Source organism: Plecotus auritus, assembly GCF_963455305.1.
Source record: "Plecotus auritus genome assembly, chromosome: X".
NCBI lineage: Eukaryota > Metazoa > Chordata > Mammalia > Chiroptera > Vespertilionidae > Plecotus > Plecotus auritus.
Window position 1 is genome coordinate 5,025,866 of NC_137784.1, and position 71,188 is coordinate 5,097,053.

Consider the following 71,188-nt stretch of genomic DNA (forward strand, 5'->3'; position numbering starts at 1 on the left):
ATGCCTCTGTTTCTGTTTCAGCAGCTCCTGCGTCAGAACAGGGACCCAAAGGAGCCCCCCTAACCCCCTCACCCAGACAGCCTCAGGAACAAAGAGCAAGGACACAGGTACCTGCTGGGCCCTGGAGTGCATGGCCTTCTCGCTGCCGCCAGAGATGCGGGCAAGTCCCTCTGGGTCCTGCATCCCAGCGCCCGGGCCTCCGTGTTAGGAGCTTGCAGACTTTAGCTGAGCATCTCTTTCCGGACTGGTCCACAAACTGCCTGGAACTGGGCTGGTTCCCAACGGACACGGAGCCGGAGCCCGGGAGAGACTGCGTCCCTCTTAGAACCTGGAACGGGGGCCAGGGAGGCCTCAGGTGAACACAATTTGGCTTTAAGATTGAACAAGTAGAGCTTGGTGGTTGAGTGTTGACCTGTGAAACAGGAGGTCAGGGTTCGATTCCTGGTCAGAGCACATGCCTGGGTTGCAGGCTCCATCCCCAGTAGGGGGTGTGCAGGGGAAGCCAATCCATGATTCTCTCTCATCATTGATGTTTCTCTCTCTCCCTCTCCCTTCCTCTCTGAAATCAATGACAATATATTTTTTAAAAAGAGTTGAAGTCCTTCTACAATGGAAATGTCCTTGCTGAGGTCTCAGAGCAGATAGGCACTGTGATTCCTCAGTCTTAAGTAGAAAGCCTGGAGGAAGGGGAAGGTGAGGGGAGAAAGTGTGACGTGATGGGAGCCAGGGCCAGGCCACGGGGCGGCCTCCCTGAACGGGCCTTGGCCCAGGACGGTGGGGTAAGCTGACCTGGGTCCTCTGGGGCGCCTCTGTTCTGTTCCACTTGCAGAGGTCCCCTCCCCACCCACTCTCCTCTACCTAAAATACGGCCATCACCCGACTCTGCTCCCACTTGCACCTGCTGGTGTCCAGGAGGCACGCTGTGCCCCAGGCGCGACCTCTGCTAGGCCTCCCTCCGTGAGTGCTGTCACCAGGCACCCCTCCCTGCCTGGGGCCTCCGGCAAAGGGCCCGGCACTGCCCCACGCTGGCCCTGAACCCAAAGGCCACATGGCAGCCTCTGGCTCCTGGGCACCATGGGAGGATTCCCGGGAGGAGGAGGAGGAGGAGAGAAATGCCACCGCCCTCGGCGCCCTCGCTGTGCTGCACCCGCGGGAAATGCGCGGGACACCTTCTCCTGCCTGATTCCTGTGAAACAAGAATCCAGTGAGGCCCTTACACAGTCATTCCCAAAGAGCCCTGGACAGGGGCTTGGAACTCTCTTCCCCGCTTCCCAGAGCAGACCCGCCCTGGTGGCCGCCTCACCTTCTGCGTCTCAACCCTCATGACCTGTCCCCTTGCTCTCTGGTGACACTGAGGGCGAAGAGGGGACAACAGACCTCTTGCCACAGCCCAGCGGTTCCGTCATTCCCACGCGTGACCAGCAGGAGGCAGGCGCGCCGCCCTCAGCAGGGTATCAGGTTCCAGAAACCAGTCCTCATCAGAAGCATGTCACTGTGGAGAACGGTATGGAGTTTCCTGAAAAAACTAAAAATAAAACTGCCATTTGACCCAGTGATCCCACGTCTTAAATACTCCTTGAGAAGAAGCTCATTTCAGCCAGCCAGTTTGGCTCAGTGGTTGCGCATCCACCTAGGAACCAGGAGGTCATGGTTTGATTCCTGACTGGGGGCTTGATCCCCAGTGGCGATGTGTAAGATGCAGCCAATCCATGATTGTGTCTCGCCCCCCACCCTGGCACCAAGCCGGTGGACCTCAGGCTACATCCCCCACCTCCCAGTGGCCACACCCCCATATGGCGGAGCTTGACAAGTGACCTCAGGCCATGCCTCCAGCCTGGCCCAGACTGGGAGAACTCAGGACACACCCCCAGACCCAGCCAGTGCTGGGGGACCTCAGGCCGTGCCGCCCGCGTGGCCCAGGCTGAAAGACCTCAGGACACACCCCCCGACCCTTGCCAGGGCTGGGAGAACTCAGGCCATGACTCGCACCTGGCAGGGCTTTGCAGAAGACCTCAGGACGCACCCCCGCCATGGCCCATGCTGGGGGACCTCAGGCCATGTCCCAACCCCGGCGCCAGGCCAGGAGACCTGACGCTGCGCCACCCAATCCGGCAGGGCTTGACAAAGGTGGGACCAGCCAGGTCTGGATCCAGCCCAATGGAAGCGGGGGCTGGTTGGGTCTGGGTCTCGCAATATTTTGAGGTGCACATGGGTGGGTGGGGACTTGTCTCTGGGTTTTTGAGCCCAATTTGCACATAGCAGGATATGGTCACTTGCTGCTCAAGATGACCTTTGCCATGGTCATGAATCCTTGGACCCATTTCATAGATACTTCACCCCCATAAACTGCTCATCATGGATTTGCAAAGCTATACAACCAGGAATTTCACACTTGCGAGACTTCGGGGTACACTTGGTTGTCGGGGGACAGCTGGAAAGAGATGGTAAGCAGCCCACTCAACAGCATCAGGGATGCAGCCAGGACCGCCAGGGGCACCATGCTGCCGAGCTTCTGCCGGTCGGGCCTGAAGGGGATGTGGAAGGATGGCGGGAAGGCAATGCCCTCTTCATCCATCACAGCCTGGTTGTTGGAGATCACGACAATGAAGATCAATGTGCCAGCTATGATGCTCAGGACTCTGGAAGCGAAGAACAGATTGCCGGTGGTGTCCTTCTGAAGCTGTCCCGTGTACACTCTGCGCAGGCCCATGACCATGAGCCCTTTCCCCAGGAGCCCGAGGAGGATGGCGGCCAGCAGCAGGTGCTGATCGATGCGAATATCCAGCGGCAGGTAGGTGTCACTGTAGGTGTAGCGGTGACACGCTATGGGTCGGCTCTGCAGGCTGTTGGGCTGGTAAGTGCAGACCTTCCACATGCCCACGCAGGCCATCCCCCAGGGCGGGGCGGGGCTGCTCTCTATGTACCATACCCGCCAATTGGCCAGGCCCGTGCAAACCATGGTGAGGATCCATCCCAGGATGTTGAGCACTAAACTCGCTGCCTGGCAATTGGCCTTGTCGAACAAGGCCATGGCTCTGTATCCAGGGGATCTGCAAACCAATAGACGCTGTCATGAGGATGGGACCCCCGGCCTGGAATGGCCCCCTGAGGGTGAGTGGCACTATACTGGAGAGGGAAATGCCATATTCCAGAATGGAGACACTTGACCCCCATGCTCTGCTGGCGAAGGGTCCTTGGGCAAGATTTACTGAAAGCCTTAAAGTATACAGACTTTCACCCTGCAGGACAGGTAAGGGGTTAGAGCGTCTTCTCAACCGGCCCAGATTGCAGAGCTCAATCCCTGGTCAGGGCACATAGAAGAATCAACCAATGAATGCATCAGTCAGTGGAACACCACATCGATGTTTCTCTCTCCCTCTCTCTGTCTCTAAAGTCAATCAAAATATGTTCAAACTTTCAAACAGGCAGTTCCACTTCTGGACTTTTGTTGAAAGATACAATTAAGATTGGCTACAGCAGGCATGTTTGAGCATCGACCTAAGAACCAGGAGGTCAGGGTTCGATTCCTGATCAGGGCACATGCCCCCGCTGTATGCTTGATCCCCAGTGTGGGGCATGCAGGAGGCAGCCAATCCATGATTATCTCTCATCACTGATGTTTCTCTCTCTTCCTCTCACTCTAAAATCAAGAAAAACAAATTTTTACAAGACAAATCTTATATAAAATGAAGGGGGTAGGAAGAAAGGAAGGAAGGAAGGAAGGAAGGAAGGAAGGAAGGAAGGAAGGAAGGAAGGAGTGATGGATGGGAGGAAATAAGGAAGGAAGAAGTGATGGATGGGAGGAAATAAGGAAGGAATAAAGGAACGAAGGAAGGGAGGATGGAAAAAAGGATGGAAAATAGAAAGGAATGATGGATGAATGGATGGAAGGAAGGAACGATGAATAGAAGAAAGAAAGGAAGGATGCATGAATGGAAAGAAGGAAGGAAGAGAAAGAATGGAAGGAAGGTTAGAAGGAAGGAAGGAAAGAAAGAATGGAAGAAATGAAGAATGGAAGGATGGATGAAAGGAAGGAAGGGAAGAAGAAAAGAAAGATGAAAGGAAAGACGATATGAAGGAAAGAAGGAAGGAAGGAAGGTTGAAAGGAAAGAAGAGAGTGAAGAAGTTAGAAAGGAATGAAGGAGAGAAGATAAGAAGGAAAGGGGAGCTGTTAGGAAGGAAGAAAGGAAAAAGGGAAGAAGGAAGGAAAATAGGAAGGAAGGATGGATAGATGGCAGGAAGGATGGGAAGATGGAAGGAAGGAAGGAAGGTAGGAAGGAAGAAAAGTAGGAAAGAAGGCAGGAAGGAAGGACAGATGGAAGGAAAGAAAAAGGAAGGAAGGAAGGAATGTTGGATGAATGGATGGAAGGAAGGAAGGAAGGAAAGAAGGGAAAGGAATAAAGGAATGAAAGAAGGCAGGAAGAAAGGAAGAAGGAAGAAAGGAGTGACGGATGGGAGGAAGAAAGGAAAGAAGAAAAGAAAGATGGAAAGAAAGACGAACTGAAGGAGAGAAGGAAGGAAGGAAGGGTGGAAGGAAGATAGGAAGGATGGATGGATAGATGGCAGGAAGGATGGAAAGATGGAAGGGAGGAAGGAAGGAAGAAAGCAAGGAAGGAAGGAAGGGTGGGCGGATGGAAGAGAGGGAGGAAGAAAAGAAGGAAGGAAGAAAGGAAGGAAGCATGTAAGGAAGAAAGGAAGGACTAATGGATAGATGGCAGGAAGGAAAGAAAGAAATAAGAAACAAAGCAAGAAAGAAAGGAAGGAGAGAAGGTAGGAAGGAAGGAATGATGGAAGGAAGGAAGAATGGAAGGATGGATGGAAGGAAGGAAGGAAAGAAGAAAGATGGAAGGAAAGATGAAATGAAGGAAGGAAGGGAAGGAAGGAAGAAAGGGAAGGAAGGGAGGAAGGAAGGAAGGAAGGAAGGAAGGAAGGAAGGAAGGAAGGAAGGAAAGGAAGGAAGGAAAGGAAGGAAGGAGGGAAGGAAGGAAGGAAGGAAGGAAGGAAGGAAGGAAGGAAGGGAGGGAGGGAGGGAAAGGAAAGGAAGGAAGGAAGGAAGGAAGGAAGGAAGGAAGGAAGGAAGGAAGGGAGGGAGGGAAGAAAGGAAGGAAGGGAAGGAAGGAAAGGAAAGGAAAGGAAAGGAAAGGAAAGGAAAGGAAAGGAAAGGAAAGGAAGAAAGGAAAGAAAGCCAAAGCTAAAACTGTAAATGCCTCGAGATTAAGGCTAAGCATAGCCAGTTGCAAGCAGCCAACTAGTCTTTATACCAGCCTTGGGCAAACTAGGGCACGCGGGCCGGATCCAGCTGTTCTATCCGGTTCTCTTGCTCTCCCCTCCGCTCCTTTACTTTGAATTTATATTAGTTCACACAAACACTCCATCCATGCTTTTGTTCCGGCCCTCAGGTCCAGTTTAATAACCCATTGTGGCCCTCGAGTGAAAAAGTGTGCCCACCCCTGCTTTATACTATAGTCCACCAATGCTTTCTTTATTAATGCATTTTGTCTGTAAAAATCTGCCCCTGTGCTTCTTGACAGGGAAAGGCTCCTAACCACCTCCAATTTGGTGCTACCCGATTCCAGTTGATTTTTCTCATATGAACTCTTGGGAGGTTCGTTTTTTTTTTTAATTTCTTTATTGATTAAGGTATTACATATGTGTCCTTATTCCCCCATTACCACCCACCTCCCATTCATGTGCTTGCTTTTTGTTTAAAAAGAGCAACTTCACCAACCGACATGGACCAGTGGTTAAGCGTGGACCTATGAACCAGGAGGTCAGGGTTCGATTCCCGGTCAGGGCACATGCCCGGGTTTTGGCCTCGATCTCCAGTGTGGGGAGTGCGGGAGGCAGCGGATCCATGATTGTCTCTCATCATTGATGTTTCTCTCTCTCTTTCCCTCTCCCTTCCTCTCTGAAATCACTAAAAATATATTTCTAAAAAAATTAAAAATACTAAAGAGAGCAACTTCCTCTATGGAGCTATTTTGACACTGTCCCTCCTAGAGGTGGAAGCACCTGCCTGCTCTCCAGGACACCAGCTTCATCAAAGCACACAGCAGGCTCGCCTTTCCTGAAATGTGTCCTCTGGAGGCCAGGGGTCATGTGTGTTCTTCTGTGTGTGTCCAGCATCCAGCACACGGAGGCTCAATAACCATGTGTTGAAGGCATGGCGGACAAGGAGAAGTGGCTGAGGAATGTGGATAGCAAGCCCTTACCCAGCACTTATGTTATGCCAGGCTCTCCGCAGAAGCATGTGCACTGAGCCGACTGGCTTCTTCTAAACACAGGCCTGGGAACAGAAACTGGCCCTGCCCGTGGGGCTCAGTTGGTTGGGTGTTGCCCTGTGCACTGAAGGGTCTTGGGATTGATTCTGGGTCGGGACACATGTCCAGGTTGTGGGCTCCATCACGGTTGGGGTGCATGAGGGGGGCAGCTGATCGATATTTCTCTTTTGCATCAGTGTTTCTCTCTCCCTCCCTCCCTCTCTTCCTCGCTCTCTGACTTTAAAAAATAATAACAACATTGGTGTGCTTATATGCATGGACACAATTCCTTTGGTTGACTATTTCCCTCCCTCCCCAACACTCCCCAGCCTGCCCGCTGTAATTTGACAGTCTGTCCAGTGCTTTACTGCCTCCACATCTATATTTGGTTCATCAGGTTATAATGTTCTTTATTTTCTATAAATGAGTGAGATGATGTGGTATTTTTCTTTCATTGCCTGGCTTATTTCACTTAACATAATGCTCTCCAGATCCATCCCTGCTGCTGCAAATGGTAAGAATTCCTTCTTTTTTATAGCAGCGTAGTATTCCATTGTGAAGATGTACCATAGTTTTCTAATCCACTCATCTGCTGATGGGCATTTAGGTGGTATCCAAATGTTAGCTATGGTGAATTGTGCTGCTATGAAAATAGGGGTGCATATATCCTTTCGGATTCGTATTTCTAGTTTCTTGGGCTATATCCCTAGAAGTGGGATAACTGGGTCAAATGGGAGCTCCATTTTTAGTTTTTTGAGGAAACTCCATACTGTTCTCCAGAGTGGCTGCACCAGTCTGCATTCCCACCAGCAGTGCACGAGGGTTCCTTTTTCTCTGCATCCTCCCCAGCACTTGACTTTGGTGATTTTTTGATGATTGCCATTCTGACAGGTGGAAGACAGACACTGGGCAAAGGCTTTGCTCAAGGACATAAGAAAGGGTGGAAATGGAGAGAAACAAAAGAAAGCATCTGAGGTCTTGCTCTGAAAGGTTAGTCTGAAGAGGAAATCTCCATTCCCCAGCCAGAAAAAGAAAAAGGCTAATATTTCAGTTATGGTTTAGCTATAACATGCAATGACTTGTGCCCCAGAACTCTCCCTGTCATGTATGGGGACCCCACCAGGAAGATCTCAACCCTGAGAAACCACAGCCTGAAGAGGAATTTATGGCTCCAGTTCTGGCTTCTCCACTGTATGATGTGGCTGTCTTCCCCCAGCCTGTCCCTCCTGCAGTAGCCCTTCTTCTGGCCAATGGACCTATCACTCACCCAACTCATTATGTCCAAAAATCTGTACGTCTCCCAAGATTCCTCCTTCTCTCTCCCCCTTCCCATCCAATGGGTCACTGAGTTAGGTAGATCGTGTCTGGTTTCACACAGTTTTCATAAGTTTGCCCAACCATGCATTCTCGCAGCACAGCACGTCTTGAAAATAGTGCTCATGACTACTATAGGGGCTGAGATTTGACAAAGCTCATGAGTGATTGAAGGAGCAGAATATAGTGGATGATGATGATGATGATGCGGATGATGACAACAATTATGTGCCAGGAACGATTCTAAGTACTTTTCAGTATATTATCACTTAATCTTCCCAGCAATCCTCTGAGTTCCATATGAATATCCCACTCAACTGACAAATGAGGAGATTGAGCTGGGTGCGCACTCACACTTGCACACACACACACACACACACACACACACACACACACACACACAACATAAAATATGGAACCCAAGGACCTAGTTTGGAATAAAGTTTCTACCACCTGCTGCCTCTGTGTGCCTCTTATTGTTTTAAATTAAAATGATTGGGGTGACATTGGTAGACTTGATCATATAGGTTTCAGGTGTGGGTTCCTATGAGATAAGATCTGCATATTGCACTGTGAGCCCGCCCCCCAAAGTCAAATCTTCTGGCACCTCATATTAGGGCCCCCTTCACCTCCATCCCCTACCTGCACACCCCCTACGGGGGATCTAGCCCGCAACCCAGGCATGTGCCCTGACCGGGAATCGAACCGTGACCTCCTGGTTCTTAGGCAGACGCTCAGCCTCTGAGCCACGCCTGCTGGGCTCCTTGAAAATTCTTACACCAAACTTCAATGAAGCTTTAAAGAGTTCTTGGCATTTGGAGACATACATTATTACTTAGGTCAATTTTTTTTTAATGATTTGATACTTAGGACCTTGTATGAAACCATTTTCTATCCATTTCTCTAGAATTCTGACTGGAAGGAGACTTGGAATCTGGCTCTGGCAGGTGACCTCACTGCAGTGACCAAGACTGAAGTGACTGTGGCACTCACCTCATGCACTGTTGTCATGGAAACGCGCGAGTCCATCCCGTGCTAGGGCTACTTTGATCTGTCCCAGGTGCAGAGAGCAGAGGTCAAACTGCACCATAAACACACAGACATCTGAACCCTCTTTAGGTGATTCCAGGCCCATTTCAAAGCTTGTAAACCTGTTGGGATGTGAACAAGGAAACTGAGAAAGCAGCAGGAACTGGAACCCGTGTGGGAGGCACATGTGCTGATGGGCCACCTTGGGCAAGCCCCTGAATGCCCATCCCCCCATTCCAGGGCCTTCGTTGTCTTGATTTTCAGTGGAGATAATAATCCCTGCCTCGGAGGACTGTCTAGGGCAGTGGTTGGCAAACTCACTAGTCAGCAGAGCCAAGTATCAACAGTACAATGGTTGAAATTTCTTTTGAGATCCAAATTTTTTAAACTTAAACTATATAGGTAGGTACATTGTTATTAACTTAATTAGGGTACTCCTAAGCTGGCCTTTGCTAAAAACGTACTCAATCTGATTGAGGTACTCTCAAGGGGCCAAAGAGCCGCATGTGGCTCGAGAGCCACGGTTTGCAGACCACTGGTCTATGGGATTGGAGAAAATGGGGAATAAATTGCCCGGCACATCACCACTTCATAAGTAGCTGCTATTAGTGGTCATTGGGTTCTGTTGCACAGAGTAAGCCTTAGCTTCCAGCATAGTGTCTTGGCTAAGAAGGCTGAGAACCAAAAGTTATTTTGGGCCTTGTCACTAGGGACCAATCCAACGCCAATGCTTTCCCTCAAACTTGCCAAGGGATGTCAATATCACCTGCACCGTCTTCACAGGCACCCACTGCCCCTGGCTAAGTATCGTGTGGGAGGGAGGTTAAGGAGCCATGCCCACAGCTCTGACCTCATCACAGCCTAATTATATGCTGTGTGTAGGCCACGAGTAGGCCGCGGATAGGCCAGGAACATTCTTTTTTTGAAAAAAATCCTCACACGAGGATGTTTTTCCATTGATTTTTAGGGAGAGTGGAAGAGAGAGGGAAAGACAGAGAGAAACATCGATGTGAGAGAAACACATGGATTGGCTGCCTCCTGCATGAGCCCCAACCAGGGCCCAGGCCAGGGACTACCCTGCAACTAAGGTAAGTGTTCTTGACCAGAATCAAACCCAGGACCCTTTGGTCCGCAGGCCAATGCTCTATCCACTGAGGCACAGCGGCTAGGGCTGGCCATGAACGTTCTTGACCATAAAACAGGAAACCTGGCAAGTACCTGCCTCAGTTTACCCCAATATACACTGGGGCAGGCTGAGCCTACACAATGAGAGTTCCAAATCTTGGGCACCGAGGCCCCAAGGGGGTGACCCCACCCTAACGTTTGCCCTCCTCCTCAGCCACCTGGAATGGCTGGCTTCCTGGAGCCGAGGTGGCTCAGCAGGTCCCCGCCTTCCCACGCAGACTATAAGCCCAGTGAGAAAGAGGAGACTCTATACCACGTGGACCTCTTCTCTAGGAAGAGAGGAAGTGCCCTCTCCCCTGCTTGCCCCCCTGAATCCACAACAAATGCTGGAACCAAAATTCTGATGTTCAAATAAAAAAAACATAATTTTAATGTTCAGCATCAGGTTTGGTTTGGTTTGGTTTGGTTTTGAATCCTCACCCAAGGATACTTTTTCATTGGTTTTTAGGGAGAGGAAGAGACAGAGAGAAACACTGATGAGAGAGACACACATCAATTGGTTGCCTCCCTCAGGAGCCTGCAATTAAGGTAGGTGCCCTTGACCGGAATTGAACCCCGGACTCTTTGGGCCGCAGGCTGATGCTCTATCCACCCTGCACAACTGGCCAGGGTGGCAATAGGATTAATAGTTCCACAGGTGTGTACTCAGAAGCCAGCCCCACTGCATTGGCCTAACCAAGTCTCACCCGGGCCTGACCTCTTGGGGGAGGTCTCCTCTCAGAGCTTGGGAGGGCAACACCAGAAAAAAACTGGGGCCCCACCAGTGGCCCCGGGTGAGCAAGTAACTAGACCTGCCATGTGGACGCCTTGCTATGCAGAAGGAACCGCTGCAGGTCAGCTACCCACTAGGTGGCGACCTCCAATGGGAAATAAAGATTTGTTAGCAGGGACTGGGTCCTCAAACTTTTTAAATAGGGGGCCAGTTCACTGTCCCTCAGAATCTTGGAGGGCTTGATTACAGTTTTTAAAAAAAAAAAAAAAAACTATGAACAAATTCCTATGTTCACTGCGGGCCCAGGATGAGTCGGCTGCTAAGTAGGACAGGCATTGGCACCCGGCCGGCCGGATAAATGTCCTCAGAGGGCCGCATATGGCCCGGGGGCTGTAGTTTGAGGACGCCTGGCCGGTTTGGTTCAGTGGATAGAGTGTCCGCCTGTGGACTGAAGGGTCCCGGGTTCGATTCCAGTCAAGGGCACATTTCTGAGTTGTGGGCTCGATCAATGGTTCTCTCTCATCACTGATAGTTCTGTCTCTCTCTCCCTTTGCCTTCCGCTCTGAAATCAATAAAGAACATGAAATTAAAAAAAGATTTCATGGCTCTCCATCCCCTAACCCAGCCGTGGGCAAACTACGGCCCACGGGCCCGATCCGGCCCGTTCGGCTGTTCTATCCGGCCTGCGGAGCCAAAATATCAGAGGGTTCTCTTGCTCTCCCCTCCGCTCCTTCACCAGCAGCAGTGTTAACATGGCAAGGTCGGGAAACACGGCCGCAGCTCCTTTTTCTGAGTGGGCGGATTTATATCCCCCATTCAGTAGAAGGAACAACCTCTCAATCTTCCAGAGGCTCCTTGTAATGCCCACGGACGCGTCCCCCGACATCACCCTGGGAATGCGTAGACACATTATCCTGGTGATGTAGGGAGACACGCCCTTGGAGAGCACAGTATCAGAGCCTTTCTGAGGTAAGATTAAGAGCTCTACTCAAACACAATTTTTTCCTGTTCCCACATTCTGTACATCACAATGACTTGTTAATAAAACAACAAAGACTTTCAGCTTTTAGTCACTTCAACTGGTGGCCTGTCCTTTGTCACAAAACCCTGAAACAGCACCAGAAGAGGTGCAACTGGAACTCATCGATCTTCAGTCTGACTTTGTCCTAAAGGAGAAATTCAGCTCTCTTGAACTAAGAGACTTTTATGCTGCACTTAATGAACCCACTTTTCCAAACATCCGGAGGATGGCACAGAAGATACTGGTGCTGTTTGGGTCAACTATGTTTGTGAGCAGACATTTAGCATCATGAACATCAACGAAGCCCCTCACAGATCCAGCTTAACTGACAAACACCTCAGATCTATCCTGAGAATAGCCACAACAAAACTAACTCCAGACTTTGATGCATTAGCTAAAAAAGGAGACCAACAACACTGTTCCCACTGAAGTTGATGTTTTAAAGACCAAAAACCTTTCAACACAGTCTACATTTCCATCTACATCTACGTCCCGGGCATAATTTGGAAGTTGCACTAAAGAAAATGTTTAATTTACTGTTTACACATTTTGTTCTTTTCTATTTGTTTTAGTTTTAAATTATTTTATTATATTTAAGTTTAATTGGAAAGGCTTTTGTACCTTTCCTTTGTTAGGCAATTTTATTTTGCCTTTGCCATCTTCAATATAAGGTATGTTATTGTGCTATGATTCCTCCATTTTTTGAAGTTTCAAATTATAATAATTAGTGTTTACATTCTTCTTGTTAAAATGTTGGAAATGAATAAAGCTATTAAAATTAAAAAAAAGACCGTATCCTTTTATGTAATGATGTTTACTTTGAATTTATATTAGTTCACACAAACACTCCATCTGCATGCTTTTGTTCTGGCCCTCCGGTCCAGTTTAAGAACCCATTGTGGCCCTCGAGTCAAAAAGTTTGCCCACCCCTGCCCTAACCCCTCCCAACAGCTGAAAATGAGAGGGAACAAAACATAAACTTCAGCTCAAGACTGTTACATTAATGAACACAGAGGGCTCTACCCTGAGGCGGCTCCAATGTCCCAGAGGCCTAGCAAGCAAACCGAAATCTAAGCCTGGAAATGCCACAAGATCACCACAGCCAAACCCCAAAGACAGCCAATCACAGACAGCCAGCTGGCTGCCCGCCCCAGTCCTTCCTTCCTTCCTTTCCTTCTTCCACACTTACCTCCTTTCCTCTGGCTCCTGTCAACACAGCCTCCTAATCACTTCGGGCTTGAAGCTGTCCAATCAGAATTGATTTTTGAGCAAATAAACTCGAACCATTGTTAATATGCCTCCGTTTCTGTTTCAGCAGCTCCGGAGTCAGAACAGGGACCCAAGGAGCCCCCCTAACCCCCTCACCCAGACAGCCTCAGGAACAAGGAGCAAGGACACAGGTACCTGCTGGGCCCTGGAGTGCATGGCCTTCTCGCTGCCGCCAGAGATGCGGGCAAGTCCCTCTGGGTCCTGCATCCCAGCGCCAGGGCCTCCGTGTTAGGAGCTTGCAGACTTTAGCTGAGCATCTCTTTCCGGACTGGTCCACAAACTGCCTGGAACTGGGCTGGTTCCCAACGGACACGGAGCCAGAGCCCGGGAGAGACTGCGTCCCTCTTAGAACCTGGAATGGGGGCCAGGGAGGCCTCAGGTGAACACAATTTGGCTTTAAGATTGAACAAGTAGGGCTTGGTGGTTGAGTGTTGACCTGTGAAACAGGAGGTCAGGGTTCGATTCCTGGTCAGGGCACATGCCTGGGTTGCAGGCTCCATCCCCAGTAGGGGGTGTGCAGGGGCAGCCAACCTGTGATTCTCTATCACCATTGATGTTTTTTCTCCCCTCTCCCTTCCTCTCTGAAATCAATGACAATATATTTTTTAAAAAGAGTTGAAGTCCTTCTACAATGGAAATGTCCTTGTTGAGGTCTTAGAGCAGATAGGCACTGGGATTCCTCAGAGTCTTAAGTAGAAAGCCTGGAGGAAGGGGAAGGTGAGGGGAGAAAGTGTGACGTGATGGGAGCCAGGGCCAGGCCACGGGGCGGCCTCCCTGAACGGGCCTTGGCCCAGGACGGTGGGGTAAGCTGACCTGGGTCCTCTGGGGCGCCTCTGTTCTATTCCATTGGCAGAGGTCCCCTCCCTCCCCCCTCTCCTCTACCTTAAATACGGCCATCACCCGACTCTGCTCCCACTTGCACCTGCTGGTGTCCAGGAGGCACGCTGTGCCCCAGGCGCGGCCTCTGCTAGGCCTCCCTCTGCGAGTGCTGTCACCAGGCACCCCTCCCTGCCTGGGGCCCCCAACAAAGGGCCCAGCACTGCCCCACGCTGGCCCTGAACCCAAAGGCCACATGGCAGCCTCTGGCTCCTGGGCACCGTGGGAGGATTCCCGGCAGGAGGAGCAGGAGGAGAGAAATGCCACTGCCCTCAGCGCCCTTGCTGTGCTGCACCCGCGGGAAATGGGCGGGACACCTTCTCCTGCCTGATTCCTGTGAAAAAAGAATCCAGTGAGGCCCTTACACAGTCATTCCCAAAGAGCCCTGGACAGGGACTTGGAACTCTCTTCCCCGCTTCCCAGAGCAGACCCGCCCTTGTGGCCGCCTCACCTTCTGGGTCTCAGCCCTCATGACCTGTCCCCTTGCTCTCTGGTGACACTGAGGGCGAAGAGGGGACAACAGACCTCTTGCCACAGCCCAGCGGTTCCGTCATTCCCACGCATGACCAGCAGGAGGCAGGCGCGCCGTCCTCAGCAGGGTATCAGGTTCCAGAAACTGGTCCTCATCAGAAGCATGTCTCCCAGGAGCTTCCCTGTTCAAACAACCAGAGGTTTGACTCACTTAAAGAACACACACCCTCTTTCAAACCTGGCTCAGTGGATAGATCATAGCCCCACGGCGTGAAGGGTCCCGGGTTTGACTCTGGTCAAGGGCATGTACCTTGGTTGCAGGCTCAATGCCCAGTAGGAGGCGATCAGGAGACAGCTGATGGTGTTTCTCTCTCACAGATGTTTCTAGCTCTCTATACCTCTCCCTTCCTCTCTGTAAAATCAATAAAAATATGTTTTTTTAAAATGAGACCGACTACAGGTGTTTACCTGGGAACCACTTCCCAGCCATTCCAGACCTGCATGGAGAGTGGGTAAGACTCCGCCCAAGGCCAGCCCTGACCATTCATGGGATGCAGAGGCTCCTTTCAAACCCGTGGGAAGGGAGCCGTGGTCTCTCACTCAGTGCAGAGGCTGTGACTTCCTCCCAGATCTAAGGACAGTGTGCACATCATGGCAGGCAGCGAAGGGACATTTCCTAAAGAATGCTTCTACCACCTCACACTCGCTCCCTCACAGGGAAGAGGGAAGATTCCGTTGCCCACAGATCGGATTCAAAGCCGAGAGGCAAAGGATCCATTGACCATTCTAGGGTCACAGGCACTGTCTTCGGAACACATATTTGAATAGCTCATAGGCTTTTGCCCCAGGGGAAATTTTTTGAAACACTGTGCTCTCAGAGTCTTAAATTCTCTCTTTTTTATTTATAGAATCTTTCTTTTTATTGTTTAAAATGTTACATATAGTAGTATATATATCTCCTTTTTTCTCCCCATTGACCTTCCTCCAGCATCCCCTACCCCCTGTCACATGCCCTCATCCCACCGCCCGAGTGGTGGAGTTATGGTCAATTTGCATATTCAGAATGGCAATCATCAACAAATCAACAAATGACAAGTGCTTGTGAGGATGTGGAGAAAAGGGAACCCTCGTGCACTGTTGGTGGGAATGTAGACTGGTACAGCCACTGTGGAGAACGGTATGGAGTTTCCTCAAAAAACTAAAAATAAAAATGCCATTTGACCCAGTAACCCCACTTCTTAAATACTCTTTGAGAAGAAGCTTACTTCAGCTTAGCCCGTGTGGCTCAGTGGTTGAGCATCCCCCTAGGAACCAGGATGCCATGGTTTGATTCCTGACTGGGGGCTTGAAACCCAGAGGGGATATGTAAGATGCAGCCAATCCATGATTGTCTCTCATCATTGATGTTTCAATCTCTCTCTCCCTCTCCCTTCTGTTCTGACATCAATGAAAATATTTTTTAAAAGAAAAAGAGCTCCCCTCTCTTAACAAAAATAAAAACTTAAGAGGCAGAGGGACATATTATGCAAGAATGACGAAATAAAAGTGTAGAATTACTTTTGAAGCATTTAAAATTCTGGTATTTATTAGATGTTCATAAGAAACTAGAGGCCCGATGCACGAAATTCATGCAAGAGTAGGCCTTCCTTCCCTTCACTGCCAGCACCGACTTCCCTCTGGCACCCGGACCCAGGCTTCCTTCTGGCCGCAGGCAGGCACCTGGGCTTTCCTCTGGCCACTGAATGCACCTGGGACCTGGGCTTCCCTCACATCCCCTGCTTTGTCCAGAAGTGTGTCTGGGCTAATTAGTATATTAAGCTTTTATTAGTATAGATAGTTGTTATGTTTAAAGGTGTACTATGGTTAGGGAAGGAAATGTCCCTTTTTTTAGAGAATAATTTTGAAGTGCATAGGGATGAAGGAACGTGATGTCTGGGTTTGCGTTCAAGTTCTTCGGAGAAAGCAAAGTAGAGGAAAAGAATGGAAGGAAGTTGAGAGAAAGCAAATATGGCAAAATCTCAGTAACTGCTGAGTCTGGCAATGGAAGGGGGATTCCTCCCGCTCTTCTGCTTTTGCACAGGTGGGAAATTGCATGTGGCGGAGAGATGTTAGGGCCAGGCCATGGAAGGTCAGGTGAGTTGTTTTTAGTGGGAGTTTGAGAGGGAGCTGTGAGAATCCCATCAACTCTCATTTCCACACAGTAGGAGTATAGAATTGATTATCCTACATGATAAAGAGGGAATATGCAAATTGACCATATCTCCACCACAAAGAAGGCAGTGCCCACAGTGGAGACAGGGTTTACGGAACACAAGATGGCTGCTCCCACAGCATAGGCCAAGTTCCCATAAAGAGCCTTAATGAGCAATCAGGAAGACCTGAGGCTGCGCCCCCATGGGCCTTGACAGGGAACCTCAGGCTAGGCCCCCCACCCTGGCACCAAGCCTGGGGACTTCAGGCTGCATCCTCCACCTCCCAGGGCTTGAAGGGGGACCCTCAGGCCACACCCCCATCTGGCGGAGCTTGACAAGGGACCTCAGGCCATGCCTACTGCCTGGCCCAGACTGGGAGACCTCAGGCCACACACCTGCCCGGGCCAGTGCTGGGGGACCTCAGGCCATGCCTCCCACCTGGCAGGGCTTGGCGGAAGACCTCAGGACGCGCCCCGCCATGGCCCATGCTGGGGGATCTCAGGCCATGTCCCAACCCTGACGCTGGGCCAGGAGACCTAACGCTGCGCTCCCCCATCCAGCATGGTTTGACAAAGGTGGGACCAGCCAGGTCTGGATCTAGCCCAATGGGAGGGCGGGCTGGCTGGGTCTGGGTCTCCCAAAATTTGGAGGCGTATGTGGGAGGGCGGCGAATTGACTCTGGGTTCCGTGGTGTGCCCCAGACTCTGACAGGAGGAATATTTTCCTATACATTTTACTACTTTTCTTTCATCTCTGATATTTCTATTATAGAGAAAGGGCAAATAGCAATATTAAAATATTTCCTCTAATTAATTCCATTTTAATGGGCATGAATTTCATGCCTAGGACACAAGTTTAATCAATAATAAGTAAAATCCAGATTCAGTAAGACAGGTGCAATGTGGTTTCTTTAGAATTTTTTTAATGAAAGTTCCTTAACCAATCGATGAGCCCAATTTGCACATAGCAGGATATGGTCACTTGCTGCTCAAGATGACCTTTGCGATGGTCATGAATACTTGGACCTATTTCATAGATACTTCACCCCATAAACTGCTCATCGTGGTTTGCAAAGCTATGCAACCAGAATTTTCACACTTGTGAGACTTCGGGGTACACTTGGTTGTCGGGGGACAGCTGGAAAGAGATGGTAAGCAGCCCACTCAACAGCATCAGGGATGCAGCCAGGACCACCAGGGGCACGGTGCTGCCGAGCTTCTGCCGGTCGGGCCTGAAGGGGATGTGGAAGGATGGCGGGAAGGCAATGCCCTCTTCATCCATCACAGCCTGGTTGTTGGAGATCACGACAATGAAGATCAATGTGCCAGCTATGATGCTCAGGACTCTGGAAGCGAAGAACAGATTGCCGGTGGTGTCCTTCTGAAGCTGTCCCGTGTATACTCTGTGCAGGCCCATGACCATGAGCCCTTTCACCAGGAGCCCGAGGAGGATGGCGGCCAGCAGCAGGTGCTGAGCGATGCGGATATCCAGCGGCAGGTAGGTGTCACTGTAGGTGTAGCGGTGACACGCAATGGGTCGGCTCTGCAGGCTGTTGGGCTGGTAAGTGCAGACCTTCCACATGCCCACGCAGGCCATCCCCCAGGGCGGGGCGGGACTGCTCTCTATGTACCATACTCGCCAATTGGCCAGACCCGTGCAAACCATGGTGAGGATCCATCCCAGGATGTTGAGCACTAAACTCGCTGCCTGGCAATTGGCCTTGTCGAACAAGGCCATGGCTCTGTATCCAGGGGATCTGCAAACCAATAGAAGGCGTCATGAGGATGGGACCACAGCCTGGAACCGCTCCCCGGAGTGAGTGGCACTATACTAGAGAGGGAAATGCCATATTTCAGAATGGAGACACTTGACCCCCATGCTCTGCTGGCGAAGGGTCCTTGGGCAAGATTTACTGAAAGCCTTAAAGTATACAGACTTTCACCCTGCAGGACAGGTAAGGGGTTAGAGCGTCTTCCCAACGGGCCCAGGTTGTAGAGCTCAATCCCTGGTCAGGTCAAATACAAGAATCAACCAATGAATGCATCAGTCAGTGGAACACCACATCGATGTTTCTCTCTCTCTCCCTCTCTCTCTCTCTAAATTCAATCAAAATATGTACAAACTTTCAAACAGGCAGTTCCACTTCTGGACATTTGTTGAAAGACACAATTTAGATTGGCTACAGCCGAGCAGGCATCGTTGAGTGTCTACCTAAGAACCAGGAGGTTAGGGTTCAATTCCTGATCAGGGTATGCCTCTGCTGTATGCCTGATCCCCAGTGTGGGGCATGCAGGAGGCAACCAATCCATGATTATCTCTCATCAGTGATGTTTCTTTCTCTTCCTCTCACTCTAAAATCAAGAAAACATATTTTTACAAGACAGATCTTATAGAAAAGGTAGGAAGGAAGGAAAGATGGAATGAAGGAAGGACAGATGGAAGGAACGAAGGAAGGAAGGACGGACGGATGGAAGGAAGGACGGAAGGAGTGATGGATGGGAGGAAGTTAGGAAAGAATAAAGGAACGAAGGAAGGGAGGATGGAAGAAAAAATGGAAAAAAGAAAGGAATGATAGATGAATGGATAAAAGAAAGGAATGATGAATAGAAGAAAGAAAGGAAGGATGCAAGGATGGAAAGAAGGAAGGAAGATAAAGAATGGAAAGAAGAAAGAATGGAAGGATGGATGGTAGGAAGGAAGGAAAGAAGAAAAGAAAGATAGAAGGAATGAAGGTATGAAGGAAAGAAGGAAGGAAGGAAGGAAGGTTGAAAGGCAAGAAGAGAGTGAAGAAGTTAGAAAGGAATGAAGGAGAGAAGGTAGGAAGGAAAGGAGAGAAGGACGGAAGGAAGGTGAGCAGTTAGGAAGTAAGGAAAAAGGGAAGAAGGAAGGAAGAGAGGAAGGAAGGATGGATAGATGGCAGAAAGGATGGAAAGATGGAAGGAAGAAAGGAAGAAAGGAAGGAAGGAAGGAAGGAAGGAGGGAAGGAAGGGTGGATGGAAGAAAGGAAGGAAAAAAAGAAGGAAGTAAGAAAGGAAGGAAATAAGAAACAATGCAAGAAAAAAAGGAAGGAGAGAAGGTAGGAAGATGTAATGATGGAAGGAAAGAATTGAAGGATGGATGGAAGGAAGGAAAGAGAACAGAAAGATGGAAGAAAAGACGAAATGAAGGAGAGAAGGAAGGAAGGAAGGAGAGCAGATGGGATGGAAAGAAGGAAGGAAGGCAGGAAGGGGGCTAGCTTTCATCTCTCCTGTAATACCACTGATGACAGTTAACATATTCACAGAGCAAATAAAAGGATTAAATAAAGTGAACTCCACCACCACCCCAAGAAATCTCAGGGCTTTCCTAACCAGGGAGAAAACAAAGCCCAATCTTTACCCAAACAATACGAAAAGGCAGAGGAGGACGTCTCAGAGGTACAAACGGTAGTCCCTGCCAAGCAGTAACAGAAATAAGGAAACCTCACATTCTCATGTTTCCATGGCTTCCAGGCTGGTCTGCAGGCCTGTGACAGTTAGTCTTCTTAAAGGGCAAGGGTCACGGAGGAGGTCTTCAAGAGGTGAAGCATTGGCCTGGCTGGTTTGGCTCCGTGGATAGAGTGTTGGCCTGGGGACTGAAGGTCCCGGTTACTATTCTGCTCAAGGGCACATGCCTGGGTTGTGAGCTGGATCCCCAGTGTGGGGCATGCAGAAGGCAGCCAATCCATGATTCTTTGTCATCATTCATGTTTCTCTCTCTTCTTTTATCTCTAAAATTAAGAAAATCATATTTTTTAAAGACAAATCTTATATAAAAGAAATGAAGGCAGGAAGGAAGGAAAAAAGAAAGGAAACAGTGATGGAGGGGAGGGAGGAAGGAAGAAAGGAAGGAAAGAAGGATAGATAGTAGGAAGGAAGAAAAAAGGAATGAAGGGAGGAATGATGAATGAATGGATTGATGGAAGGAAGGAAGGAAAGAAGGAAGGAAGGAGGAAAGAAGGAAGGACAGAAGGAAGGACGGAAGGAAGGAGGAAGGAAGGAAGGAAGGAAGGAAGGAAGGAAGGAAGGAAGGAAGGAAGGAAAGGAGGAAAGGAAAAAGCCAAAGCTAAAACTGTAAATGCATCGAGGTTAAGGCTAAGCATAGCCAGTTGCAAGCAGCCAACTAGTCTTTATACTATAGTCCACCAATGCTTTCCTTATTAATGCATTTTGTCTGTAACAATCTTCCCCTGTGCTTCTGAAAGTGAAGGGCTCCTAACCAACTCCAATTTGGTGCTACCCAATTCCAGTTGATTTTTCTCATATGAACTCTTGGGAGGTTTTTTTTTATTTCTTTATTGATTAAAGTAATACATATGTGTCCTTATTCCCTCATTACCCCCCACCTCCCATTCATGTGCTTGCTTTTTGTTTAAAAAGAGCAACTTCACCCACCAACTTGGACCAGTGGTTGAGCGTGGACCTATGAATCAGGAGGTCAGGGTTCGATTCCCGGTCAGGGCACATGCCCGGGTTGCGGGCTCGATCCCCAGTGTGGGAAGTGCGGGAGGCAGCGGATCCATGATTCTCTCTCATTGATGTTTCTCTCTCTTTCCCTCTCCCTTCCTCTCTGAAATCAATAAAATTATATTTCTAAAAAAAATTAAAAATATTAGAAAGAGCAACTTCCTCTATGGAGCTTTTCTGACACTGTCCCTCCTAGAGGTGGAAGCACCTGCCTGCTCTCCAGGACACCAGCTTCATCAGAGCACACAGCAGGCTCGCCTTTCCTGAAATGTGTGCTCTTGGAGGCCAGGGGTCATGTGTGTTCTTCTGTGTGTGTCCAGCATCCAGCACACGGAGGCTCAATAACCATGTGTTGAAGGCATGGCGGACAAGGAGAAGTGGCTGAGGAATGTGGATAGCAAGCCCTTACCCAGCACTTATATTATGCCAGGCTCTCCGCAAAAGCATGTGCACTGAGCCGACTGGCTTCTTCTAAACACAGGCCTGGGAACGGAAACTGGCCCTGCCCGTGGGGCTCAGTTGGTTGGGTGTCAGCCTGTGCACTGAAGGGTCTTGGGGTAGATTCTTGGTCGGGGCACATGTCAAGGTTTTGAGCTCCATCCCAGTAAGAGTGTATGAGGGGGGCAGCTGATCGATATTTCTCTTTTGCATCAGTGTTTCTCTCTCCCTCCCTCCCTCTCTTCCTCGCTCTCTGACTTTAAAAAATAATAATGAGAGAAACCAAGATGGCGGCATAGGTAAGCACCTAAACTGCTGCCTCCCACAAAAATTTCAAAACTACAACTATTAGACAGAATGGACATCGTCCAGAACCACAGGAAAGCTGGCTGAGTGAAAATTCTACAACTAGAAGGAAAGAGAAACGCTCACAGAGAATTGGAGGTAAGGCAAAGGGTCTTTGCGCGCGCAGAGAGGAAGGGCGGCTGAGAGCCTGGCTGACTTTCTCTGGTGGAAGGGGGAAGGAAGCCCCCGACCGCACTGAACCCCAGTTCTGACTGCACTGAACCCCAGTTCTGGGTGAGCCCCTGGGGACCCACGCTCTTACGGGGAGAGTCTGGACTCTCGGGCGGAGACTCGGGAGCTGGGGAAGGCAGAAATCTGAAGGCGTGCGCGTGCCAGTGTGCACAAAGGCTGCGGAGGTTTCCACAGGCTTTCCCTAGTGTAAGGTAGTCGGAGGCTCCTGACTGCACTGAGCCCCAGTTCTGACTGCACTGGACCCCAGTTCCAGGCGAGACCCTGGGGACCCACACTCTTGTGGGGGGAATCTGGACTCTCGGGCGGAGACTCGGGAGCCGGGGAAGGCGGAGGACTGAAAGCGCGCACGTGCGCACAAGGGCAAGGCTGACGGGAAGCCAAGACTGAGACTCCACCCCATCCAAGCTGAGCACAGAGGCTATTGCAATTTGGCAAGTCTAATCCTATAAGGCTGTCTCCAGCACCGAACTTCTCCCAGCATAGACACAGCTGATCCTTACAGCCAACTGGCCTGGAGGTCAATTCCTCCCAGTGATACCAACAACAATCAAGACTTAACTACAACAAGGCTGTACACACAGACCACAAAGGGGTGCACCAAGAGTGTCCACCTCAGGTTAACTGGGGAGGCAGACCCACTGGGCCACATTGGAAACCTAGCACACAAATCTACCCTACCAACTCAGGGAAGCAGTGAAAATGCGGCGTCAAAGAATCAGATCACAAACGAAAGAAATGGAGGAAAACAAACGACTGGATATAGAATTCAAAACCACGGTTATAAGGCTTTTCAAGAATATCCTAGAAAAGGCCGATAAATATAACGAGACCCTCGAAGATATGAAAAAGGACCAACTAGAAATTAAACATACACTGACTGAAATAAAAAAATATTATACAGAGACCCAAAAACAGACTAGAGGAACACAAAAATCAAGTCAAAGAATTGAAATACAAAGAAGCAAAAAACACTCAACCGAAAATGCAAAAAGAAAAAAAAAATCCAAAAAGTTGAAGATGGTGTAAGAAGACTCTGGGACAACTTCAAGCGTACCAACATCAGAATTATGGGGGTGCCAGAAGAAGAGAGAGAGCAAGATACTGAAAACCTATTTGAAGAAATAATGACCGAAAACTTCCCCCACCTGGTGAAAGAAAAAGACTTACAAGTCCAGGAAGCGCACAGAACACCAAACAAAAGGAATCCAAAGAGGACCACACCAAGACACATCATAATTAAAATGCCAAGAGCAAAAGACAAAGAGAGAATATTAAAAGCAGCAAGAGAAAACATTTAGTTACCTACAAGGGAGCACCCATACAACTATCAGCTGATTTCTCAACAGAAACTATGCAGGCCAGACGGGAGTGGCAAGAAATTTTCAATGTGATGAATAGCAAGAACCTACAACCAAGATTACTCTACCCAGCAAAATTATCATTCAGAATTGAAGTGCAGATAAAGAGCTTCACAGATAAGAAAAAGCTGAAGGAGTTCATCACCACCAAACCAGTATTATATAAAATGCTGAAAGGTATTCTTAAAGAAGAGGAAGAAGAAAAAAGTAAAGAGAAAAATTATGAACAACAAATACATATCTATCAACAAGTGAACCTAAAAATCAAGTGAATTAAAAACCTGAGGAACAGAATAATCTGGTGAATATAATAGAATCAGGGGCATAGAAAGGGAGTGGACTGATAATTCTCAGGGGGAAAGGAGTATGGGGGGCTCATGAAGAGACTGGACAAAAATCATACACCTATGGATGAGGACAGTGGAGGGGAGGTAAGGGCAGAAGGTGGGGTGGGAACTGGGTGGAGGGGAGCTATGGGGGGAAAAAGGAGAAACAATTGTAATAATCTGAATAAAGATTTATTAAAATAAAAAAAATAATAATAACATTGGTGTGCTGATATGCATGCACACAATTCCTTTGGTTGATCTATTTCCCTCCCTCCCCAACACTCCCCAGCCTTCCCGCTGTTATTTGACAGTCTGTTCGGTGCTTTACTACCTCCGTATCTATTTTTTGGTTCATCAGGTTATAATATTCTTTATTTTCCATAAATGAGTGAGATCATATGGCATTTTTCTTTCATTGCCTGGCTTATTTCTCTTAATATAATACTCTCCAAGTCCATCCATGCTGCTGCAAATGGTAAGAATTCCTTCTTTTTATATCAGAGTAGTATTCCATTATGTAGATGTACCATAGTTTTCTAATCCAGTCATCTGCTGATGGGCACTTAGGCTGTTTCCAAATCTTAGCTGTGGTGAATTGTGCTGCTATGAACATAGGGGTGCATATATTCTTTCATAATGGTGTTTCTCATTTCTTGGGATATATTCCTAGAACTGGGATTACTGGGTCAAATGGGAGCTCCATTTTTAGTTTTTTGAGGAAACGCCATACTGTTCTCCACAGTGGCGGCAGCAGTCTGCATTCCCAGCAGCAGTGCACAAGGGTTCCTTTTTCTCCGAATCCTCGCCAGCACTTGTCTTTGGTGATTTGTTGATGATTGCCATTCTGACAGGTGGAAGACAGACACTGGGCAAAGGCTTTGCTCAAGGACATACGAAGGGGTGGGAATGGAGAGAAACAAAAGAAAGCATCTAAAGTCTTGCTCTGAAATGTTAGTCTGAAGAGGAAAACTCCATTCACCAGCCAGAAAAAGAAAAAGGCTAATATTTCAGTTATGGTTTAGCTATAACATGCAATGATGTGTCCCCCGAACGCTCCCTGTCATGTATGGGGAACCCCACCATGAAGATCTCAATCCTGAGAAACCACAGCCTGAAGAGGAATTATGGTTCCAGTTCTGGCTTCTCCACTGTATGATGTGGCTTTCTTCCCCCAGCCTGTCCCTCCTGCAGTAGCCCTTCTTCTGGCCAATGGACCTATCACTCACCCAACTCCTTATGTCCAAACATCTGTACGTCTCCCAAGATTCCTCCCTCTCCCACTACCCATCCAATGGGTCACTGAGTTTGAGGGATCGTGTCTGGTTTCACACAGTTTTCATAAGTTTGCCCAACCATGCATCCCCGCAGCAAAGCAACGTCTTGAAAATAGTGCTTATGGCTAGTTTAGGGGCTGAGATTTGACAAAGTTCATGAGAGATGAAGGAGCAGAATATAGTGGATGATGATGATGATGATGATGACGACGACGAGAAACAACTATGTGCCAGGAATGATTCTAAGTACTTTTCAGTATATTATCAATTAATCTTCCCAGAAATCCTCTGAGTTGCATATGAATATTCCACTCAACCGACAGATGAGGAGATTGAGATGATCACACACACACACACACACACACACACACACACTACATAAAATATGGAACCAAACGACCTAGTTTGGAATACAGTTTCTACCACCTGCTGCCTCTGTATGCCTCTAATTTTTTTAAATTAAATTGATTGGGGTGACATTGGTTGACTTGATCATATAGGTTTCAGGTGTTGGTTCCTATGTGACAAGATCTGCATATTGTACTGTGTGCCTGCCCCCCCAAAGTCAAATCTTCTGTCACCTAATATTAGGACACCCTTCAACTCCACCCCCTTCCTGCAAGCCCCCTATGGGGGATCCAGCCCACAACCCAGGCATGTGCCCTGACCGGGAATGGACCGTAATCTCCTGCTTCTTAGGCAGATGCTCAGCCACTGAGCCACACCAGCTGGGCCCCTTGTTAATTCTTACACCAAACTTCAATGAAGCTTTAAAGAGTTCTTGGCATTTCAGACATACATTATTACTTAGGTCAATTTTTTAAATGATTTCCAACTTAGGACCTTGTATGAAACCATTTTCTATCCATTACTCTGGAATTCTGGCTGGCAGGAGACTTCCAATATGGCTCTGGCAGCTGACCTGACTGCAGTGACCAAGACTGAAGTGACTGTGGCACTCAACTCATGCACTGTTGTCATGGAAATGGGCGCTTCCGAACCGTGCTAGCGCTACTTTGATCTGTCCCGGGTGCAGAGAGCAGAGGTCACACTGCACCATTAACACACAGACATCTGAACCCTCTTTAGGCGTTTCCAGGCCCTTTTCAAAGCTTGTAAAGCTGTTGGGATGTGAACAAGGAAACTGAGAAAGAGCAAGAAGTGGAACCCGGGTGGGAGGCACATGTGCTGATGGGTCACCTTGGGCAAGCCCCTGAATGCCCCCCTCCCTGCTCCCCAGGCCCTCATTGTCTTCATTTTCAGTGGAGATAATAATCCCTGACTCCGAGGACTGTCTAGGGCAGTGGTCGGCAAACTCATTAGTCAGCAGAGCCAAGTATCAACAGTACAACGATTGAAATTTCTTTTGAGAGCCAAATTTTTTAAACTTAAACTATATAGGTAGGTACATTGTTATTAACTTAGTTAGGGAACTCCTAAGCTGGCCTTTGCTAAAAACGTCCTCAATCTGATTGAGGTACACTCAAGGGGCCAAAGAGCCGCATGTGGCTCGCGAGCAGCAGTTTGCCGACCACTGGTCTTCGTGATTAGAGAAAATTGGGAATAAATAGCCCGGCACATCGCCACTTCATAAGTAGCTGCTATTAGTGGTCATTGGGTTCTGTTGCACAGAGTAAGCCTTAGCTTCCAGCAGTGTGTCTTGGCTAAGAAGGCTGAGAACCAAAAGTTATTTTGGGCCTTGTCACTAGGGACCAATCCAACGCCGATGCTTTCCCTCAAACTTGCCAAGGGATGTCAATATCACCTGCACTGTTTTCACAGGCACCCACTGTCCCTGGCTAAGTACCGTGTGCGAGGGAGGTTAAGGAGCCATGCCCACATCAGAGCCTAATTGTATGCTGCCTTTAGGCCTTGAGTAGGCCTAGGACATTCTTTTTTTTTTTTTTTAATCCTAACAGGAGAATGTTTTTCCATTGATTTTTAGGGAGAGTGGAAGAGAGAGGGAAAGACAGAGAGAAACATTGATGTGACAGAAACACATGGATTGGCTGCCTCCTGCATGAGCCCTAACCAGGGCCCAGGCCAGGGACTACCCTGCAACTAAGGTACGTGTCCTTGACCAGAATCGAACCAGGGACCCTTTGGTCCGCAGGCCAATGTTCTATCCACTGAGCCACAGCGGCTAGGGCTGGCCATGAACGTTCTTGACCATAAAACAGGAAACCTGGCAAGTACCTGCCTCAGTTTACCCCAATATACACTGGGGAGGCTGAGCCTACACAATGAGAGTTCCAAATCTTGGGCACCGAGGCCCCAAGGGGGTGACCCCACCCTAACGTTTGCCCTCCTCCTCAGCCACCTGGAATGGCTGGCTTCCTGGAGCCGAGGTGGCTCAGCAGGTCCCCGCCTTCCCACGCAGACTATAAGCCCAGTGAGAAAGAGGAGATTCTATACCACGTGGAACTCTTGTCTAAGAAGAGAGGAAGTGCCCTCTCCCTGCTCTGCCCCCCGGAATCCACAACAAATTGCTGGAACCAAAATTCTGATGTTCAAATAAAAAAAACAAAATTCTAATGTTCAGCAACAGGTTTGGTTTGGTTTGGTTTTGAATCCTCACCCGAGGATACTTTTTCATTAGTTTTTAGGGAGAGGGAGAGACAGAGAGAAAAATTGAAGTGAGAGACACAAATCCATTGGTTGCCTCCCTCAGGAGCCTGCAACCAAGGTGGGTGAACTTGACCGAACTGAACCCGGGACTCTTTGGGCCCCAGGCTGATGCTCTATCCACCCTGCAAAACTGGCCAGGGAGGCAACAGGTTTAATAGTTTAATCCACAGCCAAACTCCAAAGACAGCCAATCACAGACAGCCAGCTGGCTGCCCGCCCCAGTCCTTCCTTCCTTCCTTTCCTTCTTCCACACTTTCCTCCTTTCCTCTGGCTCCTGTCAACACAGCCTCCTAACCACTACGGGCTTGAAGCTGTCCAATCGGAATCGATTTTTGAGAAAATAAGCTCGAACCATTGTTAATATGCCTCCGTTTCTGTTTCAGCAGTTCCTGCATAACAACAGGGACCCAAAAGAGGCCCCCTAACCCCCCTCACCAAGAAAGCCTCAGGAACAAGGAGCAAGGACACAGGTACCTGCTGGGCCCTGGAGTGCATGGCCTTCTCGCTGCCGCCAGAGATGCGGGCAAGTCCCTCTGGGTCCTGCATCCCAGCGCCAGGGCCTCCGTGTTAGGAGCTTGCAGACTTTAGCTGAGCATCTCTTTCCGAACTGGTCCACACACTGCCTGGAACTGGGCTGGTTCCCAACGGACATGGAGCCGGAGCCCTGGAGAGACTGCGTCCCTCTTAGAACCTGGAACGGGTCAAGGGAGGCCTCAGGTGAACACAATTTGGCTTTAAGATTGAACAAGTAGGGCTTGGTGGTTGAGTGTTGACCTGTGAAACAGGAGGTCAGGGTTCGATTCCTGGTCAGGGCACATGCCTGGGTTGCAGCTCCATCCCCAGTAGGGGGTGTGCAAGGGCAGCCAACCTGTGATTCTCCATCACCATTGATATTCTTTCTCCCCTCTCCCTTCCTCTCTGAAAACAATGACAATATATTTTTTAAAAGAGTTGAAGTCCTTCTACAATGAAAATGTCCTTGTTGAGGTCTTAGAGCAGATAGGCACTGTGATTCCTCAGTCTTAAGTAGAAAGCCTGGAGGAAGGGGAAGGTGAGGGGAGAAAGTGTGACGTGATGGGAGCCAGGGCCAGGCCACGGGGCGGCCTCCCTGAACGGGCCTTGGCCCAGGACGGTGGGGTAAGCTGACCTGGGTCCTCTGGGGCGCCTCTGTTCTGTTCCACTGGCAGAGGTCCCCTCCCTCCCAGCTCTCCTCTACCTTAAATACGGCCATCACCCGACTCTGCTCCCACTTGCACCTGCTGGTGTCCAGGAGGCACGCTGTGCCCCAGGCGCGGCCTCTGCTAGGCCTCCTTCTGCGAGTGCTGTCACCAGCACCCCTAGCTGCCTGGGGCCCGCAGCAAAGGGCCCGGCACTGCCCCATGCTGGCCCCGAACCCAAAGGCCACATGGAAGCCTCTGGCTCCTGGGCACCGTGGGAGGATTCCCGGCAGGAGGAGCAGGAGGAGAGAAATGCCACCACCCTCGGTACCCTCTCTGTGCTGCACCCGCGGGAAATGCGCTGGACACCTTCTCCTGCCTGACTCCTGGGAAACAAGAATCCAGTGAGGCCCTTACACAGTCATTCCCAAAGAGCCCTGGACAGGGGCTTGGAACACTTTTCCCCGCTTCCCAGAGCAGACCCGCCCTGGTGGCCGCCTCACCTTCTGGGTCTCAGCCCTCATGACCTGTCCCCTTGCTCTCTGGTGACACTGAAGGTGAAGAGGGGACAACAGACCTCTTGCCACAGCCCAGCGGTTCCGTCATTCCCACGTATTACCAGCAGGAGGCAGGTGCACCGTCCTCAGCAGGGTATCAGGTTCCAGAAACCGGTCCTCATCAGAAGCATGTATCCCAGGAGCTTCCTTGTTCAAACAACCAGAGGTTTGAGTCTCTAAAGAACACACACCCTGGCAGAGTGGATAGAGCATCGCCCCACGGAGTGAAGGGTCCCGGTTTTGACTCTGGTCATGGGCATGTACCTTGGTTGCAGGCTCAATCCCCAGTAGGAGGCGATCAGGAGACAGCTGATGGTGTTTCTCTCTCACAGATGTTTCTAGCTCTCTCGCCCTCTACCTTCCTCTCTGTAAAATCCATGAAAATATATATATTTTTAAATGAGACCGACTACAGGTGTTTACCTGGGAACCACTTCCCAGCCATTCCAGACCTGCATGGAGAGTGGGTAAGACTCCTCCCAAGGCCAGCCCGGACCATCCATGGGATGCAGAGGCTCATTTCAAACCCGTGGGAAGGGAGCCGTGGTCTCTCACTCAGTGCAGAGGCTGTGACTTCCTCCCAGTTCTAAGGACAGTGTGCAAATCATGGCAGGCAGAGAAGGGGCATTTCCTAAAGAATGCTTCTACCACCTCACACTCGCTCCCTCACAGGGAAGAGGGAAGAATCCGTTGCCCACAGATCGGATTCAAAGTCGAGAGGCAAAGGATCCATTGAACATTCTAGGTCACAGGCACTGTCCTTGGAACACATATGTGAATAGCTCATAGGCTTTTGCCCCAGGGGAAATTTTTTTAAACACTGTGCTCTCAGAGACTTAAATTCTCTATCTTTTTTTTTATTTATAGAATCTTTTTTTATTGTTTAAAGTGTTAAATATAGTAGTATATATATCTCCTTTTTTTCCAACATTGACCTTCCCCCAGCATCCCCTACCCCCAGTCACATGCCCTCATCCCACCCCCCAAGTGGTGGAGTTATGGTCAATTTGCATATTCATAATGGCAATCATCAACAAATCAACAAATGACAAGTGCTGGTGAGGATGTGGAGAAGGGGAACCCTCGTGCACTGTTGGTGGGAATGTAGACTGGTGCAGCCACTGTGGAGAACGGTATGGACTTTCCTCAAAAAACTAAAAGTAAAACTGCCATTTGACCCAGTGATCCCACTTCTAAAATACTGTTTGAGAAGAAGCCCATTTCAGACTAGCCCGTGTGGCTCAGTGGTTGAGCATCCACCTAGGAACTAGGAGGTCATGGTTTGATTCCTGACTGGGGGCTTGAAACCCAGAGGAGATATGTAAGATGCAGCCAATCCATGATTGTCTCTCATCACTGATGTTTCAATCTCTCTCTCCCTCTCCCTTCTGTTCTGAAATCAATGAAAATATTTTTTTAAAAGAAATAGAGCTCCCCTCTCTTAACAGAAATAAAGACTTAAGAGGCAGAGTGGACATCTTATGCAAGAATGAAGAAATGAAAGTGTAGAATTACTTTTCAAGCATTTAAAATTCTGGTATTTATTAGATGTTCATAAGAAACTAGAGGCCTGATGCACGTAATTCGTCCAAGAGTAGGCCTTCCTTCCCTTCACTGCCAGCACCGACTTCCCTCTGGCACCCGGACCCAGGCTTCCTTCTGGCCGCAGGCAGGCACCCGGGCTTTCCTCTGGCCACTGAATGCACCTGGGACCTGGGCTTCCCTCACATCCCCTGCTTTGTCCAGAAGTGTGTCTGGGCTAATTAGTATATTAAGCTTTTATTAGTATAGATAGTTGTTATGTTTAAAGGTGTACTATGGAAAGGCAAGGAAATATCCTTTTTTTTAGAGAATAATTTTGAAGTGCATAGGGATGAAGGAACGTGACGTCTGGGGTTTGCATTCAAGTTCTTCGGAGAAAGCAAAGTAGAGGAAAAGAAGGGAAGGAAGTGAGAGAAAGCGAATATGGCAAAATCTCGGTAACTGCTGAGTCCGGCAATGGAAGGGGAATTCCTCCCGCTCTTCTCCTATTGCACAGGTGGGGAATTGCATGTGGTGGAGAGGTGTTAGGGCCAGGCCATAGAAGGTCAGGTCAGTTGTTTTTGTGGGAGTCTGAGAGGGAGCTGTGAGAATCCCAGCAACTCTCATTTCCACACAGTAGGAGTATAGCATTGATTATCCTACATAATAAAGAGGGAATATGCAAATTGACAATATCTCCACTACAAAGAAGGCGGTGCCCACAGTGGAGGCAGGGTTTATGGAACACAAGATGGCTGTGCCCACAGCATAGGCCAAGATCCCATAAAGAGCCTTAAGGAGCAATCAGCAAGACCTGAGACTGGGCCCCCATCCGGCTTGACAGGGGACCTCGGGCCATGCCCCCCACTCTGGCACCAAGCCCGGGAAACTCAGGCTGCATCCCCAACCTGGCGGAGCTTGACAGGAGACCTCAGGCCACACACCCCGACCCTGTCCAGGGCTAGGTGACCTCAGAGCATGCCTCCCACCTGGCATGGATTGACGGAAGACATCAGGATATGCCCCCCGCCCCGGCCCATGCTGGGGGACCTCAGGCCATGTACCAACCCCCGTGCCAGAACAGGACACCTGATGCTGTGCCACCCAATCCGGCAGGGCTTGACAAAGGTGGGACCAGCCAGGTCTGGATCTAGCTCAATGGGAGGGCGGGCTGGCTGGGTCTGGGTCTCCCAAAATTTTGAGGCGCATGTGGGTTGGCGGGGACTTGACTTTGGGTTCCGTGGTGTGCCCCAGACTCTGACAGGAAGAATATTTTCATATACATTTTACTACTTTTCTTTCATCTCTGATACTTCTATTATAGAGAAAGGGCAAATAGCAATATTAAAACATGTCCTGTAATTAATCCCATTTTAATGGGCATGAATTTTGTGCACCAGGCCACAAGTTTAATCAATAATAAGTAAAATCCACATTCAGTAAGACAGGTGCAAAGTGGTTTCTTTGGAAATTTTTTAATGAAATTTGCTTAACCAATCGATGAGCCCAATTTGCACAGAGCAGGATATGGTCACTTGCTGCTCAAGATGACCTTTGCCATGGTCATGAATCCTTGGACCTATTTCATAGATACTTCACCTCCATAAACTGCTCATCGTGGATTTGCAAAGCTATGCAACCAGGAATTTCACACTTGCGAGACTTCGGGGTACACTTGGTTGTCGGGGGACAGCTGGAAAGAGATGGTAAGCAGCCCACTCAACAGCATCAGGGATGCAGCCAGGACCGCCAGGGGCACGGTGCTGCCGAGCTTCTGCCGGTCGGGCCTGAAGGGGATGTGGAAGGATGGCGGGAATGCAATGCCCTCTTCATCTATCACAGCGTGGTTGTTGGAGATCACGACAATGAAGATCAATGTGCCAGCTATGATGCTCAGGACTCTGGAAGCGAAGAACAGATTGCCGGTGGTGTCCTTCTGAAGCTGTCCCGCGTACACTCTGCGCAGGCCCATGACCATGAGCCCTTTCCCCAGGAGCCCGAGGAGGATGGCGGCCAGCAGCAGGTGCTGAGCGATGCGGATATCCAGCGGCAGGTAGGTGTCACTGTAGGTGTAGCGGTGACACGCTATGGGACGGCTCTGCAGGCTGTTGGGCTGGTAAGTGCAGACCTTCCACATGCCCACGCACGCCATCCCCCAGGGCGGGGCGGGACTGCTCTCTATGTACCATACCCGCCAATTGGCCAGACCCGTGCAAACCATGGTGAGGATCCATCCCAGGATGTTGAGCACTAAACTCGCTGCCTGGCAATTGGCCTTGTCGAACAAGGCCATGGCTCTGTATCCAGGGGATCTGCAAACCAATAGACGCTGTCAGGAGGATGGGACCCATGGCCTGGAACTGCCCCCCGGAGTGAGTGGCACTATACTGGAGAGGGAAATGCCATATTGCAGAATGGAGACAATTGACCCCCATGCTCTGCTGGCAAAGGGTCCTTGGGCAAGATTTACTGAAAGCCTTAAAGTATACAGACTTTTACCCTGCAGGACAGGTAAGGGGTTAGAGCGTCTTCCCAACAGGCCCAGGTCGCAGAGCTTAATCCCTGGTCAGGGCACATAGAAGAATCAACCAATGAATGCATCAGTCAGTGGAACACCACATCGATGTTTCTCTCTCCCTCTCTCTGTCTCTAAAGTCAATCAAAATATGTACAAACTTTCAAACAGGCAGTTCCACTTCTGGACATTGGTTGAAAGACACAATTAAGATTGGCTACAGCCCAACAGGCATGGTTGAGCGTCGACCTAAGAACCAGGAGGTCAGGGTTCGATTCCTGATCAGGGCACATGCCCCCGCTGTATGCTTGATCCCCAGTGTGGGGCATGCAGGAGGCAGCCAATCCAAATTATCTCTCATCACTGATGTTTCTCTCTCTTCTTTTCACTCTAAAATGAAGAAAAACATATTTTTTACAAGACAAATCTAAAAAGGAAGGAAGGAAGGACAGAAAAGAAAAGGAAGGAAGGAAAAGAAAGAAAAAAGAAATAAAGAAAGGAAGGAAGGAAGGAAGGAAGGAAGGAATGAAGGAAGGAAGGAGTGAAGGATGGGAGGAAGTAAGGAAGGAATAAAAGAAGGAAGGATGGATGAAAGGAAGGAAGGATGGAAAAAGAAAGGAATGATGGATGAATTGATAGAAGGAAGGAATTATGAATAGAAAGCAGAAAGTAAGGAAGCAAGGATGGAAGGAAGGAAGGAAGGAAGGAAGGAAGGAAGGAAGGAAGGAAGGAAGGAAGGAAGGAAGAAAGGGAGGAAGGAAAGAAGGAAAGAAGGAAGGAAGGAAGGAAGGAAGGAAGGAAGGAAGGAAGGAAGGAAGGAGAGAAAGGTGGAAGGATGGAAGGAAGGTTAGAAAGAATGGAAGGAAGGTTAGAAAGATGGCAGGAAGGAAGGATGGAAGAAGGAAGAAAGGAAGGCAGGAAGTATGAAAGGGAGGAAGGAAGAATGGATGGATAAATGGCAGGAAGGAATGGAGGAAGGAAGGTAAGAAAAACAAAGCAAGCAATAAAGGAAGAGGTAAGGTAGGAAGGAAGGAAAGAAGGAAGAAATAAAGAAAGGGAGAAAGGAAGGATGGATGCATGGAAGAAAGGAAGAATGGAAAGGAAGGAAGGAAGAATGGATGGATGGAAGGAAGAAAGGAAGGGTGGAATAAAGGAAGGAAGGATGAAAGGAAGATAGGAAGGATGGATGGAAAGATGGCAGGAAGGATGGAAAGATGGAAGGAATGAAGCAAGGAAGGTAGGAAGAAAGCAAGGAAGAAGGTAGGAAGGAAGCAAGGAATAAAAAAAGGAAGGAAGGAAGGTAGGAAGGAAGGAAGGAAGCAAGGAAGGAAGGGTGGATGGATGGAAGGAAGGAAGAAAAAGAAGGAAGGAAATAAGAAACAAAGCAAGAAAGACAGGAAGGAGAGAAGGTAGGAAGGAATGAATGATGGAAGGAAGGAAGAATGGAATGATGGATAAAAGGAAGGAAGGAAAGAAGGAAAGAGATGGAAGGAAAGATGAAATGAAGGAAAGAAGGAAGGAAGGAAGGAAGGAAGGAAGGAAGGAAGGAAGGAAGGAAGGTTGAAAGGAAAGAAGAGGGTGAAGAAGTTAGAAAGGAATGAAGGAGAGAAGGAAGAAAGGAAGGAGAGCAGGTAGGAAGGAAGGAAGGAAAAGGGGGAAGAAGAAAGGTGGAATAAAGAAAGGAGAGAAGGAAGGAAGGAAGGAAGGAAGGAAGGAAGGAAGGAAGGAAGGAAGGAAGGAAAGAAGGAAGGAGAGCAGGTGGGAAGGAAAGAAGGAAGGCAGGAAGGGGGCTAGGGTTCATCTCTCCTGTAAGACCACTTATGACAGTTAACCTGTTCACAGAGCAAGTAAAAGGATTAAATAAAGTGACACCCCCACCCCCACCCCGCCCCAAGAAATCTCAGGTCTTTCCTAACCAGGGAGAAAATAAAGCCCAATCTTTACCCAAACAATACGCAAAGGCAGAGGAGGACGTCTCAGAGGTACAAACGGTAGTCCCTGCCAAGCAGTAACAGAAATAAGGAAACCAAACATTCTCTTGTTTCCATGGCCCCCAGGCTGGTCTGCAGGCCTGTGACAGTTAGACTTCTTAAAGGGCCAGGGTCAGGGAGCAGGTCTTCAAGAGGTGAAGCATTGGCCTGGCTGGTTTGGCTCTGTGGATAGAGTGTTGGCCTGGGGACTGAAAGTCCCGATTACTATTCAACTCAAGGGCACATGCCTGGGTTGTGAGCTGGATCCCCAGTGTGGGGCATGCAGAAGGCAGCCAATCCATGATTCTTTGTCATCATTGATGTTTCTCTCTCTCCTTTATCTCTAAAATCAAGAAAATCATATTTCTTAGAAGACAAATCTTATATAAAAGAAATGAAGGAAGGATGGATAGATGGAAGGCAGGAAGGAAGGAAAAAAGAAAGGAAGCAGTGATGGATGGGAGGGAGGGAGGGAGGAAGGAAGGAAGGAAGGAAAGAAGGAAAGAATGAAGGAAGGAAGGAAGGAAGGAAGGAAGGAAGGAAGGAAGGAAGGAAAGAAATAAAGTAAAGGAGGAAAGGGAAAAGCCAAATCTAAAACTGTAAATGCCTCCAGGTTAATGCTAAGCATAGCCAGTTGCAAGCAGCCAACTAGTGTTTATACTATAGTCCACCAATGCTTTCCTTATTAATGCATTTTGTCTGTAACAATCTGCCCCTGTGCTTCTGACAGTGAAGGGCTCCTAACCACCTCCAATTTGGTGCTACCCGATTCCAGTTGATTTTTCTCATATGAACTCTTGGGAGGTTTTTTTTTATTTCTTTATTGATTAAAGTAATACATATGTGTCCTTATTCCCCCATTACCCCCCACCTCCCATTCATGTGCTTGCTTTTTGTTTAAAAAGAGCAACTTCACCAACCGACATGGACCAGTGGTTGAGCGTGGACCTATGAACCAGGAGGTCAGGGTTCGATTCCCGGTGAGGGCACATGCCCGGGTTGCAGACTCGATCCCCAGTGTGGGGAGTGCGGGAGGCAGCGGACCCATGATTGTCTCTCATCATTGATGTTTCTCTCTCTCTTTCCCTCTCCCTTCCTCTCTGAAGTCAATACAAATATATTTCTAAAAAAGTAAAAATATCAGAAAGAGCAACTTTCTCTATGGAGCTTTTCTGACACCGTCCCTCCTGGAGACAGAAGCACCTGCCTGCTCTCCAGGAAACCAGCTTCATCAGAGCACACAGCAGGCTCGCCTTTCCTGAAATGTGTGCTCTTGGAGGCCAGGGGTCATGTGTGTTCTTCTGTGTGTGTCCAGCATCCAGCACACGGATGCTCAATAAACATATGTTGAAGGCATGGCGGACAAGGAGAAGTGGCTGAGGAACGTTGATGGCAAGCCCTTACCCAGCACTTATGTTATGCCAGGCTCTCCGCAAAAGCATGTGCACTGAGCCGACTGGCTTCTTCTAAACACAGGCCTGGGAACAGAAACTGGCCCTGCCCGTGGGGCTCGGTTGGTTGGTGTCGGCCTGTGCACTGAAGGGTCTTGGGATTGATTCTGGGTCGGGGCACATGTCCAGGTTGTGGGCTCCATCCCGGTGAGGGTGCATGAGGGGAGCAGGTGATCGATATTTCTCTTTTGCATCAGTGTTCCTCTCTCCTCCCTCTCTTTCTCTCTCTGTGACTTTAAAAAATAATGATAACATTGGTGTGCTTATATGCATGCATACAAGTCCTTTGGTTGATCTATTTCCCTCCCTTCCAACACTCCCAAGCCTTCCCCCTGTAATTTGACAGTCTGTTCGGTGCTTTACTGCCTCTGTATCTATTTTTAGGTTCATCAGGTTATAATATTCTTTATTTTCCATAAATGAGTGAGATCATGTGGTATTTTTCTTTCAGTGCCTGCCTTATTTTACTTAACATAATGCCCTCCAGGTCCATCCATGCTGATGCAAATGGTAAGAATTCCTTCTTTTTTATAGCAGCATAGTATTCCATTGTGTAGATGTACCATAGTTTTCTAATCCACTCATCTGCTGATGGGCAATTAGGCTGTTTCCAAATCATAGCTATGGTGAATTGTGCTGCTATGAAAATAGGGGTATATATAATCTTTCTGATTGGTGTTTCTAGTTTCTTCGATATATTCCTAGAAGTGGGATTACTGGGTCAAATGGGAGCTCCATTTTTAGTTTTTTGAGGAAACGCCATACTGTTCTCCACAGTGGCGGCAGCAGTCTGCATTCCCACCAGCAGTGCACGATGGTTCCTTTTTCTCTGCATCCTCGAAAGCACTTGTCTTTGGTGATTTGTTGATGATTGCCATTCTGACAGGTGGAAGACAGACACTGGGCAAAGGCTTTGCTCAAGTACATAGGAAGGGGTGGAAATGGAGAGAAACAAAAGAAAGCATCTAAAGTCTTGCTCTGAAAGGTTAGTCTGAAGAAGAAATCTCCATTCACCAGCCAGAAAAAGAAAAAGGCTAATATTTCAGTTATGGTTTAGCTATAACATGCAATGACTTGTGCCCCAGAACGCTCCCTGTCATGTATGGGGAACCCCACCATGAAGATCTCAACCCTGAGAAACCACAGCCTGAAGAGGAATTATGGTTCCAGTTCTGGCTTCTCCACTGTATGATGTGGCTGTCTTCCCCCAGCCTGTCCCTCCTGCAGTAGCCCTTCTTCTGGCCAATGGACCTATCACTCACCCAACTCATTATGTCCAAACATCTGTACGTCTCCCAAGATTCCTCCCTCTCCCACTACCCATCCAATGGGTCACTGAGTTTGAGGGATCGTGTCTGGTTTCACACAGTTTTCATAAGGTAGCCTAAACATGCATCCCCGCAGCAAAGCAACGTCTTGAAAATAGTGCTCATGGCTACTTTAGTGGCTGAGATTTGACAAAGCTCATGAGAGATTGAAGGAGCAGAATATAGTGGATGAGGATGATGATGAGGATGATAATGACAAGAACGACAAACAGTTATGTGCCAGTATATTATCTCTTAATCTTCCCAGCAATCCTCTGAGTTACATAGGAATATGCCACTCAACCGACAGATGAGGAGATTGAGATAAGTGTGCACACACACATGCACACACACACACACACACACACACACACACACACTCACTACATAAGATTTGGAACCAAACGACCTAGTTTGGAATACAGTTTCTACCACCCACATCCTCTGTGTGCCTCTTATTTTTTTTTAAATAAAATGATTGGGGTGACATTGGTAGACTTGATCATATAGGTTTCAGGTGTGGGTTCCTATGTGACAAGATCTGCATATTGCACTGTGTGCCCGCCCCCCAAAGTCAAATCTTCTGGCACCTCATATTAGGGCCCCCTTCACCTCCACCCCCTTCCTGCACGCCCCCTACGGGGGATCTAGCCCGCAACCCGAGCATGTGCCCTGACCGGGAATCGAACCATGACCTCCTGGTTCTTAGGCAGACTCTCAGCCACTGCGCCACGCCAGCTGGGCCCCTTGAAAACCTTTACACCAAACTTCAATTAAGCTTTAAAACTTCTTGGCATTTGGAGACATACATTATTACTTAGGTCAATTTTTTTTAAGGATTTGATACTTAGGACCTTGTATGAAACCATTTTCTATCCCCTTCTCTGGAATTCGGGCTGGAAGGAGAATTCGAATCTGGCTCTGGAAGCTGACCTGACTGCAGTGACCAAGACTGAAGTGACTGTGGCACTCAGCTCATGCACTGTTGTCACGGAAACGGGCGTGTCCATCCGGTGCTAGCGCTACTTTGATCTGTCCCAGGTGCAGAGAGCAGAGGTCACACTGCACCATTAACACGAAGACATCTGAACCCTCTTTAGGCGTTTCCAGGCCTTTTTCAAAGCTTGTAATCCTGTTGGGATGTGAACAAGGAAACTGAGAAAGCAGCAGGAACTGGAACCCGTGTGGGAGGCAAGTGTGCTGATGCGCCACCTTGGGTAAGCCCCTGAATGCCCCCTCATCCCCGGGCCTTTGTTGTCTTGATTTTCAGTGGAGATAATAATCCCTGCCTCGGAGGACTGTCTAGGGCAGTGGTCCACACACTCATTAGTCAGCAGAGCCAAGTATCAACAGTGCAACGATTGAAATTTCTTTTGAGATCCAAATTTTTAAAACTTAAACTATATAGGTAGGTACATTGTTATTAACTTAGTTAGGGAACTCCTAAGCTGGCCTTTGCTAAAAACGTCCTCAATCTGATTGAGGTACACTCAAGGGGCCAAAGAGCCGCATGTGACTCACGAGCCGCTATTTGCCGACCACTGGTCTATGGGATTGGAGAAAATGGGGAATAAATAGCCCGGCACATCGCCCCTTCATAAGTAGCTGCTATTAGTGATCACTGGGTTCTGTTGCACGGAGTAAGCCTTAGCTTTCAGCATTGTGTCTTGGCTAAGAAGGCTGAGAACCAAAAGTTATTTTGGACCTTGTCACTAGGGACCAATCCAACGCCGATGATTTCCCTCAAACTTGCCAAGGGATGTCAATATCACCTGCACCGTCTTCACAGGCACCCACTGCCCCTGGCTAAGTACCGTGTGGGAGGGAAGGTTAAGGAGCCATGCCCACAGCTCTGACCTCATCACAGACTAATTATATGCTGTGTGTAGGCCACGAGTGGGCCGGGAATAGGCCGGAACATTTTTTTTTAAATCCTCACACGAGGATGTTTTTCCATTGATTTTTAGGGAGAGGGGAAGAGAGAGGGCAAGACAGAGAGATATATGGATGTGAGAGAAACACGTGGATTGGCTGCCTCCTGCATGAGCCCCGACCAGGGCCCAGGCCAGGGACCAGCCTGCAACTAAGGTAAGTGTCCTTGACTAGAATAGAACCCGGGACCCTTTGGTCCACAGGCCAATGTTCTATCCACTGAGGCAAATGCGCTAGGCTTGGCCATAAACGTTCTTGACCATAGAATAGGCAACCTGGCAAGTACCTGCCTCAGTTTACCCCGCTATACACTGGGGCAGGGTGAGCCTACCCAATGAGATGTTCAGCAACAGGTTTGGTTTGGTTTGGAATCCTCACCCGAGGATACTTTTTCATTGGTTTTTAGGGAGAGGGAGAGACAGAAACATTGATGTGAGAGACACACATCGATTGGTTGCCTCCCTCAGGAGCCTGCAACCAAGGTAGGTGCCCTTGACCGGAATTGAACCCGGGACTCTTTGGGCCCCAGGCTGATGCTCTATCCACCTTGCAAAACTGGCCAGGGTGGCAACAGGTTTAACAGTTCCACAGGTGTGTACTCAGAAGCCAGCCCCACTGCATTGGCCTAACCAAGGAGACATACATTATGTCTGCTCTTGCGGGAGATCTCCTCTCAGAGCTTGGGAGGGCAACACCGGGAAAAAACTGGGGCCCCTCCGGTGCCACAGGGGAGCAAGTAACTGGACCTGCCACGTGGACGCCTTGCTATGCAGAAGGGACCGCTGCAGGTCAGCTACCCACTAGGTGGCGACCTCCAATGGGAAATAAAGATTTGTTAGCAAGGATTAGCCCACTTTGGTTTGGCTCAGTGGGTAGAGTGTCTGCCTGCGGACTGGTTCTTACAGGCTTTACAGTCTACCCAGAAAGCAGTCCAGAAGCTTTCCTTACCAAGTCTGAAGCAGCACAGAAAGTAGTTAAGAAATTAGTCTCAGAAATTATCCCCAGGTTTGGCCTACCTGTTGCGATGGGGTCCGACAATGGCCTGGCATTCATTGCCCACATCACTCAAATATTGGCAAAAATGTTAGGCATAAGTTGGAAATTACACTGTATCTAGAGACCGCAGAGTTCAGGGCAGGTAGAGAGGATGAACTGGACCCTAAACTAAACCTTAACAAAATTAAAACTGGAGACTGGCGAAAACTGGGTGAGCCTCCTTCCTTTTGCCCTTCTTCGGGCCCGTTGGACCCCTTACGTAAAGGGCCTTACCCCCTTTGAGATTCTGTTTGGCCGACCCCCACCGCTGCTTCCCAAGCTAGGGGAGGAAGTGTTGGCATCCCTTTCTAATCACAACCTCCTGAAGTCTTACAGGCCTTACAGTTGAGTTCCACACTTAACCACCAGCTGGTCCGAGAGGCTCACCGAGACCCAGCCCCTGGGACTACACCTGCACCACCTGCATTTCAACCAGGAGACCTGGTGTGGGTGCAGAAGCACGAGCCAACATCCTTGGAGGCCAGGGGGACTGGACCCTTCACTCTTGTCCTCAGCACCCCATCAATGGTGAAGTTTGCGGGAAAAAACCACTGGATACATCGAACTCAAATCAAGAAGGCAGAATCAGAGGACCGGCCAGAGAGATGGACCATCCAGTGCACCAAAGACCCCTGAAAATCCGATTCCGAAGGCAGTCCTCCTGATCCTGATGTGCCTGTAGCCAGTCATGGTGAGTGATCCCCACCTGAGGGCTAATTACACATGGGAACTGACCTGGACTGTGGATGGTACTGTTATAGGTCATACCCCGACGCCAGGGCCCCCCTCCATAGTGCCTGACTTATGCCGATTATTTGGGGAAACTTGGAGAAAGCCGCCAGAAAGGAATACCCACTACATTTCCCCAGTAGCCCATGGGGCATATTATGTAGGGACGAGTTATGGGTGTGGCACCCTCCTCTTAGAACGAGGACTTTGACGAACTCAACATTATGTCTGCACAGCCGAAGGTAGCCCTGAATGTAGAACTGATGGGGACTATTATTGTGCCCAATGAGGTTGTGAGACTATGGCGCTGTGGACTAACAGAGATCCTGCCATCCAGTTCAAGAGAATAGTCAGCCCAGGGGCCCCTTCCAATAACTGTATGATAGGAGACTGCAATCCCGTTGTTATCACGCCCCAAAACTGGTGGGAGAAATACTGGGATGCAGGAAAAACTTGGGGACTGAGACTGTATGTAGCTGGGAGAGATCCCGGGGTCCTCTTCACCCTCCAGAGAACCCAGCAGACCCAAAGGAAAAACCCCATCGGGCCTTTAAGACCCTTAGACCAGGGGCTGCCTCCAGTACAGCCACTTAGGCCCCATCCCACACCACCACCTCCTTCCTGGAATAATACTGAGTTAACTCCTCTGACCACGGTGACGGTGACCCTTGTTTCTAAGACTCATACTTCCAAACTAGGTCGGAGACCTATCCTGGACACTCTGGGTGCAGTTTTTAACTTTTTAAATCTGACTTCCCCAAATGCCACCAGAGACTGTTGGTTGTGTTTAAACCCAGAACCCCCCTACTACATTGGAATAGGGGTAAATGCGACTGTTGGTTCAGATTCATCAGACATTAGAAATGTTTCAATTACAAACCCCCCACAAGGAGTGTGCAGATGGGGGCACAACCCCAAAATTAACCTTGGGGATTTCCAGGGACGAGGTACTTGTATTATGTCATCAGTGTTAGATTTATCAAAATCCCCTTAGGGTGAATCCTGTTCCTCAGTACTGAGGTTTGGTCAGGACAATGAAGAAGAGACAGACTGGAAACTAGTGGCCCCTGAAGGTACCTGGTTCGCATGCACCACAGGAATCACCCCTTGTGCCTCTCCTCTGACACTAATGCACCACGCAAGCCTTCCGTGTGCATCTTAGCTCATACCCTACCCCAGGTATATTACTATTCTGGGGAGGGAGGGCGCGAGCACCAGGATCTACCTGGGCGGGTTCATAGACCCCGGCAATTGTCCCCCTGCTTGTCGGTCTGGGAATAGCCGGATCAGCTGCAGTAGGCACTGCAGCACTGGTCATGGGGGACAAAAACTTTAAGGAACTTAGCAGCCAAGTAGATTTAGACTTAAGCACCTAGAGGAGAATGTACACCGCCTAGAGGATTCCCTCAGTTCGTTAGCAGAGGTAGTCTTACAAAATAGAAGGGATTTAGACTTATTGTTCATGAAGCAAGGAGGACTCTGTATGGCCTTAGGAGAAACTTGCTGTTTTTATACCAACCATTCCGGGGTCATCAGAGAAAGCCTAAGTCAACTCAGAAAAAGACTCCAAGAGAGAGAGGAAAGGCAAAGAACTGAGGGAAACTGGTATGAACATCTATTCTCTTGGTCCCCATGGCTAACAACACTCCTAACATCTCTAGCAAGACCTTTGATCTTATTGCTAATAGCAGCAACATTTGGGCCCTGTCTTATAAATAGTCTCACCAACTGTGTACAAAGGCGGATACAGGCAGGAAAGCTGATGGTCCTACCCACTCACTATCATCATCTCTGCACTGATGATAAAGAAACAATGATTTGATTCTCCCATAAAACCAGTGGGGAATGTTGGAGAGTGGGAATTTGTGAGCATTTTGGAGAGGCCGTGGACTATGCCCCAGATAGGGTGGTCAGTGCTGACACCAGGCCAGGCCTTGAGATATGGTCTCATGGCCCCTTCCGCGCTGCACCTCACAAAATAGCCTTGCAAGATAGAACACTGTCAGCTTTCTGAAGACCAGGATGACCCTGTAAATAACATGGTCGTCAAGAGCATGGCCCTGACATGATTTGGGAAAACCTGTTTTGTCTTGGGTTACTTACTCTGCAAAAACAGGCTGTGGTTAATGTGCTTAAAAGCGGTCTTGCAAAAAGAGTCGGGGCTGCTCTCTGACCTCCCCCAGGAGAGAGGGCAGTCGTCGGCCGGCAATAAAGGCTTCCTAAATTTTAGTTTGGTCTGGACTCCAGTGGTCTTTACTCGCATTCGCTCCACAACGGGAGGAGAGAAATGCCACCGCCCTCGGCGCCCTCACTGTGCTGCACCAGCAGGAAATGCGCGGGACACCTTCTCCTGCATGATTCCTGTGAAACAAGAATCCAGTGAGGCCCTTACACAGTCATTCCCAAAGAGCCCTGGACAGGGGCTTGGAACTCTCTTCCCCGCTTCCCAGAGCAGACCCGCCCTGGTGGCCGCCTCACCTTCTGGGTCTCAACCCTCATGACCTGTCCCCTTGCTCTCTGGTGACACTGAAGGTGAAGAGGGGCCAAGAGACCTCTTGCCACAGCCCAGCGGTTCCGTCATTCCCACGCGTGACCAGCAGGAGGCAGGCGCGCCGCCCTCAGCAGGGTATCAGTTTCCAGAAACTGGTCCTCATCAGAAGCATGTCTCCCAGGAGCTTCCTTGTTCAAACAACCAGAGGTTTGACTCACTTAAAGAACACACACCCTGGCTCAGTGGATGCAGGGGTGGGCAAACTTTTTGAATCGAGGGCCACAATGGATTCTTAAACTAATTAATCTTCCCAGCAATCCTCTGAGTTGCATATGAATATCACACTCAACCGACAGATGAGATTGAGATGAGTGTGCGCGCACACACACACACACACACACACACACACACACACACACACACCATAAAATATGGAACCAAATGACCTAGTTTGGAATACAGTTTCTACCACCTGCTGCCTCTGTATGCCTCTAATTTCTTTAAATTAAATTGATTGGGGTGACATTGGTTGACTTGATCATATAGGTTTCAGGTGTTGGTTCCTATGTGACAAGATCTGCATATTGTACTGTGTGCCTGCCCCCCCAAAGTCAAATCTTCTGTCACCTCATATTAGGACACCCTTCACCTCCACCCCCTTCCTGCAAGCCCCCTACAGGGATCCAGCACCAACCAGGGCATGTGCCCTGACCGGGAATCGACCTTAACCTCCTGCTTCTTAGGCAGATGCTCAGCCACTGAGCCACACCAGCTGGGCCCTTTGATGATTCTTACACCAAACTTCAATGAAGCTTTAAAGAGTTCTTGGCATTTCAGACATACATTATTACTTAGGTCAATTTTTTAAATGATTTCATACTTAGGACCTTGTATGAAACCATTTTCTATCCATTACTCTGGAATTCCGGCTGGCAGGAGACTTCCAATATGGCTCTGGCAGCTGACCTGACTGCAGTGACCAAGACTGAAGTGACTGTGGCACTCAGCTCATGCACTGTTGTCATGGAAATGGGCGCGTCCGACCCGTGCTAGCGCTACTTTGATCTGTCCCAGGTGCAGAGAGCAGAGGTCACACTGCACCATTTACACGCAGACCTCTGAACCCTCTTTAGGCGTTTCCAGGCCCTTTTCAAAGCTTGTAAACCTGTTGGGATTTGAACAAGGAAACTGAGAAAGAGCAGGACCTGGAACCCGGGTGGGAGGCACATGTGCTGATGGGTCACCTTGGGCAAGCCCCTGAATGCCCCCCTCCCTGCTCCCCAGGCCCTCATTGTCTTCATTTTCAGTGGAGATAATAATCCCTGACTCCGAGGACTGTCTAGGGCAGTGGTCGGCAAACTCATTAGTCAGCAGAGCCAAATATCAAAGGTAAAACGATTGAAATTTCTTTTGAGAGCCAAATTTTTTAAACTTAAACTATATAGGTAGGTACATTGTTATTAACTTAGTTAGGGAACTCCTAAGCTGGCCTTTGCTAAAAACGTCCTCAGTCTGATTGAGGTACACTCAAGGGGCCAAAGAGCCGCATGTGGCTCGCGAGCAGCAGTTTGCCGACCACTGGTCTTCGTGATTAGAGAAAATGGGGAATAAATAGCCCGGCACATCGCCACTTCATAAGTAGTGCTATTAGTGGTCATTGGGTTCCGTTGCACGGAGTAAGCCTTAGCTTCCAGCATTGTGTCTTGGCTAAGAAGGCTGAGAACCAAAAGTTATCTTGGGCCTTGTCACTAGGGACCAATCCAACCCCGATGCTTTCCCTCAAACTTGCCAAGGGATGTCAATATCACCTGCACCGTCTTCACAGGCACCACTGCCCCTGGCTAAGTACCGTGTGGGAGGGAGTTTAAGCAGCCATGCCCACATCAGAGCCTAATTATATGCTGCCTTTAGGCCTTGAGTAGGCCTAGGACATTCTTTTTTTTTTTTTTTTTTCAATCCTCACCCGAGGATGTTTTTCCATTGATTTTAAGGGAAAGTGGAAGAGAGAGGGAAAGACAGAGAGAAACATTGATGTGAGAGAAACACATGGATTGGCTGCCTCCTGAATGAGCCCCAACCAGGGCCCAGGCCAGGGACTACCCTGCAACTAAGGTACGTGTCCTTGACCAGAATCTAACCAGGGACCCTTTGGTCCGCAGGCCAATGTTCTATCCACTGAGCCACAGCGGCTAGGGCTGGCCATGAACGTTCTTGACCATAAAACAGGAAACCTGGCAAGTACCTGCCTCAGTTTACCCCGCAATACACTGGGGCAGGCTGAGCCTACACAATGAGAGTTCCAAATCTTGGGCACCGAGGCCCCAAGGGGGTGACCCCACCCTAACGTTTGCCCTCCTCCTCAGCCACCTGGAATGGCTGGATTCCTGGAGCCGAGGTGGCTCAGCAGGTCCCCGCCTTCCCACGCGGACTATAAGCCCAGTGAGAAAGAGGAGACTCTATACCACGTGGACCTCTTGTCTAGGAAGAGAGGAAGTGCCCTCTCCCTGCTCTGCCCCCCTGAATCCACAACAAAATGCTGGAACCAAAATTCTGATATTCAAATAAAAAAAACAAAATTCTAATGTTCAGCAACAGGTTTGGTTTGGTTTGGTTTTGAATCATCACCCGAGGATACTTTTTCATTGGTTTTTAGGGAGAGGGAGAGACAGAGAAACATTGATGTGAGAGACACACATCGATTGGTTGCCTCCCTCAGGAGCCTGCAACCAAGGTAGGTGCCCTTGACCGGAACTGAACCCGGGACTGTTTGGGCCGCAGGCTGATGCTCTATCCACCCTGCAAAACTGGCCAGGGTGGCAACAGGTTTAATAGTTTAATCCACAGCCAAACTCCAAAGACAGCCAATCACAGACAGCCAGCTGGCTGCCCGCCCCAGTCCTTCCTTCCTTCCTTTCCTTCTTCCACACTTTCCTCCTTTCCTCTGGCTCCTGTCAACACAGCCTCCTAACCACTTCGGGCTTGAAACTGTCCAATCGGAATCGATTTTTGAGAAAATAAGCTCGAACCGTTGTTAATATGCCTTTGTTTCTGTTTCAGCAGCTCCGGAGTCAGAACAGGGACCCAAAGGAGCCCCCCTAACCCCCCTCACACAGACAGCCTCAGGAACAAGGAGCAAGGACACAGGTACCTGCTGGGCCCTGGAGTGCATGGCCTTCTCGCTGCCGCCAGAGATGCGGGCAAGTCCCTCTGGGTCCTGCATCCCAGCGCCCGGGCCTCCGTGTTAGGAGCTTGCAGACTTTAGCTGAGCATCTCTTTCCGGACTGGTCCACAAACTGCCTGGAACTGGGCTGGTTCCCAACGGACACGAAGCCGGAGCCCGGGAGAGACTGTGTCCCTCTTAGAACCTGGAACGGGTCAAGGGAGGCCTCAGGTGAACACAATTTGGCTTTAAGATTGAACAAGTAGAGCTTGGTGGTTGAGTGTTGACCTGTGAAACAGGAGGTCAGGGTTCGATTCCTGGTCAGGGCACATGCCTGGGTTGCAGGCTCCATCCCCAGTAGGGGGTGTGCAAGGGCAGCCAACCTGTGATTCTCCATCACCATTGATGTTTCTCTCTCCCCCTCTCCCTTCCTCTCTGAAATCAATAACAATATATTTTTTAAAAAGAGTTGAAGTCCTTCTACAATGGAAATGTCCTTGTTGAGGTCTCAGAGCACATAGGCACTGTGATTCCTCAGAGACTTAAGTAGAAAGCCTGGAGGAAGGGGAAGGTGAGGGGAGAAAGTGTGACGTGATGGGAGCCAGGGTCAGGCCACGGGGCGGCCTCCCTGAACGGGCCTTGGTCCAGGACGGTGGGGTAAGCTGACCTGGGTCCTCTGGGGCGCCTCTGTTCTGTTCCACTGGCAGAGCTCCCCTCCTTCCCCCCTGTCCTCTACCTTAAATACGGCCATCACCCGACTCTCCTCCCACTTGCACCTGCTGGTGTCCAGAAGGCACGCTATGACCCAGGTGCGGCCTCTGCTCTGCCTCCCTCCGCGAGTGCTATCACTAGGCACCCCTCCCTGCCTTGGGCCCGCAGCAAAGGGCCCGGCACTGCCGCATGCTGGCCCCGAGCCCAAATGCCACATGGCAGCCTCTGGCTCCTGGGCACCGTGGGAGGATTCCCGGCAGGAGGAGGAGGAGGAGAGAAATGCCACCGCCCTCGGCTCCCTCGCTGTGCTGCACACGCTGGAAATGCGCTGGACACCTTCTCCTGCCTGATTCCTGTGAAACAAGAATCCAGTGAGGCCCTTACACAGTCATTCCCAAAGAGCCCTGGACAGGGGCTTGGAACTCTCTGCCCAGCTTCCCAGAGAAGACCCGCCCTGGTGGCCGCCTCACCTTCTGGGTCTCAGCCCTCATGACCTGTCCCCTTGCTCTCTGGTGACACTGAGGGCGAAGAGGGGACAACAGACCTCTTGCCACAGCCCAGCGGTTCCGTCATTCCCACGCATTACCAGCAGGAGGCAGGCGCACCGTCCTCAGCAGGATATCAGGTTCCAGAAACCAGTCCTCATCAGAAGCATGTCTCCCAGGAGCTTCTTTGTTCAAACAACCAGAGGTTTGACTCTCTAAAGAACACACACCCTGGCAGAGTGGATAGAGCATCGCCCCACGGAGTGAAGGGTCCCGGGTTTGACTCTGGTCAAGGGCATGTACCTTGGTTGCAGGCTCAATCCCCAGTAGGAGGCGATCAGGAGACAGCTGATGGTGTTTCTCTCTCACTGATGTTTCTAGCTCTCTATCCCTCTCCCTTCCTCTTTGTAAAATCAATAAAAATAAGTTTTTTTTTAAAATTAGACCGACTACAGGTGTTTACCTGGGAACCACTTCCCAGCCATTCCAGACCTGCATGGAGAGTGGGTAAGACTCCGCCCAAGGCCAGCCCTGACCATCCATGGGATGCAGAGGCTCCTTTCAAACCCGTGGGAAGGGAGCCGTGGTCTCTCACTCAGTGCAGAGGCTGTGACTTCCTCCCAGTTCTAAGGACAGTGTGCACATCATGGCAGGCAGTGAAGGGACATTTCCTAAAGAATGCTTCTACCACTTCACACTAGCTCCCTCACAGGGAAGAGGGAAGAATCCGTTGCCCACAGATCGGATTCAAAGCCGCGAAGCAAAGGATCCATTGAACATTCTAGGTCACAGGCACTGTCCTTGGAACACATATGTGAATAGCTCATAGGCTTTTGCCCCAGGGGAAATTTTTTGAAACACTGTGCTCTCAGAGACTTAAATTCTCTCTCTCTTTTTTTTATTTATGGAATCTTTTTTTATTTTTTAAAGTGTTACATATATTAGTATATATATCTCCTATTTTTCCCCCATTGACCTTCCCCCAGCATCCCCTACCCCCAGTCACATGCCCTCATCCCACCCACCAAGTGGTGGAGTTATGGTCAATTTGCATATTCATAATGGCAATCATCAACAAATCAACAAATGACAAGTGCTGGTGAGGATGTGGAGAAGGGGAACCCTCGTGCACTGTTGGTGGGAATGTAGACTGGTGCAGCCACTGTGGAGAACGGTATGGACTTTCCTCAAAAAACTAAAAATAAAACTGCCATTTGACCCAGTGATCCCACTTCTTAAATACTGTTTGAGAAGAAGCCCATTTTAGCCTAGCCCGTGTGGCTCAGTGGTTGAGCATCCACTTAGGAACTAGGAGGTCATGGTTTGATTCCTGACTGGGGGCTTGAAACCCAGAGGAGATATGTAAGATGCAGCCAATCCATGATTGTCTCTCATCACTGATGTTTCAATCTCTCTCTCCCTCTCCCTTCTGTTCTGAAATCAATGAAAATATTTTTTTAAAAGAAATAGAGCTCCCCTCTCTTAACAAAAAAAAAGACTTAAGAGGCAGAGTGGACATCTTATGCAAGAATGAAGAAATGAAAGTGTAGAATTACTTTTCAAGCATTTAAAATTCTGGTATTTATTAGATGTTCATAAGAAACTAGAGGCCTGATGCACGTAATTCGTCCAAGAGTAGGCCTTCCTTCCCTTCACTACCAGCACCGACTTCCCTCTGGCACCCGGACCCAGGCTTCCTTCTGGCCGCAGGCAGGCTCCCGGGCTTTCCTCTGGCCACTGAAGGCACCTGGGACCTGGGCTTCCCTCACATCCCCTGCTTTGTCCAGAAGTGTGTCTGGGCTAATTAGTATATTAAGCTTTTATTAGTATAGATAGTTGTTATGTTTAAAGGTGTACTATGGAAAGGCAAGGAAATATCCTTTTTTTTAGAGAATAATTTTGAAGTGCATAGGGATGAAGGAACGTGACGTCTGGGGTTTGCATTCAAGTTCTTCGGAGAAAGCAAAGTAGAGGAAAAGAAGGGAAGGAAGTGAGAGAAAGCGAATATGGCAAAATCTCGGTAACTGCTGAATCCGGCAATGGAAGGTGGATTCCTCCCGCGCTTCTCCTTTTGCACAGGTGGGGAATTGCATGTGGTGGAGAGGTGTTAGGGCCAGGCCATGGAAGGTCAGGTCAGTTGTTTTTTTGGGAGTCTGAGAGGGAGCTGTGAGAATCCCAGCAACTCTCATTTCCACACAGTAGGAGTATAGCATTGATTATCCTACATAATAAAGAGGGAATATGCAAATTGACCATATCTCCACTACAAAGAAGGCGGTGCCCACAGTGGAGGCAGGGTTTACGGAACACAAGATGATGTGCCCACAGCATAGGCCAAGAACCCATAAAGAGCCTTAACGAGCAATCAGCAAGACCTGAGGCTGGGCCCCCATCCGGCTTGACAGGGGACCTCGGGCCACGCCCCCCACTCTGGCACCAAGCCCGGGAAACTCAGGCTGCATCCCCAACCTGGCGGAGCTTGACAGGAGACCTCAGGCCACACACCCCGACCCTGTCCAGGGCTAGGTGACCTCAGAGAATGCCTCCCACCTGGCATGGATTGACGGAAGACATCAGGATATGCCCCCCGCCCCGGCCCATGCTGGGGGACCTCAGGCCATGTACCAACCCCTGTGCCAGACCAGGACACCTGACGCTGCGCCACCCAATCTGGCAGGGCTTGACAAAGGTGGGACCAGCCAGGTCTGGATCTAGCTCAATGGGAGGGCGGGCTGGCTGGGTCTGGGTCTCCCAAAATTTTGAGGCGCATGTGGGTCGGCGGGGACTTGACTTTGGGTTCCGTGGTGTGCCCCAGACTCTGACAGGAAGAATATTTTCATATACATTTTACTACTTTTCTTTCATCTCTGATACTTCTATTATAGAGAAAGGGCAAATAGCAATATTAAAACATGTCCTCTAATTAATCCCATTTTAATGGGCATGAATTTTGTGCACCAGGCCACAAGTTTAATCAATAATAAGTAAAATCCACATTCAGTAAGACAGGTGCAAAGTGGTTTCTTTGGAATTTTTTTAATGAAAGTTCCTTAACCAATCGATGAGCCCAATTTGCACAGAGCAGGATATGGTCACTTGCTGCTCAAGATGACCTTTGCCATGGTCATGAATCCTTAGACCTATTTCATAGATACTTCACCCCCATAAACTGCTCATCGTGGATTTGCAAAGCTATGCAACCAGGAATTTCACACTTGCGAGACTTCGGGGTACACTTGGTTGTCGGGGGACAGCTGGAAAGAGATGGTAAGTAGCCCACTCAACAGCATCAGGGATGCAGCCAGAACCGCCAGGGGCACGGTGCTGCCGAGCTTCTGCCGGTCGGGCCTGAAGGGGATGTGGAAGGATGGCGGGAATGCAATGCCCTCTTCATCCATCACAGCCTGGTTGTTGGAGATCACGACAATGAAGATCAATGTGCCAGCTATGATGCTCAGGACTCTGGAAGCGAAGAACAGATTGCCGGTGGTGTCCTTCTGAAGCTGTCCCGTGTACACTCTGTGCAGGCCCATGACCATGAGCCCTTTCCCCAGGAACCCGAGGAGGATGGCGGCCAGCAGCAGGTGCTGAGCAATGCGGATATCCAGCGGCAGGTAGGTGTCACTGTAGGTGTAGCGGTGACACGCTATGGGTCGGCTCTGCAGGCTGTTGGGCTGGTAAGTGCAGACCTTCCACATGCCCACGCAGGCCATCCCCCAGGGCGGGGCGGGACTGCTCTCTATGTACCATACCCGCCAATTGGCCAGGCCCGTGCAAACCATGGTGAGGATCCATCCCAGGATGTTGAGCACTAAACTCGCTGCCTGGCAATTGGCCTTGTCGAACAAGGCCATGGCTCTGTATCCAGGGGATCTGCAAACCAATAGACGCTGTCATGAGGATGGGACCCATGGCCTGGAACTGCCCCCCGGAGTGAGTGGCACTATACTGGAGAGGGAAATGCCATATTTCAGAATGGAGACAATTGACCCCCATGCTCTGCTGGCAAAGGGTCCTTGGGCAAGATTTACTGAAAGCCTTAAAGTATACAGACTTTCACCCTGCAGGACAGGTAAGGGGTTAGAGCGTCTTCCCAACAGGCCCAGGTCGCAGAGCTTAATCCCTGGTCAGGGCACATAGAAGAATCAACCAATGAATGCATCAGTCAGTGGAACACCACATCGATGTTTCTCTCTCCCTCTCTCTGTCTCTAAAGTCAATCAAAATATGTACAAACTTTCAAACAGGCAGTTCCACTTCTGGACATTGGTTGAAAGACACAATTAAGATTGGCTACAGCCCAACAGGCATGGTTGAGCGTCGACCTAAGAACCAGGAGGTCAGGGTTCGATTCCTGATCAGGGCACATGCCCCCGCTGTACGCTTGATCCCCAGTGTGGGGCATGCAGGAGGCAGCCAATCCAAATTATCTCTCATCACTGATGTTTCTCTCTCTTCTTTTCACTCTAAAATGAAGAAAAACATATTTTTTACAAGACAAATCTAAAAAGGAAGGAAGGAAGGACAGAAAAGAAAAGGAAGGAAGGAAAAGAAAGAAAAAAGAAATAAAGAAAGGAAGGAAGGAAGGAAGGAAGGAAGGAATGAAGGAAGGAAGGAAGGAGTGAAGGATGGGAGGAAGTAAGGAAGGAATAAAAGAAGGAAGGATGGATGAAAGGAAGGAAGGATGGAAAAAGAAAGGAATGATGGATGAATTGATAGAAGGAAGGAATTATGAATAGAAGGCAGAAAGGAAGGAAGCAAGGATGGAAGGAAGGGAAGGAAGGAAGGAAGGAAGGAAGGAAGGAAGGAAGGAAGGAAGGAAGGAAGGGAGGAAGGAAGGAAGGAAGGAAGGAAGGAAGGAAGGAGAGAAAGGTGGAAGGATGGAAGGAAGGTTAGAAAGAATGGAAGGAAGGTTAGAAAGATGGCAAGAAGGAAGGATGGAAGAAGGAAGAAAGGAAGGCAGGAAGTATGAAAGGGAGGAAGGAAGAATGGATGGATAAATGGCAGGAAGGAAGGTAAGAAAAACAAAGCAAGCAATAAAGGAAGAGATAAGGTAGGAAGGAAGGAAAGAAGGAAGAAATAAAGAAAGGGAGAAAGGAAGGATGGATGCATGGAAGAAAGGAAGAATGGAAAGGAAGGAAGGAAGAATGGATGGATGGAAGGAAGAAAGGAAGGGTGGAATAAAGGAAGGAAGGATGAAAGGAAGATAGGAAGGATGGATGGAAAGATGGCAGGAAGGATGGAAAGATGGAAGGAATGAAGCAAGGAAGGTAGGAAGGAAGCAAGGAAGAAGGTAGGAAGGAAGCAAGGAATAAAAAAAGGAAGGAAGGAAGGTAGGAAGGAAGGAAGGAAGCAAGGAAGGAAGGGTGGATGGATGGAAGGAAGGAAGAAAAAGAAGGAAGGAAATAAGAAACAAAGCAAGAAAGACGGGAAGGAGAGAATGTAGGAAGGAATGAATGATGGAAGGAAGGAAGAATGGAATGATGGATAAAAGGAAGGAAGGAAAGAAGGAAAGAGATGGAAGGAAAGATGAAATGAAGGAAAGAAGGAAGGAAGGAAGGAAGGAAGGAAGGAAGGAAGGAAGGAAGGAAGGAAGGTTGAAAGGAAAGAAGAGGGTGAAGAAGTTAGAAAGGAATGAAGGAGAGAAGGAAGAAAGGAAGGAGAGCAGGTAGGAAGGAAGGAAGGAAAAAGGGGAAGAAGAAAGGGAATAAAGAAAGGAGAGAAGAAAGGAAGGAAGGAAGGAAGGAAGGAAGGAAGGAAGGAAGGAAGGAAGAAAGGAAGGAAGGAAGGAAAGAAGGAAGGAGAGCAGGTGGGAAGGAAAGAAGGAAGGCAGGAAGGGGGCTAGGGTTCATCTCTCCTGTAAGACCACTTATGACAGTTAACCTGTTCACAGAGCAAATAAAAGGATTAAATAAAGTGACACCCCCACCTCCCACCCCGCCCCAAGAAATCTCAGGTCTTTCCTAACCAGGGAGAAAATAAAGCCCAATCTTTACCCAAACAATACGCAAAGGCAGAGGAGGACGTCTCAGAGGTACAAACGGTAGTCCCTGCCAAGCAGTAACAGAAATAAGGAAACCAAACATTCTCTTGTTTCCATGGCTCCCAGGCTGGTCTGAAGGCCTGTGACAGTTAGTCTTATTAAAGGGCCAGGGTCAGGGAGCAGGTCTTCAAGAGGTGAAGTCTTGCCCTGGCTGGTTTGGCTCCGTGGATAGAGTGTTGGCCTGGGGACTGAAAGTCCCGATTACTATTCAACTCAAGGGCACATGCCTGGGTTGTGAGCTGGATCCCCAGTGTGGGGCATGCAGAAGGCAGCCAATCCATGATTCTTTGTCATCATTGATGTTTCTCTCTCTCCTTTATCTCTAAAATCAAGAAAATCATATTTCTTAGAAGACAAATCTTATATAAAAGAAATGAAGGAAGGATGGATAGATGGAAGGCAGGAAGGAAGGAGAAAAGAAAGGAAGCAGTGATGGATGGGAGGGAGGGAGGAAGGAAGGAAGGAAGGAAAGAAGGAAAGAAGGAAGGAAGGAAGGAAGAAAGGAAGGAAGAGTCAATGGATTGATGGAAGGAAGGAAGGAAGAAGGAAGGAAGGAAGGAAGGAAGGAAGGAAGGAAGGAAGGAAAGAAATAAAGTAAAGGAGGAAAGGGAAAAGCCAAATCTAAAACTGTAAATGCCTCCAGGTTAAGGCTAAGCATAGCCAGTTGCAAGCAGCCAACTAGTCTTTATACTATAGTCCACCAATGCTTTCCTTATTAATGCATTTTGTCTGTAACAATCTGCCCCTGTGCTTCTGACAGTGAAGGGCTCCTAACCACCTCCAATTTGGTGCTACCCGATTCCAGTTGATTGTTCTCATATGAACTCTTGGGAGGTTTTTTTTTATTTCTTTATTGATTAAAGTAATACATATGTGTCCTTATTCCCCCATTACCCCCCACCTCCCATTCATGTGCTTGCTTTTTGTTTAAAAAGAGCAACTTCACCAACCGACATGGACCAGTGGTTGAGCGTGGACCTATGAACCAGGAGGTCAGGGTTCGATTCCCGGTGAGGGCACATGCCCGGGTTGCGGACTCGATCTCCAGTGTGGGGAGTGCGGGAGGCAGCGGACCCATGATTGTCTCTCATCATTGATGTTTCTCTCTCTCTTTCCCTCTCCCTTCCTCTCTGAAGTCAATACAAAATATATTTCTAAAAAATTAAAAATATCAGAAAGAGCAACTTCCTCTATGGAGCTTTTCTGACACCGTCCCTCCTAGAGGTGGAAGCACCTGCCTGCTCTCCAGGACACCAGCTTCATCAGAGCACACAGCAGGCTCGCCTTTCCTGAAATGTGTGCTCTTGGAGGCCAGGGGTCATGTGTGTTCTTCTGTGTGTGTCCAGCATCCAGCACACGGAGGCTCAATAACCATGTGTTGAAGGCATGGCGGACAAGGAGAAGTGGCTGAGGAATGTGGATAGCAAGCCCTTACCCAGCACTTATGTTATGCCAGGCTCTCCGCAGAAGCATGTGCACTGAGCCGACTGGCTTCTTCTAAACACAGGCCTGGGAACAGAAACTGGCCCTGCCCGTGGGGCTCGGTTGGTTGGTGTCGGCCTGTGCACTGAAGGGTCTTGGCATTGATTCTGGGTCGGGGCACATGTCCAGGTTGTGGGCTCCATCCCGGTGAGGGTGCATGAGGGGAGCAGGTGATCGATATTTCCCTTTTGCATCAGTGTTCCTCTCTCCTCCCTCTCTTTCTCTCTCTGTGACTTTAAAAAATAATGATAACATTGGTGTGCTTATATGCATGCATACAAGTCCTTTGGTTGATCTATTTCCCTCCCTTCCAACACTCCCAAGCTTTCCGGCTGTAATTTGACAGTCTGTTCAGTGCTTTACTGCCTCTGTATCTATTTTTAGGTTCATCAGGTTATAATATTCTTTATTTTCCATAAATTAGTGAGATCATGTGGTATTTTTCTTTCAGTGCCTGCCTTATTTCACTTAACATAATGCCCTCCAGGTCCATCCATGCTGATGCAAATGGTAAGAATTCCTTCTTTTTTATAGCAGCATAGTATTGCATTGTGTAGATGTAGCATAGTTTTCTAATCCACTCATCTGCTGATGGGCAATTAGGCTGTTTCCAAATCTTAGCTATGGTGAATAGTGCTGCTATGAAAATAGGGGTATATATAATCTTTCTGATTGGTGTTTCTAGTTTCTTCGATATATTCCTAGAAGTGGGATTACTGGGTCAAATGGGAGCTCCATTTTTAGTTTTTTGAGGAAACGCCATACTGTTCTCCACAGTGGCGGCAGCAGTCTGCATTCCCACCAGCAGTGCACGATGGTTCCTTTTTCTCTGCATCCTCGGAAGCACTTGTCTTTGGTGATTTGTTGATGATTGCCATTCTGACAGGTGGAAGACAGACACTGGGCAAAGGCTTTGCTCAAGTACATAAGAAGGGTGGAAATGGAGGGAAACAAAAGAAAGCATCTAAAGTCTTGCTCTGAAAGGTTAGTCTGAAGAAGAAATCTCCATTCACCAGCCAGAAAAAGAAAAAGGCTAATATTTCAGTTATGGTTTAGCTATAACATGCAATGACGTGTGCCCCAGAACGCTCCCTGTCATGTATGGGGAACCCCACCATGAAGATCTCAACCCTGAGAAACCACAGCCTGAAGAGGAATTATGGTTCCAGTTCTGGCTTCTCCACTGTATGATGTGGCTGTCTTCCCCCAGCCTGTCCCTCCTGCAGTAGCCCTTCTTCTGGCCAATGGACCTATCACTCACCCAACTCCTTATGTCCAAACATCTGTACGTCTCCCAAGATTCCTCCCTCTCCCACTACCCATCCAATGGGTCACTGAGTTTGAGGGATCGTGTCTGGTTTCACACAGTTTTCATAAGGTAGCCTAAACATGCATCCCCGCAGCAAAGCAACGTCTTGAAAATAGTGCTCATGACTAGTTTAGTGGCTGAGATTTGACAAAGCTCATGAGAGATTGAAGGAGCAGAATATAGTGGATGAGGATGATGATGAGGATGATAATGACAACAACGACAAACAGTTATGTGCCAGTATATTATCTCTTAATCTTCCCAGCAATCCTCTGAGTTACATAGATATATCCCACTCAACCGACAGATGAGCAGATTGAGATAAGTGCGCAGACACACTTGCACACACACACACATACACACACACACACACACACACACACTCACTACATAAGATTTGGAACCAAACGACCTAGTTTGGAATACAGTTTCTACCACCCACATCCTCTGTGTGCCTCTTATTTTTTTTTAAATAAAATGATTGGGGTGACATTGGTAGACTTGATCATATAGGTTTCAGGTGTGGGTTCCTATGTGACAAGATCTGCATATTGCACTGTGTGCCCGCCCCCCAAAGTCAAATCTTCTGGCACCTCATATTAGGGCCCCCTTCACCTCCACCCCCTTCCTGCACACCCCCTTCGGGGGATCTAGCCCGCAACCCGAGCATGTGCCCTGACCGGGAATCGAACCATGACCTCCTGGTTCTTAGGCAGACTCTCAGCCACTGAGCCACGCCAGAGGGGCCCCTTGAAAATCCTTACACCAAACTTCAATGAAGCTTTAAAAGTTCTTGGCATTTGGAGACATACATTATTACTTAGGTCAATTTTTTTTAAGGATTTGATACTTAGGACCTTGTATGAAACCATTTTCTATCCCCTTCTCTGGAATTCGGGCTGGAAGGAGAATTCGAATCTGGCTCTGGCAGCTGACCTGACTGCAGTGACCAAGACTGAAGTGACTGTGGCACTCAGTTCATGCACTGTTGTCACGGAAACGGGCGTGTCCATGCCGTGCTAGCGCTACTTTGATCTGTCCCAGGTGCAGAGAGCAGAGGTCACACTGCACCATTAACACGAAGACATCTGAACCCTCTTTAGGCGTTTCCAGGCCTTTTTCAAAGATTGTAATCCTGTTGGGATGTGAACAAGGAAACTGAGAAAGCAGCAGGAACTGGAACCCGTGTGGGAGGCAAGTGTGCTGATGCGCCACCTTGGGTAAGCCCCTGACTGCCCCCCCATCCCCGGGCCTTTGTTGTCTTGATTTTCAGTGGAGATAATAATCCCTGCCTCGGAGGACTATCTAGGGCAGTGGTCCACATACTCATTAGTCAGCAGAGCCAAGTATCAACAGTGCAATGATTGAAATTTCTTTTGAGATCCAAATTTTTAAAACTTAAACTATATAGGTAGGTACATTGTTATTAACTTAATTAGGGAACTCCTAAGCTGGCCTTTGCTAAAAACGTCCTCAATCTGATTGAGGTACACTCAAGGGGCCAAAGAGCCGCATGTGACTCACGAGCCGCTATTTGCCGACCACTGGTCTATGGGATTGGAGAAAATGGGGAATAAATAGCCCGGCACATCGCCCCTTCATAAGTAGCTGCTATTAGTGATCACTGGGTTCTGTTGCACGGAGTAAGCCTTAACTTTCAGCATTGTGTCTTGGCTAAGAAGGCTGAGAACCAAAAGTTATTTTGGACCTTGTCACTAGGGACCAATCCAATGCCGATGCTTTCCCTCAAACTTGCCAAGGGATGTCAATATCACCTGCACCGTCTTCACAGGCACCCACTGCCCCTGGCTAAGTACCGTGTGGGAGGGAAGGTTAAGGAGCCATGCCCACAGCTCTGACCTCATCACAGACTAATTATATGCTGTGTGTAGGCCACGAGTGGGCCGGGAATAGGCTGGAACATTTTTTTTTAAATCCTCATCCGAGGATGTTTTTCCATTGATTTTTAGGGAGAGGGGAAGAGAGAGGGCAAGACAGAGAGATACATCCACGTGAGAGAAACACGTGGATTGGCTGCCTCCTGCATGAGCCCCTACCTAGGCCCAGGCCGGGGACCAGCCTGCAACTAAGGTAAGTGTCCTTGACCAGAATAGAACCCGGGACCCTTTGGTCCACAGGCCAATGCTCTATCCACTGAGGCAAATGCGCTAGGCTTGGCCATAAACGTTCTTGACCATAGAATAGGCAACCTGGCAAGTACCTGCCTCAGTTTACCCCACTATACACTGGGGCAGGGTGAGCCTACACAATGAGATGTTCAGCAACAGGTTTGGTTTGGTTTGGAATCCTCACCCGAGGATACTTTTTCATTGGTTTTTAGGGAGAGGGAGAGACAGAAACATTGATGTGAGAGACACACATCGATTGGTTGCCTCCCTCAGGAGCCTGCAACCAAGGTAGGTGCCCTTAACGGGAATTGAACCCGGGACTCTTTGGGCCCCAGGCTGATGCTCTATCCACCTTGCAAAACTGGCCAGGGTGGCAACAGGTTTAACAGTTCCACAGGTGTGTACTCAGAAGCCAGCCCCACTGCATTGGCCTAACCAAGGAGACATACATTATGTCTGCTCTTGCGGGAGATCTCCTCTCAGAGCTTGGGAGGGCAACACCGGGAAAAAACTGGGGCCCCTCCGGTGCCACAGGGGAGCAAGTAACTGGACCTGCCACGTGGACGCCTTGCTATGTAGAAGGGACCGCTGCAGGTCAGCTACCCACTAGGTGGCGACCTCCAATGGGAAATAAAGATTTGTTAGCAAGGATTAGCCCACTTTGGTTTGGCTCAAGGGGTAGAGTGTCTGCCTGCGGACTGGTTCTTACAGGCTTTACAGTCTACCCAGAAAGCAGTCCAGAAGCTTTCCTTACCAAGTCTGAAGCAGCACAGAAAGTAGTTAAGAAATTAGTCTCAGAAATTATCCCCAGGTTCGGCCTACCTGTTGCGATGGGGTCCGACAATGGCCCGGCATTCATTGCCCACATCACTCAAATATTGGCAAAAATGTTAGGCATAAGTTGGAAATTACACTGTATCTAGAGGCCGCAGAGTTCAGGGCAGGTAGAGAGGATGAACTGGACCCTAAACTAAACCTTAACAAAATTAAAACTGGAGACTGGCGAAAACTGGGTGAGCCTCCTTCCTTTTGCCCTTCTCCGGGCCCGTTGGACCCCTTACGTAAAGGGCCTTACCCCCTTTGAGATTCTGTTTGGCCGACCCCCACTGCTGCTTCCCAAGCTAGGGGAGGAAGTGTTGGCATCCCTTTCTAATCACAACCTCCTGAAGTCTTACAGGCCTTACAGTTGAGTTCCACACTTAACCACCAGCTGGTCCGAGAGGCTCACCGAGACCCAGCCCCTGGGACTACACCTGCACCACCTGCATTTCAACCAGGAGACCTGGTGTGGGTGCGGAAGCACGAGCCATCATCCTTGGAGGCCAGGGGGACTGGACCCTTCACTCTTGTCCTCAGCACCCCATCAATGGTGAAGTTTGCGAGAAAAAACCACTGGATACATCGAACTCAAATCAAGAAGGCAGAATCAGAGGACCGGCCAGAGAGATGGACCATCCAGTGCACCAAGGACCCCTGAAAATCCGATTCCGAAGGCAGTCCTCCTGATCCTGATGTGCCTGTGGCCAGTCATGGTGAGTGATCCCCACCTGAGGGCTAATTACACATGGGAACTGACCCGGACTGTGGATGGTACTGTTATAGGTCATACCCCGACCCCAGGGCCCCCCTCCATAGAGCCTGACTTATGCCGATTATTTGGGGAAACTTGGAGAAAGCCGCCAGAAAGGAATACCCACTACATTTCCCCAGTAGCCCATGGGGCATATTATGTAGGGACGAGTTATGGGTGTGGCACCCTCCTCTTAGAACGAGGACTTTGGCGAACTCAACATTATGTCTGCACAGCCGAAGGTAGCCCTGAATGTAGAACTGATGGGGACTATTATTGTGCTCAATGAGGTTGTGAGACTATGGCGCTGTGGACTAACAGAGATCCTGCCATCCAGTTCAAGAGAATAGTCCGCCCAGGGGCCCCTTCCAATAACTGTATGATAGGAGACTGCAATCCCGTTGTTATCACGCCCCAAAACTGGTGGGAGAAATACTGGGATGCAGGAAAATCTTGGGGACTGAGACTGTATGTAGCTGGGAGAGATCCCGGGGTCCTCTTCACCCTCCAGAGAACCCAGCAGACCCAAAGGAAAAACCCCATCGGGCCTTTAAGACCCTTAGACCAGGGGCTGCCTCCAGTACAGCCACTTAGGCCCCATCCCACACCACCACCTCCTTCCCGGAATAATACTGAGTTAACTCCTCTGACCACGGTGACGGTGACCCTTGTTTCTAAGACTCATACTTCCAAACTAGGTCGGAGACCTATCCTGGACACTCTGGGTGCGGTTTTTAACTTTTTAAATCAGACTTCCCCAAATGCCACCAGAGACTGTTGATTGTGTTTAAGCCCAGAGCCCCCCTACTACATTGGAATAGGGGTAAATGCGACTGTTGGTTCAGATTCATCAGACATTAGAAATGTTTCAATTACAAACCCCCCACAAGGAGTGTGCAGATGGGGGCACACCCCAAAATTAACCTTGGGGATTTCCAGGGACGAGGTACTTGTGTTATGTCATCAGTGTTAGATTTATCAAAATCCCCTTAGGGTGAATCCTGTTCCTCAGTACTGAGGTTTGGTCAGGACAATGAAGAGGAGACAGACCGGTACTTGGTGGCCCCTGAAGGTACCTGGTTTGCGTGCACCACAGGAATCACCCCTTGTGTCTCTCCTCTGACACTGATGCACCCACAGAAGCCTTCCGTGTGCATCTTAGCCCATATCCTACCACAGGTATGTTACTATTCTGGGGAGGGAGAGCGCGAGCATCAGGATCTTCCTGGGCGGGTTCATAGACCCCGGCAATTGTCCCCCTGCTTGTCGGTCTGGGAATAGCCGGATCAGCTGCAGTAGGCACTGCAGCACTGGTCATGGGGGACAAAAACTTTACGGAACTTAGCAGCCAAGTAGATTTAGACTTAAGCACCTAGAGGAGAATGTACACCGCCTAGAGGATTCCCTCAGTTCGTTAGCAGAGGTAGTCTTACAAAATAGAAGGGATTTAGACTTATTGTTCATGAAGCAAGGAGGACTCTGTATGGCCTTAGGAGAAACTTGCTGTTTTTATACCAACCATTCCGGGGTCATCAGAGAAAGCCTAAGTCAACTCAGAAAAAGACTCCAACAGAGAGAGGAAAGGCAAAGAACTGAGGGAAACTGGTATGAACATCTATTCTCTTGGTCCCCATGGCTAACAACACTCCTAACATCTCTAGCAAGACCTTTGATCTTATTGCTAATAGCAGCAACATTTGGGCCCTGTCTTATAAATAGTCTCACCAACTGTGTACAAAGGCGGATACAGGCAGGAAAGCTGATGGTCCTGCGCACTCACTATCATCATCTCTGCACTGATGATGAAGAAACAATGATTTGATTCTCCCATAAAACCAGTGGGGAATGTTGGAGAGTGGGAATTTGTGAGCACTTCGGAGAGGCCGTGGACTATGCCCCAGATAGGGTGGTCAGTGCTGACGCCAGGCCAGGCCTTGAGATATGGTCTCATGGCCCCTTCCCCGCTGCACCTCACAAAATAGCCTTGCAAGATAGAACACTGTCAGCGTTCTGAAGAACAGGATGACCCTGTAAATAACATGGTCGTCAAGAGCATGGCCCTGACATGATTTGGGAAAACCTGTTTTGTCTTGGGTCACTTACTCTGCAAAAACAGGCTGTGGTTAATGTGCTTAAAAGCGGTCTTGCAAAAAGAGTCGGGGCTGCTCTCTGACCTCCCCCAGGAGAGAGGGCAGTTGTCGGCCGGCAATAAAGGCTCCCTAAATTTTAGTTTGGTCTAGACTCCAGTGGTCTTTACTCGCATTCGCTCCACAACGGGAGGAGAGAAATGCCACCGCCCTCAGCGCCCTCGCAGTGCTGCACCCGCGGGAAATGCGCTGGACACCTTCTCCTGCCTGATTCCTGTGAAACAAGAATCCAGTGAGGCCCTTACACAGTCATTCCCAAAGAGCCCTGGACAGGGGCTTGGAACTCTCTTCCCCGCTTCCCAGAGCAGACCCGCCCTGGTGGCCGCCTCACCTTCTGGGTCTCAACCCTCATGACCTGTCCCCTTGCTCTCTGGTGACACTGAAGGTGAAGAGGGGCCAACAGACCTCTTGCCACAGCCCAGCGGTTCCGTCATTCCCACGCGTGACCAGCAGGAGGCAGACGCGCCGCCCTCAGCAGGGTATCAGTTTCCAGAAACTGGTCCTCATCAGAAGCATGTCTCCCAGGAGCTTCCTTGTTCAAACAACCAGAGATTTGACTCTCTAAAGAACACACACCCTGGCTCAGTGGATGCAGGGGTGGGCAAACTTTTTGACTCGAGGGCCACAATGGGTTCTTAAACTAATTAATCTTCCCAGCAATCCTCTGAGTTGCATATGAATATCACACTCAACCGACTGATGAGATTGAGGTGAGTGCGCGCACACACACACACACACACACACACACACACACACACACACACTACATAAAATATGGAACCAAATGACCTAGTTTGGAATACAGTTTCTACCACCTGCTGCCTCTGTATGCCTCTAATTTTTTTAAATTAAATTGATTGGGGTGACATTGGTTGACTTGATCATATAGGTTTCAGGTGTTGGTTCCTATGTGACAAGATCTGCATATTGTACTGTGTGCCTGCCCCCCCAAAGTCAAATCTTCTGTCACCTCATATTAGGACACCCTTCACCTCCACCCCCTTCCTGCAAGCCCCCTACAGGGATCCAGCACCAACCAGGGCATGTGCCCTGACCGGGAATCGACCTTAACCTCCTGCTTCTTAGGCAGATGCTCAGCCACTGAGCCACACCAGCTGGGCCCTTTGATAATTCTTACACCAAACTTCAATGAACCTTTAAAGACTTCTATGCATTTCAGACATACATTATTACTTAGGTCAATTTTTTTTAATGATTTCATACTTAGGACCTTGTATGAAACCATTTTCTATCCATTACTCTGGAATTCCGGCTGGCAGGAGACTTCCAATATGGCTCTGGCAGCTGACCTGACTGCAGTGACCAAGACTGAAGTGACTGTGGCACTCAGCTCATGCACTGTTGTCATGGAAATGGGCGCGTCCTACCTGTGCTAGCGCTACTTTGATCTGTCCCAGGTGCAGAGAGCAGAGGTCACACTGCACCATTTACACGCAGACCTCTGAACCCTCTTTAGGCGTTTCCAGGCCCTTTTCAAAGCTTGTAAACCTGTTGGGATTTGAACAAGGAAACTGAGAAAGAGCAGGACCTGGAACCCGGGTGGGAGGCACATGTGCTGATGGGTCACCTTGGGCAAGCCCCTGAATGCCCCCCTCCCCGCTCCCCAGGCCCTCATTGTCTTCATTTTCAGTGGAGATAATAATCCCTGACTCGGAGGACTGTCTAGGGCAGTGGTCGGCAAACTCATTAGTCAGCAGAGCCAAATATCAACAGTACAATGATTGAAATTTCTTTTGAGAGCCAAATTTTTTATACTTAAACTATATAGGTAGGTACATTGTTATTAACTTAGTTAGGGAACTCCTAAGCTGGCCTTTGCTAAAAACGTCCTCAGTCTGATTGAGGTACACTCAAGGGGCCAAAGAGCCGCATGTGGCTTGCGAGCAGCAGTTTGCCGACCACTGGTCTTCGTGATCAGAGAAAATTGGGAATAAATAGCCCGGCACATCACCACTTCATAAGTAGCTGCTATTAGTGGTCATTGGGTTCTGTTGCACGGAGTAAGCCTTAGCTTCCAGCAGTGTGTCTTGGCTAAGAAGGCTGAGAACCAAAAGTTATCTTGGGCCTTGTCACTAGGGACCAATCCAACGCCGATGCTTTCCCTCAAACTTGCCAAGGGATGTCAATATCACCTGCACCGTCTTCACAGGCACCCACTGCCCCTGGCTAAGTACCATGTGGGAGGGAGGTTAAGGAGCCATGCCCACATCAGAGCCTAATTGTATGCTGCCTTTAGGCCTTGAGTAGGCCTAGGACATTCTTTTATTTTTTTTTAATCCTCACCCGAGGATGTTTTTCCATTGATTTTAAGGGAGAGTGGAAGGGAGAGGGAAAGACAGAGAGAAACATTGATGTGAGAGAAACACATGGAATGGCTGCCTCCTGCATGAGCCCCAACCAGGGCCCAGGCCAGGGACTACCCTGCAACTAAGGTACGTGTCCTTGACCAGAATCGAACCAGGGACCCTTTGGTCCGCAGGCCAATGTTCTATCCACTGAGCCACAGCGGCTAGGGCTGGCCATGAACGTTCTTGACCATAAAACAGGAAACCTGGCAAGTACCTGCCTCAGTTTACCCCAATATACATTGGGGCAGGCTGAGCCTACACAATGAGAGTTCCAAATCTTGGGCACCGAGGCCCCAAGGGGGTGACCCCACCCTAACGTTTGCCCTCCTCCTCAGCCACCTGGAATGGCTGGCTTCCTGGAGCCGAGGTGGCTCAGCAGGTCCCCGCCTTCCCACACAGACTATAAGCCCAGTGAGAAAGAGGAGACTCTATACCACGTGGACCTCTTGTCTAGGAAGAGAGGAAGTGCCCTCTCCCTGCTCTGCCCCCCTGAATCCACAACAAAATGCTGGAACCAAAATTCTGATGTTCAAATAAAAAAAACAAAATTCTAATGTTCAGCAACAGGTTTGGTTTGGTTTGGTTTTGAATCCTCACCCGAGGATACTTTTTCATTAGTTTTTAGGGAGAGGGAGAGACAGAGAGAAAAATTGATGTGAGAGACACAAATCGATTGGTTGCCTCCCTCAGGAGCCTGCAACCAAGGTAGGTGCCCTTGACCGGAACTGAACCCGGGACTCTTTGGGCCGCAGGCTGATGCTCTATCCACCCTGCAAAACTGGCCAGGGTGGCAACAGGTTTAATAGTTTAATCCACAGCCAAACTCCAAAGACAGCCAATCACAGGCAGCCAGCTGGCTGCCCGCCCCAGTCCTTCCTTCCTTCCTTTCCTTCTTCCACACTTTCCTCCTTTCCTCTGGCTCCTGTCAACACAGCCTCCTAACCACTACGGGCTTGAAGCTGTCCAATCGGAATCGATTTTTGAGAAAATAAGCTCGAACCATTGTTAATATGCCTCCGTTTCTGTTTCAGCAGCTCCTGCATAACAACAGGGACCCAAAGGAGGCCCCCTAACCCCCCTCACCAAGACAGCCTCAGGAACAAGGAGCAAGGACACAGGTACCTGCTGGGCCCTGGAGTGCATGGCCTTCTCGCTGCCGCCAGAGATGCGGGCAAGTCCCTCTGGGTCCTGCATCCCAGCACCAGGGCCTCCGTGTTAGGAGCTTGCAGACTTTAGCTGAGCATCTCTTTCCGGACTGGTCCACAAACTGCCTGGAACTGGGCTGGTTCCCAACGGACACGGAGCCGGAGCCCGGGAGAGACTGCGTCCCTCTTAGAACCAGGAACGGGGGCCAGGGAGGCCTCAGGTGAACACAATTTGGCTTTAAGATTGAACAAGTAGGGCTTGGTGGTTGAGTGTTGACCTGTGAAACAGGAGGTCAGGGTTCGATTCCTGGTCAGGGCACATGCCTGGGTTGCAGGCTCCATCCCCAGTAGGGGGTGTGCAAGGGCAGCCAACCTGTGATTCTCCATCACCATTGATATTCTTTCTCCCCTCTCCCTTCCTCTCTGAAAACAATGACAATATATTTTTTAAAAGAGTTGAAGTCCTTCTACAATGGAAATGTCCTTGTTGAGGTCTTAGAGCAGATAGGCACTGTGATTCCTCAGTATTAAGTAGAAAGCCTGGAGGAAGGGGAAGGTGAGGGGAGAAAGTGTGACGTGATGGGAGCCAGGGCCAGGCCACGGGGCGGCCTCCCTGAACGGGCCTTGGCCCAGGACGGTGGGGTAAGCTGACCTGGGTCCTCTGGGGCGCCTCTGTTCTGTTCCACTGGCAGAGGTCCCCTCCCTCCCCCCTCTCCTCTACCTTAAATACGGCCATCACCCAACTCTGCTCCCACTTGCACCTGCTGGTGCCAGGAGGCACGCTATGACCCAGGCGCGGCCTCTGCTAGGCCTCCCTCTGCGAGTGCTGTCACCAGGCACCCCTCCCTGCCTGGGGCCCGCAGCAAAGGGCCCGGCACTGCCCCATGATGACCCTGAACCCAAAGGCCACATGGCAGCCTCTGGCTCCTGGGCACCATGGGAGGATTCCCAGGAGGAGGAGGAGGAGAGAAATGCCACCGCCCTCGGTGCCCTCGCAGTGCTGCACCCGCGGGAAATGCGCTGGACACCTTCTCCTGCCTGATTCCTGTGAAACAAGAATCAAGTGAGGCCCTTACACAGTCATTCCCAAAGAGCCCTGGACAGGGGCTTGGAACACTTTTCCCCGCTTCCCAGAGCAGACCCGCACTGTTGGCCGCCTCACCTTCTGCGTCTCAGCCCTCATGACCTGTCCCCTTGCTCTCTGGTGACACTGAGGGCGAAGAGGGGACAACAGACCTCTTGCCACAGCCCAGCGGTTCCGTCATTCCCATTCATTACCAGCAGGAGGCAGGTGCACCGTCCTCAGCAGGATATCAGGTTCCAGAAACCAGTCCTCATCAGAAGCATGTATCCCAGGAGCTTCCTTGTTCAAACAACCAGAGGTTTGACTCTCTAAAGAACACACACCCTGGCAGAGTGGATAGAGCATCGCCCCACGGAGTGAAGGGTCCCGGGTTTGACTCTGGTCAAGGGCATGTACCTTGGTTGCAGGCTCAATCCCCAGTAGGAGGCGAACAGGAGACAGCTGATGGTGTTTCTCTCTCACAGATGTTTCTAGCTCTCTATCCCTCTCCCTTCCTCTCTATAAAATCAATAAAAATAAGTTTTTTTTTAAATTAGACCGACTACAGGTGTTTACCTGGGAACCACTTCCCAGCCATTACAGACCTGCATGGAGAGTGGGTAAGACTCCGCCCAAGGCCAGCCATGATCATCCATGGGATGCAGAGGCTCCTTTCAAACCCGTGGGAAGGGAGCCGTGGTCTCTCACTCAGTGCAGAGGCTGTGACTTCCTCCCAGTTCTAAGGACAGTGTGCACATCATGGCAGGCAGCGAAGGGACATTTTCTAAAGAATGCTTCTACCACTTCACACTAGCTCCCTCACAGGGAAGAGGGAAGAATCCGTTGCCCACAGATCGGATTCAAAGTCTAGAGGCAAAGGATCCATTGAACATTCTAGGTCACAGGCACTGTCCTTGGAACACATATGTGAATAGCTCATAGGCTTTTGCCCCAGGGGAAATTTTTTTAAACACTGTGCTCTCAGAGACTTAAATTCTCTATCTTTTTTTTTTTTATTTATGGAATCTTTTTTAAATTTTTTAAAGTATTACATATATTAGTATATATATCTCCTATTTTTCCCCCATTGACCTTCCCCCAGCATCCCCTACCCCCAGTCACATGCCCTCATCCCACCCACCAAGTGGTGAAGTTATGGTCAATTTGCATATTCATAATGGCAATATCAACAAATCAACAAATGACAAGTGCTGGTGAGGATGTGGAGAAGGGGAACCCTCGTGCACTGTTGGTGGGAATGTAGACTGGTGCAGCCACTGTGGAGAACGGTATGGACTTTCCTCAAAAAACTAAAAATAAAACTGCCATTTGACCCAGTGATCCCACTTCTTAAATACTGTTTGAGAAGAAGCCCATTTCAGCCTAGCCCGTGTGGCTCAGTGGTTGAGCATCCACTTAGGAACTAGGAGGTCATGGTTTGATTTCTGACTGGGGGCTTGAAACCCAGAGGAGATATGTAAGATGCAGCCAATCCATGATTGTCTCTCATCACTGATGTTTCAATCTCTCTCTCCCTCTCCCTTCTGTTCTGAAATCAATGAAAATATTTTTTTAAAAGAAATAGAGCTCCCCTCTCTTAACAAAAATAAAGACTTAAGAGGCAGAGTGGACATCTTATGCAAGAATGAAGAAATGAAAGTGTAGAATTACTTTTCAAGCATTTAAAATTCTGGTATTTATTAGATGTTCATAAGAAACAAGAGGCCTGATGCACGTAATTCGTCCAAGAGTAGGCCTTCCTTCCCTTCACTGCCAGCACCGACTTCCCTCTGGCACCCGGACCCAGGCTTCCTTCTGGCCGCAGGCAGGCACCCGGGCTTTCCTCTGGCCACTGAAGGCACCTGGGACCTGGGCTTCCCTCACATCCCCTGCTTTGTCCAGAAGTGTGTCTGGGCTAATTAGTATATTAAGCTTTTATTAGTATAGATAGTTGTTATGTTTAAAGGTGTACTATAGAAAGGCAAGGAAATATCCTTTTTTTTAGAGAATAATTTTGAAGTGCATAGGGATGAAGGAACGTGACGTCTGGGGTTTGCATTCAAGTTCTTCGGAGAAAGCAAAGTAGAGGAAAAGAAGGGAAGGAAGTGAGAGAAAGCGAATATGGCAAAATCTCGGTAACTGCTGAGTCCGGCAATGGAAGGTGGATTCCTCCCGCGCTTCTCCTTTTGCACAGGTGGGGAATTGCATGTGGTGGAGAGGTGTTAGGGCCAGGCCATGGAAGGTCAGGTCAGTTGTTTTTTTGGGAGTCTGAGAGGGAGCTGTGAGAATCCCAGCAACTCTCATTTCCACACAGTAGGAGTATAGCATTGATTATCCTACATAATCTTTATTAAGAGGGAATATGCAAATTGACCATATCTCCACTACAAAGAAGGCGGTGCCCACAGTGGAGGCCAGGGTTTACGGAACACAAGATGGCTGTGCCCACAGCATAGGCCAAGATCCCATAAAGAGCCTTAAGGAGCAATCAGCAAGACCTGAGGCTGGGCCCCCATCCGGCTTGACAGGGGACCTCGGGCCACACCCCCCACTCTGGCACCAAGCCCGGGAAACTCAGGCTGCATCCCCAACCTGGCGGAGCTTGACAGGAGACCTCAGGCCACACACCCCGACCCTGTCCAGGGCTAGGTGACCTCAGAGCATGCCTCCCACCTGGCATGGATTGACGGAAGACATCAGGATATGCCCCCCGCCCCGGCCCATGCTGGGGGACCTCAGGCCATGTACCAAACCCCGTGCCAGGCCAGGACACCTGACACTGCGCCACCCAATCCAGCAGGGCTTGACAAAGGTGGGACCAGCCAGGTCTGGATCTAGCTCAATGGGAGGGCGGGCTGGCTGGGTCTGGGTCTCCCAAAATTTTGAGGTGCATGTGGGTGGGCGGGGACTTGACTTTGGGTTCCGTGGTGTGCCCCAGACTGTGACAGGAAGAATATTTTCATATACATTTTACTACTTTTCTTTCATCTCTGATACTTCTATTATAGAGAAAGGGCAAATAGCAATATTAAAACATGTCCTCTAATTAATCCCATTTTAATGGGCATGAATTTTGTTCACCAGGCTACAAGTTTAATCAATAATAAGTAAAATCCACATTCAGTAAGACAGGTGCAAAGTGGTTTCTTTGGAATTTTTTTAATGAAAGTTCCTTAACCAATCGATGAGCCCAATTTGCACAGAGCAGGATATGGTCACTTGCTGCTCAAGATGACCTTTGCCATGGTCATGGATCCTTGGACCTATTTCATAGATACTTCACCCCCATAAACTGCTCATCGTGGATTTGCAAAGCTATGCAACCAGGAATTTCACACTTGCGAGACTTCGGGGTACACTTGGTTGTCGGGGGACAGCTGGAAAGAGATGGTAAGCAGCCCACTCAACAGCATCAGGGATGCAGCCAGGACCGCCAGGGGCACGGTGCTGCCGAGCTTCTGCCGGTCGGGCCTGAAGGGGATGTGGAAGGATGGCGGGAAGGCAATGCCCTCTTCATCTATCACAGCCTGGTT

The 71,188-nt window shown here is 49.2% G+C and overlaps 5 protein-coding genes across 5 annotated transcripts in view; all 5 read right to left on the minus strand.

The window, feature by feature from the left end:
* Window positions 1–2,386: 2,386 nt before the first annotated feature.
* Window positions 2,387–3,031, minus strand: LOC308239697 (claudin-34-like; the record flags this gene model as incomplete). Its single annotated transcript, XM_080652508.1, has 1 exon — window positions 2,387–3,031. The coding sequence occupies one exon, from the start codon at window positions 3,029–3,031 to the stop codon at window positions 2,387–2,389; it is 645 nt and encodes a 214-aa protein (XP_080508634.1).
* Window positions 3,032–17,421: 14,390 nt separating this feature from the next.
* On the minus strand, window positions 17,422–18,066 carry LOC308240462 (claudin-34-like; the record flags this gene model as incomplete). The annotated part of the gene is made up of 1 exon (XM_080653512.1): window positions 17,422–18,066. One exon carries the CDS (start codon window positions 18,064–18,066, stop codon window positions 17,422–17,424), a length of 645 nt encoding a protein of 214 aa, XP_080509638.1.
* Window positions 18,067–32,260: 14,194 nt separating this feature from the next.
* Window positions 32,261–32,905, minus strand: LOC308240056 (claudin-34-like; the record flags this gene model as incomplete). The annotated part of the gene is made up of 1 exon (XM_080652950.1): window positions 32,261–32,905. The coding sequence occupies one exon, from the start codon at window positions 32,903–32,905 to the stop codon at window positions 32,261–32,263; it is 645 nt and encodes a 214-aa protein (XP_080509076.1).
* Window positions 32,906–51,607: 18,702 nt separating this feature from the next.
* Window positions 51,608–52,252, minus strand: LOC308239746 (claudin-34-like; the record flags this gene model as incomplete). The annotated part of the gene is made up of 1 exon (XM_080652556.1): window positions 51,608–52,252. The coding sequence occupies one exon, from the start codon at window positions 52,250–52,252 to the stop codon at window positions 51,608–51,610; it is 645 nt and encodes a 214-aa protein (XP_080508682.1).
* An 18,735-nt stretch (window positions 52,253–70,987) lies between these two features.
* The window catches only part of LOC308240055 (claudin-34-like), a gene marked incomplete at both ends in the record, with an annotated part of 645 nt that continues 444 nt past the window's right edge, over window positions 70,988–71,188 (minus strand). The window contains one exon of the mRNA XM_080652949.1: window positions 70,988–71,188. This exon is cut by the window's right edge and continues 444 nt beyond it. Within this exon, the coding sequence (XP_080509075.1) occupies window positions 70,988–71,188 (201 nt within the window).